We start from the raw sequence: 72,089 nt of genomic DNA, 5'->3' as shown, positions 1-72,089 counted from the left end.
TGACCCCCCTCCCTCAGCCTCATGGGGTCAGATCAAACACTGACACAGAAACCTCCTACTGACCCCCCCCCCTCCCTCAGCCTCACGGTGTCAGATCAAACACTGACACAGAAACCTCCTGCTGACCCCCCTCCCTCAGCCTCACGGTGTCAGATCAAACACTGACACAGAAACCTCCTGCTGACTCCCCCCACCCTCAGCCTCACGGTGTCAGATCAAACACTGACACAGAAACCTCCTGCTGACCCCCCCCTCCCTCAGCCTCACGGTGTCAGATCAAACACTGACACAGAAACCTCCTGCTGACCCCCCTCCCTCAGCCTCACGGGGTCAGATCAAACACTGACACAGAAATCTCCTGCTGACCCCCGTCCCTCAGCCTCACGGTGTCAGATCAAACACTGACACAGAAACGTCCTGCTGACTCCCCTCCCTCAGCCTCACGGTGTCAGATCAAACACTGACACAGAAACCTCCTGCTGACCCCCCCCTCCCTCAGCCTCACGGGGTCAGATCAAACACTGACACAGAAACCTCCTGCTGACCCCCCCCTCCCTCAGCCTCACGGTGTCAGATCAAACACTGACACAGAAACCTCCTGCTGACTCCCCTCCCTCACCTCACGGTGTCAGATCAAACACTGACACAGAAACCTCCTGCTGACCCCCCCCCCTCCCTCAGCCTCACGGTGTCAGATCAAACACTGGCACAGAAACCTCCTGCTGACCCCCCCCCTCTCTCAGCCTCACGGTGTCAGATCAAACACTGACACAGAAACCTCCTGCTGACTCCCCTCCCTCAGCCTCACGGTGTCAGATCAAACACTGACACAGAAACCTCCTACTGACCCCCCCCTCCCTCAGCCTCACGGTGTCAATTCAAACACTGACACAGAAACCTCCTGCTGACTCCCCTCCCTCAGCCTCACGGTGTCAGATCAAACACTGACACAGAAACCTCCTGCTGACCCCCCTCCCTCAGCCTCATGGGGTCAGATCAAACACTGACACAGAAACCTCCTGCTGACCCCCCCCTCCCTCAGCCTCACGGGGTCAGATCAAACACTGACACAGAAACCTCCTGCTGACCCCCCTCCCTCAGCCTCACGGGGTCAATTCAAACACTGACACAGAAACCTCCTGCTGACTCCCCTCCCTCAGCCTCACGGTGTCAGATCAAACACTGACACAGAAACCTCCTACTGACCCCCCCCTCCCTCAGCCTCACGGTGTCAGATCAAACACTGACACAGAAACCTCCTGCTGACCACCCCCTCCCTCAGCCTCACGGGGTCAGATCAAACACTGACACAGAAACCTCCTGCTGACCCCCCTCCCTCAGGCTCACGGGGTCAGATCAAACACTGACACAGAAACCTCCTGCTGACCCCCCTCCCTCAGCCTCATGGGGTCAGATCAAACACTGACACAGAAACCTCCTGCTGACCCCCCCCCCCTCCCTCAGCCTCACGGTGTCAGATCAAACACTGACACAGAAACCTCCTGCTGACCCCCCCCCACCTCCCTCAGCCTCACGGTGTCAGATCAAACACTGACACAGAAACCTCCTGCTGACCCCCCTCCCTCAGCCTCATGGGGTCAGATCAAACACTGACACAGAAACCTCCTGCTGACCCCCCCCCCTCCCTCAGCCTCACGGTGTCAGATCAAACACTGACACAGAAACCTCCTGCTGACCCCCCTCCCTCAGCCTCACGGTGTCAGATCAAACACTGACACAGAAACCTCCTGCTGACCCCCTCTCCCTCAGCCTCACGGTGTCAGATCAAACACTGACACAGAAACCTCCTGCTGACTCCCCCCACCCTCAGCCTCACGGTGTCAGATCAAACACTGACACAGAAACCTCCTGCTGACCCCCCTCCCTCAGCCTCACGGTATCAGATCAAACACTGACACAGAAACCTCCTGCTGACCCCCTCTCTCTCAGCCTCACGGTGTCAGATCAAACACTGACACAGAAACCTCCTGCTGACCCCCCTCCCTCAGCCTCACCGTGTCAGATCAAACACTGACACAGAAACCTCCTGCTGACCCCCCACTCCTCAGCCTCACGGTGTCAGGTCAAACACTGACACAGAAACCTCCTGCTGACCCCCACCCCCTCAGCCTCACGGTGTCAGATCAAACACTGACACAGAAACCTCCTGCTGACCCCCCTCCCTCAGCCTCACGGTGTCAGATCAAACACTGACACAGAAACCTCCTGCTGACACCCCCCTCCCTCAGCCTCACGGTGTCAGATCAAACACTGACACAGAAACCTCCTGCTGACCCCCCTCCCTCAGCCTCACGGTGTCAGATCAAACACTGACACAGAAACCTCCTGCTGATCCCCCTCCCTCAGCCTCACGGGGTCAGATCAAACACTGACACAGAAACCTCCTGCTGACCCCCCCCTCCCTCAGCCTCACGGTGTCAGATCAAACACTGACACAGAAACCTCCTGCTGACCCCCCCTCCCTCAGCCTCACGGTGTCAGATCAAACACTGACACAGAAACCTCCTGCTGACCGCCCTCCCTCAGCCTCACGGTGTCAGATCAAACACTGACACAGAAACCTCCTGCTGACCCCCCTCCCTCAGCCTCACGGTGTCAGATCAAACACTGACACAGAAACCTCCTGCTGACCCCCCTCCCTCAGCCTCACGGGGTCAGATCAAACACTGACACAGAAACCTCCTGCTGACCCCCCCCCCTCCCTCAGCCTCACGGTGTCAGATCAAACACTGACACAGAAACCTCCTGCTGACCCCCCTCCCCTCCCTCAGCCTCACGGGGTCAGATCAAACACTGACACAGAAACCTCCTGCTGACCCCCCCCTTCCCTCAGCCTCACGGTGTCAGATCAAACACTGACACAGAAACCTCCTGCTGACCCCCCCCTCCCTCAGCCTCACGGTGTCAGATCAAAAACTGACACAGAAACCTCCTGCTGACCCCCCTCCCTCAGCCTCACGGTGTCAGATCAAACACTGACACAGAAACCTCCTGCTGACCCCCCCCCCTCCCTCAGCCTCACGGGGTCAGATCAAACACTGACACAGAAACCTCCTGCTGACCCCCCCTCCCTCAGCCTCACGGTGTCAGATCAAACACTGACACAGAAACCTCCTGCTGACCCCCCCCTCCCTCAGCCTCACGGTGTCAGATCAAACACTGACACAGAAACCTCCTGCTGACCCCCCCCTCCCTCAGCCTCACGGGGTCAGATCAAACACTGACACAGAAACCTCCTGCTGACTCCCCTCCCTCAGCCTCACGGTGTCAGATCAAACACTGACACAGAAACCTCCTGCTGACCCCCCTCCCTCAGCCTCACGGGGTCAGATCAAACACTGACACAGAAACCTCCTGCTGACCCCCCCCTCCCTCAGCCTCACGGTGTCAGATCAAACACTGACACAGAAACCTCCTGCTGACCCCCTCCCTCAGCCTCACGGTGTCAGATCAAACACTGACACAGAAACCTCCTGCTGACCCCCCCCTCCCTCAGCCTCACGGGGTCAGATCAAACACTGACACTGAAACCTCCTGCTGACCCCCCCCCCTCCCTCAGCCTCACGGTGTCAGATCAAACACTGACACAGAAACCTCCTGCTGACTCCCCCCTCCCTCAGCCTCACGGTGTCAGATCAAACACTGACACAGAAACCTCCTGCTGACCCCCCCCCCCCCTCAGCCTCACGGTGTCAGATCAAACACTGACACAGAAACCTCCTGCTGACCCCCCTCCCTCAGCCTCACGGTGTCCGATCAAACACTGACACAGAAACCTCCTGCTGACCCCCCTCCCTCAGCCTCACGGTGTCCGATCAAACACTGACACAGAAAACTCCTGCTGACCCCACCCCCTCCCTCAGCCTCACGGTGTCAGATCAAACACTGACACAGAAACCTCCTGCTGACCCCCCTCCCTCAGCCTCACGGTGTCAGATCAAACACTGACACAGAAACCTCCTGCTGACTCCCCCCTCCCTCAGCCTCACGGTGTCAGATCAAACACTGACACAGAAACCTCCTGCTGACCCCCCTCCCTCAGCCTCACGGTGTCTGATCAAACACTGACACAGAAACCTCCTGCTGACCCCCCCCCCCTCCCTCAGCCTCACGGTGTCAGATCAAACACTGACACAGAAACCTCCTGCTGACTCCCCTCCCTCCCTCAGCCTCACGGTGTCAGATCAAACACTGACACAGAAACCTCCTGCTGACTCCCCTCCCTCAGCCTCACGGTGTCGGATCAAACACTGACACAGAAACCTCCTGCTGACCCCCCCCTCCCTCAGCCTCACGGGGTCAGATCAAACACTGACACAGAAACCTCCTGCTGACCCCCCCCCTTCCTCAGCCTCACGGTGTCAGATCAAACACTGACACAGAAACCTCCTGCTGACCCCCCCTCCCTCAGTCTCACGGTGTCAGATCAAACACTGACACAGAAACCTCCTGCTGACCCCCCTCCCTCAGCCTCACGGTGTCAGATCAAACACTGACACAGAAACCTCCTGCTGACTCCCCTCCCTCAGCCTCACGGTGTCTGATCAAACACTGACACAGAAACCTCCTGCTGAACCCCCCCTCCCTCAGCCTCACGGGGTCAGATCAAACACTGACACAGAAACCTCCTGCTGACCCCCCCCTCCCTCAGCCTCACGGTGTCAAATCAAACACTGACACAGAAACCTCCTGCTGAACCCCCTCCCTCAGCCTCACGGTTTCAGATCAAACACTGACACAGAAACCTCCTGCTGACCCCCCCCTCCCTCAGCCTCACGGTGTCAGATCAAACACTGACACAGAAAACTCCTGCTGACCCCCCTCCCTCAGCCTCACGGTGTCAGATCAAACACTGACACAGAAACCTCCTGCTGACCCCCTCCCTCAGCCTCACGGTGTCAGATCAAACACTGACACAGAAACCTCCTGCTGACCCCCCCCTCCCTCAGCCTCACGGTGTCAGATCAAACACTGACACAGAAACCTCCTGCTGACTCCCCCCTCCCTCAGCCTCACGGTGTCAGATCAAACACTGACACAGAAACCTCCTGCTGACTCCCCTCCCTCAGCCTCACGGTGTCAGATCAAACACTGACACAGAAACCTCCTGCTGACCCTCCCCCCCCTCAGCCTCACGGTGTCAGATCAAACACTGACACAGAAACCTCCTGCTGACGCCCCTCCCTCAGCCTCACGGTGTCCGATCAAACACTGACACAGAAAACTCCTGCTGACCCCCCCCACTCCCTCAGCCTCACGGTGTCAGATCAAACACTGACACAGAAACCTCCTGCTGACCCCCCTCCCTCAGCCTCACGGTGTCAGATCAAACACTGACACAGAAACCACCTGCTGACTCCCCCCTCCCTCAGCCTCACGGTGTCAGATCAAACACTGACACAGAAACCTCCTGCTGACCCCCCTCCCTCAGCCTCACGGTGTCTGATCAAACACTGACACAGAAACCTCCTGCTGACCCCCCCCCCCCCTCCCTCAGCCTCACGGTGTCAGATCAAACACTGACACAGAAACCTCCTGCTGACTCCCCTCCCTCCCTCAGCCTCACGGTGTCAGATCAAACACTGACACAGAAACCTCCTGCTGACTCCCCTCCCTCAGCCTCACGGTGTCGGATCAAACACTGACACAGAAACCTCCTGCTGACGCCCCCCTCCCTCAGCCTCACGGGGTCAGATCAAACACTGACACAGAAACCTCCTGCTGACCCCCCCCCTTCCTCAGCCTCACGGTGTCAGATCAAACACTGACACAGAAACCTCCTGCTGACTCCCCTCCCTCAGCCTCACGGTGTTGATCAAACAGACACAGAAACCTCCTGCTGACCCCCCCCTCCCTCAGCCTCACGGGGTCAGATCAAACACTGACACAGAAACCTCCTGCTGACCCCCCCCTCCCTCAGCCTCACGGTGTCAAATCAAACACTGACACAGAAACCTCCTGCTGACTCCCCTCCCTCAGCCTCACGGTTTCAGATCAAACACTGACACAGAAACCTCCTGCTGACCCCCCCCTCCCTCAGCCTCACGGTGTCAGATCAAACACTGACACAGAAAACTCCTGCTGACCCCCCTCCCTCAGCCTCACGGTGTCAGATCAAACACTGACACAGAAACCTCCTGCTGACCCCCTCCCTCAGCCTCACGGTGTCAGATCAAACACTGACACAGAAACCTCCTGCTTACCCCCCCCTCCCTCAGCCTCACGGGGTCAGATCAAACACTGACACTTAAACCTCCTGCTGACCCCCCCCCTCCCTCAGCCTCACGGTGTCAGATCAAACACTGACACAGAAACCTCCTGCTGACTCCCCCCTCCCTCAGCCTCACGGTGTCAGATCAAACACTGACACAGAAACCTCCTGCTGACTCCCCTCCCTCAGCCTCACGGTGTCAGATCAAACACTGACACAGAAACCTCCTGCTGACCCCCCCCCCCCTCAGCCTCACGGTGTCAGATCAAACACTGACACAGAAATCTCCTGCTGACCCCCCTCCCTCAGCCTCACGGTGTCTGATCAAACACTGACACAGAAACCTCCTGCTGACCCCCCCCTCCCTCAGCCTCACGGTGTCAGATCAAACACTGACACAGAAACCTCCTGCTGACCCCCCTCCCTCAGCCTCACGGTGTCAGATCAAACACTGACACAGAAACCTCCTGCTGACTCCCCTCCCTCAGCCTCACGGTGTCAGATCAAACACTGACACAGAAACCTCCTGCTGACCCCCCCCTCCCTCAGCCTCACGGTGTCAGATCAAACACTGACACAGAAACCTCCTGCTGACCCCCCTCCCTCAGCCTCACGGTGTCAGATCAAACACTGACACAGAAACGTCCTGCTGACTCCCCTCCCTCAGCCTCACGGTGTCAGATCAAACACTGACACAGAAACCTCCTGCTGACCCCCCCCCCTCCCTCAGCCTCACGGGGTCAGATCAAACACTGACACAGAAACCTCCTGCTGACCCCCCCCTCCCTCAGCCTCACGGTGTCAGATCAAACACTGACACAGAAACCTCCTGCTGACTCCCCTCCCTCAGCCTCACGGTGTCAGATCAAACACTGACACAGAAACCTCCTGCTGACCCCCCCCCCCTCCCTCAGCCTCACGGTGTCAGATCAAACACTGACACAGAAACCTCCTGCTGACCCCCCCCCCCTCTCAGCCTCACGGGGTCAGATCAAACACTGACACAGAAACCTCCTGCTGACCCGCCCCCTCCCTCAGCCTCACGGTGTCAGATCAAACACTGACACAGAAACCTCCTGCTGACTCCCCTCCCTCAGCCTCACGGTGTCAGATCAAACACTGACACAGAAACCTCCTACTGACCCCCCCCTCCCTCAGCCTCACGGTGTCAATTCAAACACTGACACAGAAACCTCCTGCTGACTCCCCTCCCTCAGCCTCACGGTGTCAGATCAAACACTGACACAGAAACCTCCTGCTGAACCCCCCCTCCCTCAGCCTCACGGGGTCAGATCAAACACTGACACAGAAACCTCCTGCTGACTCCCCTCCCTCAGCCTCACGGTGTCAGATCAAACACTGACACAGAAACCTCCTGCTGACCCCCCCCTCCCTCAGCCTCACGGTGTCAGATCAAACACTGACACAGAAACCTCCTGCTGACCCCCCCCTCTTTCAGCCTCACGGTGTCATATCAAACACTGACACAGAAACCTCCTGCTGACCCCCCCCTCCCTCAGCCTCACGGGGTCAGATCAAACACTGACACAGAAACCTCCTGCTGACCCCCCTCCCTCAGCCTCACGGGGTCAGATCAAACACTGACACAGAAACCTCCTGCTGACCCCCCTCCCTCAGCCTCATGGGGTCAGATCAAACACTGACACAGAAACCTCCTGCTGACCCCCCTCCCTCAGCCTCATGGGGTCAGATCAAACACTGACACAGAAACCTCCTGCTGACCCCCCTCCCTCAGCCTCACGGGGTCAGATCAAACACTGACACAGAAACCTCCTGCTGACCCCCCTCCCTCAGCCGCACGGGGTCAGATCAAACACTGACACAGAAACCTCCTGCTGACCCCCCCCTCCCTCAGCCTCACGGGGTCAGATCAAACACTGACACAGAAACCTCCTGCTGACCCCCCCCCTCCCTCAGCCTCACGGTGTCAGATCAAACACTGACACAGAAACCTCCTGCTGACCCCCCCCTCCCTCAGCCTCACGGTGTCAGATCAAACACTGACACAGAAACCTCCTGCTGACCCCCCTCCCTCAGCCTCACGGTGTCAGATCAAACACTGACACTGAAACCTCCTGCTGACCCCCCCCTCCCTCAGCCTCACGGTGTCAGATCAAACACTGACACAGAAACCTCCTGCTGACCCCCCTCCCTCAGCCTCACGGTGTCAGATCAAACACTGACACAGAAACCTCCTGCTGACCCCCCCTCCCTCAGCCTCACGGTGTCAGATCAAACACTGACACAGAAACCTCCTGCTGACCCCCCTCCCTCAGCCTCACGTTGTCAGATCAAACACTGACACAGAAACCTCCTGCTGACTCCCCTCCCTCAGTGTCACGGTGTCAGATCAAACACTGACACAGAAACCTCCTGCTGACCCCCCTCCCTCAGCCTCACAGTGTCAGATCAAACACTGACACAGAAACCTCCTGCTGACCCCCCTCCCTCAGCCTCACGGGGTCAGACAAACACTGACACGGAAACCTCCTGCTGACCCCCCCCTCCCTCAGCCTCACGGTGTCAGATCAAACACTGACACAGAAACCTCCTGCTGACCCTCCCCCCTCCCTCAGCCTCACGGTGTCAGATCAAACACTGACACAGAAACCTCCTGCTGACCCCCCCCCCTCCCTCAGCCTCACGGTGTCAGATCAAACACTGACACAGAAACCTCCTGCTGACCCGCCCTCCCTCAGCCTCACGGTGTCAGATCAAACACTGACACAGAAACCTCCTGCTGACCCCCCTCCCTCAGCCTCACGGTGTCAGATCAAACACTGACACAGAAACCTCCTGCTGACCCCCCTCCCTCAGCCTCACGGTGTCAGATCAAACACTGACACAGAAACCTCCTGCTGACCCCCCCCCTCAGCCTCACGGTGTCAGATCAAACACTGACACAGAAACCTCCTGCTGACCCCCCTCCCTCAGCCTCACGGTGTCAGATCAAACACTGACACAGAAACCTCCTGCTGACTCCCCCCTCCCTCAGCCTCACGGGGTCAGATCAAACACTGACACAGAAACCTCCTGCTGACCCCCCCCTCCCTCAGCCTCACGGTGTCAGATCAAACACTGACACAGAAACCTCCTGCTGACCCCCCTCCCTCCCTCAGCCTCACGGTGTCAGATCAAACACTGACACAGAAACCTCCTGCTGACCCCCCTCCCTCAGCCTCACGGTGTCAGATCAAACACTGACACAGAAACCTCCTGCTGACCCCCCTCCCTCAGCCTCACGGTGTCAGATCAAACACTGACACAGAAACCTCCTGCTGACCCCCCTCCCTCAGCCTTACGGTGTCAGATCAAACACTGACACGGAAACCTCCTGCTGACTCCCCTCCCTCAGCCTCACGGGGTCAGATCAAACACTGACACAGAAACCTCCTGCTGACCCCCCTCCCTCAGCCTCACGGTGTCAGATCAAACACTGACACAGAAACCTCCTGCTGACCCTCCCCCCTCCCTCAGCCTCACGGTGTCAGATCAAACACTGACACAGAAACCTCCTGCTGACCCCCTCCCTCAGCCTCACGGTGTCAGATCAAACACTGACACAGAAACCTCCTGCTGACTCCCCTCCCTCAGCCTCACGGTGTCAGATCAAACACTGACACAGAAACCTCCTGCTGACCCCCCTCCCTCAGTCTCACGGTGTCAGATCAAACACTGACACAGAAACCTCCTGCTGACCCCCCCCTCCCTCAGCCTCACGGTGTCAGATCAAACACTGACACAGAAACCTCCTGCTGACTCCCCTCCCTCAGCCTCACGGGGTCAGATCAAACACTGACACAGAAACCTCCTGCTGACCCCCCTCCCTCAGCCTCACGGGGTCAGATCAAACACTGACACAGAAACCTCCTGCTGACCCCCCCCCTCCCTCAGCCTCACGGTGTCAGATCAAACACTGACACAGAAACCTCCTGCTGACCCCCCTCCCTCAGCCTCACGGGGTCAGATCAAACACTGACACAGAAACCTCCTGCTGACTCCCCTGCCTGAGCTGGTGGATCAGTGTCCCTCTACATTGAATAACACTTGGAGGAAGCACAGAGACTGACAGAGCTGGCGGATGTATACTGGGTGGGCCATTTCAAAACCAACACCAAGAGGAGCTCAGCAGCAGCGTTGCTGATCGAGGTGGTTGAGTTTAAAAGGACACAACTGCTTCACTGCGTCTGCACCGGGTCGGGGGAACGACTGATAGGGAGAAACATCCTTGACCTCACCATCACCAACCTACCGGCTGCAGACACATTGTTCAATGACCATATTGGGAATGGTGACTACCGCACACAGCATTTATGGAGACATTTTCCACTTTTACATCGTGAAGACCCCTGTGTATATGTGACACCATCACTGTGCTCAACAGGGCAGATTTCCAATAGATTTTGGAATTTTGCACTGGCCTGTGTGAGGTGGTTCGGGTCATTACCAACAGCAGCAGAATTGTACTCCAGTATAATTTTCACTATCATTGCCTGGCATATACTCCACTTTATCCTGGCCATAAAGCCAGGGATACACCCTTGATAAATGGAGAAAACAGGAAGGCCTGCCTATAGTAGCACCAAATACACCTCAGAATGAGATGAAGTTACTAAATTGGACCACTTACTCATCACATGGTATAAATAGCAAATAAGACACAGATGTAACCAGTGAATCAGACCTAATCGCTACAATCCGGGTGAGTGGTGGTGGACAATCACACAACTCACTAGAGGAGAAGAATCCACCAATACCACGTTCCTGAAAGATGGAAGGGCTTAGCACAACAATAGAAATCTAAGGCTGAAACATTCATAGCAATGTTCAGACAGAAATATCGATGGGATGATCTATTTTAGTCTCCTCCAGATGGCAGCCTTCAGCTAATCCGATTCACTTTGTGTGATATTCACAAACAGCTGGAGGGATTGGAGAATGCAATGGCTGTGGGCCATGATAACATTCCATTCAGGCTGTTCCTGCTGGGATACAGCACTGGGATCTACCTGACAATGTGGGAAACTATCCGGGTGTGGTCTGTACACACACAGACAAAACATCGGACAATCAGTGACTACCCCATTGCTCTGATCCCTGTCATTAATAAAGGGATGGCAGATGTCATCTACAGTGGGATCAAGCAGCACTTCCTCAGTACTAACCTGCTCACTAAAGCTCAGTTTGGGCTCACATCCCTTGGGCTCATTGAAGCCTTGGTTTAATGATGTACAACAAGAGAACACACAGCTGAATTCGAGAGGTGAGGTGACAGTTACTGCACTTTTTACATGGTCATAACTGCATTTGGCCAAATGTCGTATCCAGGATTAGCGGCAAACAGGAATCATCTGCACTGGCAGAAGTTACACCTGGTACAAAGGAAGGTAGCTGGGGTTGGTGGAGAGCAGCCATATCAGCTTCGCTGCAGTTCCCCAGGGGTGGGGTTTCTGGGTAAGCCTGTAGATCAGAAATGTAAAGGTAGGACACCATACTACTACAGGATGATAGAGACAACTGGCGGTAGTTTAACTGGACAGTCATCATACTCAAGTAAGCGAGAGATTGAGTAGGACAGTCCTTTAGTCACCCCAGGAATTGAACCCACACTGTTAGCATTAATCTGTATTACAAACCAGCCATCCAACTGATTGAGCTAACCAAATCCTCACGCAGCTTTGTGTGGTAGATATTAAAATATTATTCCATTCAGATATGTTGGTAAACACCTCTGGAGCAGGTGGAACTAGAAGCAAGCTTCCTAGCTCAGAGAGAGGGACAGCATCAGTGAGCTGTAAGAGTGCTCTCTGCCCTAGGCCCTATAATTTTCAGCTGCTTCATAAATGACTGTAATATCACAAGTGGGGATGTTTGCCAATGATTGGACAGTATTCAACACCATTCATGATTTACTCAGATACTGAAGCAGTCCTTGTCCAAATGTAACAGGACCTGGAAACATGCAGGTGTGTGCTTAACAGTGACAATCCCATTTCCATTACACATGTGCCAGACAACGATTACTGATATCAATGGAAAATTGAACCACATCCTCTAAAGTTCAATAACACCACCATAACTGAACACACACCAAGCAATATCGCGAGGATTATCGTTTACCTGAACTGGACTGACCATATGATTTCATTACCTATTCCTGTGAAGGGCTTATGCTAAACCATTGACTTCTTCTGTACCTGTTTTACTGTTCCAGCGCCACATTTTGATGCATATAAATTCATTAGCTACAAGAATATGTCAGGGGCTAGAAATTCTGCAGGAATAACTCACTTCAAAATTTCTGAAAGCCTGTCCCCTATTGCTAAGACACATGTTGAATGTGTGTTTTATTAAATACTTCCATTTGCCTGTGTGAGTGCAGCTTCACCCCTCTTCCACTGACGCTCAGTCGCAGCAATACCTGCCATCTACACTGTGCTCTGCAGAAATTTACCAAGGCTCCTTACAATGGACCTCTGAAACCCCGACCATTGAGAAGGACAAGGGAAGCAGACACATGGGACCCCCACCATGTTCGCGTTCTGTTCCAAGCCACCCACCATCCTGATTGGGAAGTATATTGCCGTTCCTTCAGTGTCACTGTTTCAAGTTCCCTATCTATCAATAAATGCCGTCTAAATCACATTTCATGAATAAATTAACATAAAAATATTGTCTAGACCTGTTCAATGCTGGACACTGTGTTTTGGGTTTTGTGAGCTCAGGCTGCTTGGTCCAGGCAGCACATTGCTTGTTGTGAACAGCTGAAGGGATATGATGTTTGAAATAATCTGTCAGTCTCTCAGAGGCATGGCCTACATACCGAGCATCATAGACACTGGCATTCTCATCCCACATTACTGAGCTCTGAGATAGACAGAAGCAACTGAAAACGTACTCATATCTGACTGGAACATGTTTAAACACACAATGACATTGTTGCCACGAAAATGATTATAATGAACATTAGCAGGGAGAAAGTGAGGAATGCAGATGTTGGAGATCAGAGTCAAAAAGTGTGGTTCTGAAAAAAAAACTGATGTTCAGGCAGTATCTGAGGAGCAGGAGAATCGACTATTAGTTAACAATATTAATACAAGGGAAAGTAATTGTGTATTTTCAAAGTTCTTGTACTTAATAACAATTTGGTCTTGGGTGTGGCAATGAGACTCATCATTTCAATGCTACTTACTGTGAGTTTTCATCATATTGTTATTATAACAGTGTACTGAATAAATGGGTGAATTTTGTGCTTATTGGACAATCTAAAAGTTGGGATTATGAAAGGCTCTCGGACCTTCAGTAAAGATACTTTACTTAATGGCTGTTAATGGTTAGAACAATGCTGCAAACATTTACACAGAGATTTCCATCTCAAGTCACACACAAGGTCGTTGGGCTGAAATCACGCTGGCCATCAATGGAGCTGCACAATTATGTTTGGATACTGACATTGTGGGGCTAACATACACTGGTTATGGTTTATGAGGGATTCAATGTCAGACGCCATGTGCTGCAGGAGTCCATCACCTGTATGACACCTTCATTCAGGATCAGGTCCAAGGTTCAGCATTACAGAGTTTAGGTGGCACACAAGAAGAGATATACTTGGAAGACATGGCTGTTTACAGGTCGTTGTTATAAATATTGAACCGCGTCTGGACCAGCGCCATGTGCTAGTCCATTGACCAGTCTGCCCCACACACATCTCCCTGTTGTTCAGGTATGTCTCTAACCAGTCTATTATGAGGGATTGTGTGAGTAACTGCCCAGCTCCAGTTTGGGAGCTCTCTGGACAGATTTTGGAGATGGCCAGTATTTTGGAGGTCGTGGTGGGGCTCAATAACACTGTGTCTGAATTCAGGCTTTTCGTCAAAGTCATTTTCAACAGCTTTGCTGCCTGCGAGATGGTGTGTTCACTGATCTGAACATGAATCGGCTGTTTACTACAGTCACTGAATTGTGTAATAGTCAAGTGTGCGCTCTGGTATTTCAATTATCGTTCATTTCAATTGTTTTCAACTGAAAAACAATGATCTTTGGTTTATTTTAAAATATGTAAGAATTAAAGTGATGTTAACTCTTCATTACAGAAAATGTGAAGGTGACGTGGTATATATTTCCCATGGACTAATCAAGCAACAGTCAGATATTGTCTGTAAAGCAGGAATCTGTGAACAGGACTATGTCCCAGGCAACATCACCACCCTCTCTGGTAGGTTCTGTCCCACTGACAGGACACAGCCAAGCAGAGGGGGAACAGCTCCTTGTATATAGTTAATGTAGGGTGGCATGGTGGCTCTATGGATAGCACTGCTGCCTTATAGCACCAGGGTCCCAGCCTCGATTCCAGTCGCGGGCAACTGCTGGTTGGAAGTTTGTGCATTCTCCCTGTGCTTGCGTGTGTTCCCTCCCACAGTCCAAAGATGTGCAACTCCGGTGAATTGGCCATGATAAACTGCCCATAGTGTTCAGTGCATTAGTCAGACGAGTGTATGTTGCTCTTCGGAGGGTCAGTGTGGACTGGTTGGGCCGAAGGGCCTGTTCCCAATCTGTAGGGAATCCAGTCTAATGATAGTGCTCAGCATTGATGTTGCATCCTGTGTCTGCTAAACTGCTTTGTGGCAGGTTATGGTGGAATTAATAAAAGCGAAACATATAAATGACCACATCATCACTGATCTGCCTGCTGCAGGTACGCCTCTCCATTTCATATATCAGTAAGAATGGTCACTCCACAATGGGGAGCAAGGGCTACCTTCACGTTTTGCAGACCCTCCTCACTATGATATGTAGCCCCTTGAGTACTGAATGGGTCAGACTTTATACAGATTGAATAACCAATGATGATGCAGCCATGAGGTGCAGAGGGCCATCGGCAGCAGCAGAATCATACTCTGTACAGCTCATGCCATCTGCAACTTCACAGCCAGACATAGCTCCCACTGTACAGTAACCATCACACCCCGACATACCTCCTACTGTACAGTAACCATCGCACCCCGACATACCTCCCACTGTACAGTAACCATCGCACCCCGACATACCTCCCACTGTACAGTAACCATCACGGCCCGACATACCTCCCTCTGGACAGTAACCATCACAACCCAACATACCTTCCATATTGCGAGGGGCATGGTAGCTCAGTTTTAGCACTGCTACCTTATGGTGCCAAGGTCCTGGGTTCGATTCTGGACTTGGGTGACTAATTGTGTGGAGTTTGCACATTCAGCCCGTGTCTGCACGGGTTTCCTCCCGCAGTCCAAAGATGTGCAGGCCAGGGGAATTGACCATACTAAATTTGTTAATCGTTTTAGTCAGAAGGAAATGGGTGTGTGTGGCTTACTCTTCGGAGGGTTGATGTCGACAGGTTGGGCCAAAGGGCCTGTTTCCACACTGTAATGAATCTAATCTACTCTCCAAGGTTCATGTGAGGAATACGACGGAATAATCACTTGTCTGAATGAGTGCAGCTCCAACAGTACTCTAGTCTGGATTTACTAGCAACAGGCAACATAGTTGTGTGGGGAATATCCTGTCTCGCAAACTTGATTGATTATTTTGAGGAAGTGACAAAATTGATTGATGAGGGCATAGGGCTGGATGTTGGCCGTTTGGACCTTAGCAAGGCCTTTGATATGGTTCCATATGGCAGGCTCATACAGAAGGTGAAGTGAAATGGGATCAGCGGTCAGTTAGTAAGATGGATAGAGAACTGCTTGGTCATTGAAAACAGAGTAGTGATGGAACAGCGTTTTTGTGACTGGAGATCTGTAAATAGATTGGCGGAGTTGCAGATTGTGAGGATGATTGCCAGAGAATACAGCAGGATATAGGTCAGCTGCAGACTTGGACAGAGAAAAAACACAGATGTAACTTTATCTGGACAGTTGTGACGTGATGCGTTTTAGACGGTCTAATGCAGCAGAGAAGAATAAAGTGGATGGAAAAACTACTGATTGCATCAACATCCGAAGGGATCTTGGTGTACAGGTGCACAGTTCCCGAAAAGTGGTAACACAGGTGGAGAGGGTGATCAAGAAGACTGACGGCAAACTTGCAGACATGCATCGGAGTATGCAGTATGAAGATTAGCAGGTCATATTGCAACTGTAGAGAAACTTAGTTCGAGGTACATTTATAATATTGGGTACAGTACTGGTAGCCACATGAAGTTGAAGTGTTGGTGAGGGTATTGAAAAGTTTGACCAGGATGGTGTCTGGTTTGAAGGGTATTAGTCAGAAGGAGAAATTGAACACACATGGCTTGTTTCCACCATGACATCATTGGCTATGGGGCTAAGTGATAGATATTTACAAAATTATCAGAGGCATAGATAGAAGGACAGTTAGAGGCTTTTTTCCACCCAGAGTAGAAATATCAATTACTCAGGACCGTAGGTTTTAGGTAAAAGGGAGAAAGTTTTGTAGATATGATAGGTAAGTTTTTTTTTGCTGTTCCAGACAGTGTGAAAGTGCCTGAAATGCACTGATAGAGGGGAAGAAGCCAATATAGCAAGGTTTAAGAGGGATCTTGGCACAAGTATGAGTAAGTAGGGAATAGAATGACATAGAAGGTATTGGAGCAAAAAAGATTGTTTTAACATTGGAAGGGCATCATGTGTCATGCGGGCTTGCTGGGCTGAAGGGCCTGTTCCTGTGCTGGACTGTTCTTTAAGTCAAGATTTGATCACCGGAGAAGCGAGATCCTCACTGAATGATTACTGATGATCAATAGCCACATTATTGTGGATCCCTCCCCCCCCCTCCCCCCCACTCATCAACTTGCAGCTTCATATCCTCCCCCACTGTGGGGAAACTCAATATGAAGAATTTGACATGAATGTCAGAGCTGGTACCTGGTGACTCCATCTCGTGGCTCGCTTCTGCAGACTTCTAGCCTGGACACCAACGTATCGGGGGACGCCGGATGAACAGAAGCTGCATGCACTCCACACCCACCAATGCTGGCATCTGTCACATGCCAGCCTCACCATGCCATCCCAGCACATCTCCGACCCACCAACAATACGCTTCTGTACTTCAATGCTGCAGCTCAGGGTGCACTGACAACTCTCATTGTAATGCTGCTGCAAGGACACTGTGCTCAGGGACACACACCCAGCTCATGGACTGTCCCTCTGGGCTGCTCATTCCGTGTTTGTACACATTCACTTTGAGCTGACTTGAATGCTCACAGAATTATTGCCTTGCCTTACCCTGCCCTCAACAGTGTTTCCCCTCAGCCAAATCTACCATGCTCACCCTCCTACTGTATTGTCTTAGTGTTTAGCGCAGACACAAACTCAGAAAGCTGAATATCATTGTCAACAGTCAGTCACGGTGCCCAGCACAGTGAGTCAGGGGGAGTCTCAGATCCCAGTCCGGGAGTTTGGACACGGTCAGTCAGCCTCTTGTGGTTGTTAGGGTCAGGACCCTTCGCCGGTGAGGGAGTGAGGAGCTGAATATTGGGCTGTCTCATACCTCTCTTGGCTCTTTCTGTCCTATTGTGGGATAGTTCCTTCTGGAATGAGAGAATTATCAAGGGGTATTAGGGAGATGGAAGGGGTTGGTACAGCTGTTAGTGCTGGGACAGCCGAGGGAAAGGTGGGGAGGTGTCCTGACTGAAGGAGTGGGCAGCACAGACACCAGACAGAGCTGGCGAGTGGGACAGAGAAGAGGTCAGATAGAAACAGAGAGAAGGTGCTGCATTCAGTGAGAGTAGGAGAACATAGGTCTTGGTGGGAGGTGGGTGCAGTAACAGAGAGAGAGAGATACACACACACACACACACACACACGGGGGGGGGGGGGGCAAGGTCACAAACTGCAGATAGTGGCACTTACCCTGGTCACTGACGTCCTTCCTACACTGTTGGGCATTCACCCAGAAGGCTGGCACCTCACTGGCCCACGGGTCAATCTCAGACAAGCTAGCAGGTCTGGTGCCATGGCTTCCCCTGCCAGTCATAGAGTCATATAGATGTACAGCATGGAAACAACCCGTCCAAGCCGACCAGATATCCCAACCCAATCCAGTCCCATCTGCCAGCACCTGGCCCATATCCCTCCAAATCCTTCCTATTCATATACCCATCCAAATGCCTCTTAAAAGTTGCAATTGTACCAGCCTCCACCACATCCACTGGCAGCTCATTCCATACACGCACCACCCTCTGCGTGAAAAAGTTGCCCCTTAGGTCTCTTTTATATCTTTCCCCTCTCACCCTAAACCTATGCCCTCCAGTTCTGGACTCCCCGACCCCAGGGAAAATACTTTGTCTATTTATCCTGGAGGAAGATAATGTCCCTGTCCTGCACCATGCCATACACCAGAACCTCAGGGGCTCAGCCACAAAGTGGGGCCCTCAGTTTACTACATTTCCCAATCTACCCCCCTCCCTCCCTCCACAACCCCGCCGTTATATCCAGGGCAGTTTCGGACTGACAATCCAAGATTGTAATTACTTTTTTTAAAAATGGCATCTGTAGCAGGGAATCCAGTGCATTCTGGGACACCTGGGCAGTGGGCAGTTTTTAAACCGATAACAAAGCGGAAAATAATCATTGGGCTCGTATCAGATGAAAGAAGGGACATAGAGGCAGGGAAGGTAGTTAATGAGGCAGATTCGGGATGTTGTTATGATGAGAACATTCACTTAGACTTACATAGAAAATAGAACATAGAACAATACAGCACAGAACAGGCCCTTCGGCCCACGATGTTGTGCCGAACATTTGTCCTAGCTTAAGCACACGTCCATGTACCTATCCAATTGCCGCTTAAAGGTCACCAATGATTCTGACTCTGCCACTCCCACAGGCAGCGCATTCCATGCCCCCACCACTCTCTGGGTAAAGAACCTACTCCTGACATCCCCCCTATACCTTCCACCCTTCACCTTAAATTTATGTCCCCTTGTAACACTCTGTTGTACCTGGGGGAAAAGTCTCTATCTATTCCCCTGATCATCTTACAAACCTCTATCAAGTCATCCCTCATCCTTCACCGTTCCAATGAGAAAAAGGCCTAGCACTCTCAACCTATCCTCGTACGACCTATTCTCCATTCCAGGCAACATCCTGGTAAATCACCTTTGCACCCTCTCCAAAGCTTCCACATCTTTCCTAAACTGAGGCGACCAGAACTGCACACAGTATCCCAAATGTACCCTTACCAAGGTCCTGTACAGTTGCAACATCACCTCATGACTCTTGAATTCAATCCCTCTGCTAATGAACGCTAATACACCATAGACCTTCTTACAAGCTCTATCCACTTGTGGAGACAAACCCTCCATGAAACTGACATAAATGAGATTGGCCAAGTCAAAAGATTCAGGCCCTTGTCTTGTGCAGATTTTGTCGTGCAAACTATTGTAAGTTATATACTTAAAGAGAGGGAGGACCTATACAGGAGATTCACATCCTTAAAAGAAGCTGGGGAGAAAAATCCCCTGCCATGTTTGCTCATTGTCCATCATTTTCGGTTCCTCACTGAGTAGAGGCAAAGTGTCTGAGACCTGCTGATATTGTAGCTTAGTTTAGTATGAAGCAAGGGGCTGACTAAATACGGAATTCTGCGAGTCAGGCAGAATGGTCCCTTAGAAAATGCCAGAGGAATCCAGGACTGTCAGTCTGAATTTCTGCAGGGAAAGCTGTGTGTAATTAATCTGGCTGTTTAGTTTTCATGCAGAGACTTGTACAGTTGACGTGACTTACTCGATTTGATGAGCTAACACATAGCAGATGGAAGCTAGGAGATCTAGTTGAATGTACCAGCAATGTGGAGAAGTGCAAGTCAAGTCATTTAGGGACAGCAATCAAGAGAAAGAATACACAATAAATGAACATACTGTCAGTGTGGACAGATCCTAGTATAAATAACTCCCTATTTCTCACTTTTTTTTGCTTTGACAAAGGGTCAGTTAGACTCAAAATGCCAGCCTTTTCACTCCTTACAGATGCTGCTAGACCTGTCGAGTTTTTCCATCATTTTCTCTTTTGGTTTCAGATTCCAGAATCTGCAGTAATTTGCTTTTACCCTGAAGATAGCTGGGCTCGTCCATAATCTAGATAAGGCAGCAAATAGCAGCATTTCCTCTCTCAGCTCAAGTGCAGAATGTAAGAGCAGGAAACTTATACTAGAACTGTATAAATATTTAGTTCAGTCACAGCCTGTGTGTTGCATGTAGTTCTAGTCACTATATCACATGGAAGGATGGAATTAGAATGGAGAGTGTACAGGAAGAATGTGAGGATTGCAGATGCTGGAAATTAGAGTCAAAGAGTGTGGTGTGGGAAAAGCACAGCAGGTCAGGTAGCAGAGTGCCGGGACAATTGACATTTCGAGCATGTTTCACTCTTTGAAATGGTACTGAAGAGATTTGTTATCCTGGGGAAGTGATAATGCAGTTATGAGTAAAGTTTGAAGTGGAGGATGCTGAGAGGAGATTTGATTAACCTGCACATGTTGTCAAGGGCCTGAATAGAGAGGGAGAGACTGACTTGTTGTTATTGGAGAGCTCAGTTACCAGCAGCAAATATTTAATGTAATTGGTTGAAATATTAGAGAAGTGGTGGGAAAAGTTGTTATTTCACCCAGAGTAAGGAAGGGATCTGGGAGTCATGCATGGATGCGGAGTCGAGGCAGAAACTCTGGAAAATTTTAATTATGTGCCTAGATCTGAACCTGAAGTCATACAGTCTCTGTGGTACCATAAAAATGATTGTTTTTGAAAGGATGATACTGGGTGGTACCTTCTTTTTAGTCAGCACAGACAATTTCGAGAGTAATCTTCTCTGTGCTGTAGAAATTTCTAATATTTAGACAATATCTAGAGAATCAATACAAAGGGAGTGGGGGGAGGACAGAGAGGAGTAGTGTGTAAATTGATTAGCATCACAAAAATACCGAAATACAGCCTTTATATACAACGCTGCTTCACTGTGGTGGCCTTTTTATCCTTCTTGTATAAATGCTGAAAGCCTTTGATTATCCGGTTCTCAGTCTTGGTCACATTGCTGTCATATCTGTCTTGTTTCATTCTATTTGTTCGACTGTTTCATTGGCCTTGTTGAAAAAGCAGAAATGAATTTGGGGATGACAGCAAGTGCCAGAAATCATGATGAATGTAAATTTGGGAAAAGTTTACAGAGAAAGAAAGGTGTGTGAAGACAGTGAGATATTACAGAGATATGGATTGTTCTAGGGGCTGAAGGACAATACAAGGACAAAGATAGTTTTAGGTTTTGGTTGAAGTGAAAAGTGAGCTGGATCAGCCAGATCAATAGTTTGTCTACCGTAAACTTGCAAAGAGAAACTCTCCACAAAACCTGATGAAAATGATTTCCATGTCTGTCTGTGTCAGAAAAAGAATACAATGGATGTGGGAGATGGTGGGAGGGCTGAGTGGTGTTGGGAGAAGTAGTTAAGGCACACAAGGCCTACAGATAGAGCCCACACTGTGACAGGTGAACTGATCTATCCTACCATAGAGATTCGGGTCAATGATGCAGACTGAATTCACACCAGATGAAACAAGATTTGTTCTCATAAAATAATTTTCAATTGTAATATTTCAGGAAGTGAGAATTTAATCTTATCTGAGATTCTGTTGAGTTGACCCTTTTCAAGAATTCCCACCTGGGATTTGCTGTCTTTCAGCAGTCACTTCTGCTGTAACAACGTCAGTTCGGAGTCACATGCAGATATGGATACAGAATAGGTAAGTACATTCAGAACTGAACAAGCCCAGCCCATTAGATATTTATAGATACTCGCATCCATTCTGGAAATGAGTCCCGCAATCAGATCAGGGAAATCCCATGCTTCTTGACTTGCCTGAATATTGTCAGCTGCTCTCACCTATCCTGGAACTGATCTCCCAAATATGATTTGGAAGATTACAGATTCTGCCCAGCCTTTTCGGGGTCAGCTGCTCACACCTATTTCAGTATGGAGTCCCACAGTTAGAACAGGCAGATCCCAAACTCAATAATAGGCCCATACATTTGCAGTTTAATAGCATGTTTTCCTCTTCAAACTATAGCTAAACAGGCAAACCTCAGATTATTTTCTCTGTGCCTACAAATATCAGTCTCTGCAACATCCCTCATGTTCTGTCACCCTCCCCATCTCTGTAAATCCTCTACTTTCTACAAACAGTCATACATTTATGACATCCTCCAAACACAAAAGTACCCCTACTCCCGAAAAGCCATTCCTCCTCCTGGAGAAGGTCACAGACATACAGGCCGATCAAGGTTGTGAATGAGATTAGAGATAATAAGGACGTTATAGGTGAAGGGTTTGAGATAGAGAGCTTGCAGAAGACAAAAGAAAACCTTGTATTGGCACTGCAGGAGATTAATAAGATGAGGTTCTCTGAAAAGAATGTGACTTTTCTTGGAAGATTTCATAGCGAGTATTGCTGTAACGGGAGGAATTTCAGAGACAGTGATATTTGAAGGGGCTTAAGAAGATTCAAGATACATAGAGGGTTATTTTGATCTGGTGGCGATTACAGAAATAAGGAGAGCTGGAGGTGTTTCCACAGATAGGGATGGATTTAGAATGTGGAGGCTGCAGAGATTGGGAGCTGTGCAGGGACAGAAGGTGGTTACAGAATCGGCAGAGCTGTAGGGACACGAGGATTTTACACAGAAGATCACACATTGGTGCACGTTAGACAACAGGGAAAATTGTAGGAACTTGAGGAAGTTTAAGAGATGGGCGGATCTGTGAGGGACGGAGAAAAGTGCACTGAATAATGAACAGTGTAATGGCTGGAGGAGGTTATGGAGATCATGAGATTTGTCAGGGCAGGAGGGAGTTAGTGACAATTGACAGACTGATGATTGCGTGAGCTGGAGGAGATTGTAAAGATTGGGAGCTTTCTATGTATCGGAGTAATTAGAGACAAAGGAGAGCTGTCAGGCCTTGAGAATTATTACAGAGAGAGGGAGTATTTAGAGGAGATTGGAGAGAAAGAAGGTTTATAAAATGGCCAGTATGAGTTACAGAGATAAGGAGAGCTGCTTTGACTGATGGATGTTTCAGAGGTAACAATGAATCGCACTGGATCAATGAGGTTATGGAGACACAGTATTATTAGAGTTGGAGAACTCTTGAGACTGCACCAAACCACACAGAAGTCTTAAGGCACAGAAGAGCGTCATTTGACCCACGATGTTTGCACCAGTTCTTCATCTGAGTTCGTTACAGAGTATTGATCTCCTGCTTTCCCCCATACCGTTACACATTTCTTTTAGTCGCAGTAATCATCCAATCCCTTCTTGAACATGTCCATTGAACATCCATTTACAACACATTCAAGTGTATCCTGACTACTTCAATCAGATTTCTCCTGTTGTACATAACGTGAAATCTGTGCCCGCTCGTTTTTCCCTCCTTTTGTGAATGGGCACAGTTTTATCCAATCTCATCTATTCAGTCTGCCTATGAGTTTGAAAAACTGCATCCGATCTCCTCTTAGCCACCTTCACTTCACTGAGAACAGTTGCAACATTTTCAGTCTGACTTCATAACTGATCTTACTCATTCCCGGAAATACTCTTTTAGATCAGTTCTTCATCCTTTCCAATGTGTTCATATCAGTCCTATCATGTGACACCCAGGAATGTATACGATACTCCAATTGAGGTCGAATGTGTTTGATGCAAATTCAACATCACCTCCTTACTCTTGCACTATCAATATTTATTCAGACAGGTACACTGTATGCTTTGCCTAGGTTTAATGTCCTACAAACTTCATTGATCTTTGCACATCCTCTGCTCCTGCATTCCTGCCTATTTTATATTGTCTTTTAATGTTCTTGTTGGAAATTTGCATTGTCTCATATTTCAATCTGCCAAACTTCATCAATCACCTCTCTACTCTTTCTAAGAAGTTGGCGATGTAAGTTTAGAGCTATATAATGTTTGCCTCACAGTTTACAATTTCTTGAAGTGCTGCGTCAACTGTAAACTTTGAATGGGTCCCTGCACATCAGATGTACATAGTTCATACATATCAAAATGAATGAGGTCTCCAAAACTGAATCCTGCAGAATTTCACTGAAAATCTTTCTCCAGCCTGAATTAAAAATCCAGTGACCATTCCTCTCGATTTCCAACCCATCAGTCAATTTTGTTTCCAAATTGTTACAGTCCCTTTTATTCCATGAATGGATGAATGAATGAATGATTTAATGTCACACATATCGAGGGAAAAAACCGTGAAACACGTTTGTTGCCTGTGCCACAAAGATATTTCTCATCAATTTTGAACCTCTCTAGTGACAGAGTTTCCTCCTCTGTCACCATGGCCTGGGTGGGTTCGGCCACTTTGGTAAAGACAGAGATGACGTATTCCTCTCACACTCAGCCATTCCCCTTCTTCTCAGTAAAAATCCTCTTTCAAGTGTTGAATCAGCCTTACTCCAACTTTTTGCATGCTCCCTTAGAGGTGGGACAACTTTATGTTGGCTCTCCGTTTCCTCATAAATCCCTCCGCTCTACCATCTCTACCCTTAACCTTCAGCATTTCTCCTGGTTCACAATTCTGTTCGCTATCTGACAGCTATTCAATTGCTCTCCTTTATCTTAACCTTTTGCTCCATTGTCATCGAGGGAGCATTGGGTATGTTTATCCTGTCTTTCCAATGTGACGAAATATTCCTCGACTGGTTCCAAACCATTGAATGGAGCCCATTCTTCATTTTTTTCTTTTTCTGACCAACTTGGTGTTCTGGCCATACTTTCCCAGATACATTCTTACCCCAGTGAAGGCAGCTCCCAGTCGATTGATTTTTCTTAAACATAGTCAATGCACAGCATTCTCTCCCATCATCCTGAGCATTACAATAAAATGATCATCGTGCCTGAAAATGATCCCACCTGATACTGGATCCACTTTCCCCACCACTTTTCCAAGGTTCAACAGTACATGGTCCCTTGGGGTTGGTACATAATCCTGCAGTAAGCTCCCCTCCATGCAATCTGTCACTACCCAGACGTGGTCAGTATCCCAGCCTGTGTTTGGATAATGCAAGCTTCTCAACACTATCACGTTGCCATCTCTGTGTCCTTTTCACTAGTTGGCAGCCCACAGACGGTCTCTCACAGCATAACCTGATAGGTTTTTTTTACTAAAGCTCCAGCCAAATTCATTCTGGACTTGATGGCATCAATTTAATCTCAGACTCATTAACTAACACTATCCTGAACCAATACTTCTACACTTCATCCTTTGCTTTCCTGTATATCATTTTTGAATACGTTATACTTTGGGCTCCATACATCAGGAAGGATACATTGGACCTGGGCAGGTCCAGAGGAAATTGACAAGAAAAATCCAAGGAATGAAAGGCTTAACAGATGAGGAATGTTCGAGGACTCTGGGACTATACATGATGGAGTTTAGAAGGACAAGGGGAGATCTGATTGAAACTTACAGAAACTGAGTGGCTTGGACAGAGTGGACGATGGGAAGATGTTTCCATTGACAGGAGAGATGAGTCACCAAGGGCACAGCCTTCGAGTAAAGGGAAAACCTTTTATATCGGAGATAAGGGGAAACTTCTTCAGCCAGAGAGTGGGGAATCTATGGAAGTTATTGTCACAGAAGGCTGTGGATGCAAGGTCATTGTTTTAAATCTACTCAAAGATAGAAATGTTCTTGATTGCCATGAGATCAAAGGGGGAAAGTAGGAAAACGAGCTTAAAAAACTGATCAGTCAAATGTGAATGGTGGAGCAGACTTAATGAACACAGCGACATTCTTGATACCACGATCTTGGAATTACATTGACAGTCACAGAAACACTGATATCTTATTCAATTTCCTGACTGCTCTGTGACTATTGCCCCTCCTTCCTTCTCCCTCCCGTCCTGTACAGTCTGGCTGCTTGAGGTGCCACAGATATGGCTCTGACTGCATTCCTCCAAGAAGCCCGCATCTTCATCAGTTTCCAAACTGGGAAACTGAATGGGGAGGGAGCCTCCTGTATTCCCTTACCGTATCTCTTGACTGATCACCCATTCCCTTCCTTCTTACATGCCGTTATGACACAGTGTAATCCCCTCCCTTTAAGTGTTATCCACGTAACTCTCAGCGTCATAGATGTCTCACAGAATCTCCAGTCATTAACTGAGCTGCAGGACCCAGTGTTCATCTCGAACACCAGCTGGGGCTACGACTTCCCAATGTAACAGAAAACGTTTCCATTTTGACCAACCTGCACTACCACAATATAAGCTGAAACGTGTTTAGTTTTACTCAATGAATTACGTTGGATAAAGTTAACATCAGAGGCATACATTTCACATGCATTCCCTTATCGGTCTGTAGCTGACTGAGGTTATTTATTATACTGATTCAGACTTTCAATTATTACTGATATTTCAGCCTTCAGCCCTAATTCCATGAAAGAAAATGCCATTTTGCAGCAAGTTACAGCAAGTGACGGTTTATTATCAGCAAATGAACTTTCAATTTCTTCTGTGAAGACCTCACAGGGTCACCATCTCTGTGCCTCCCAGGGACATATAATCCACCAGTTCCCACTCCATTCTGCTCCCTCAGAGTGTCACCGTCTCTGTGACTCCCAGTATGACTAGGCCTCGATCCTCAGTGCTGATTTATTTCCTCACACTTTGGTGCCTCTAACTCCCAGGTGTGAGTGAGCCTCAAGCTCCTGCTCAAAATTTCTCCATCACACGGTCACTCCCTCTGTGACTCGGTGCTGATTTTCAGCCTCCTGCTCTGCTGTTTCTCCAACTCCAAGTCCCAGTCGGCCTCAATCCTCACTGATGATTTATATTCTCCCGCTCTGTGCTGCTCGCTCTCAGGTCCTCTCCCTTTGTGACTCCCAGGTAATTGTACTCCTCAAGCCTGAGCTGAGATTTATAATATCCCATTCCGCACTGCTCCCGCACAGGATTGCCGTTGTGCCTGGAAGACAGTGAAAAAGAGGAGGATTAGAAGGGTCAGAGAATGTTACAGTAATTGAGCGAGCTGTAGGGGATGGAACAGGCTATCTGGAGAAGTAGGCAGATGTGCAGTGCCTAAAGCAGGTTACTGGAAGATACAGGGAGATTTGCAGGAACTGAATAAGGCAAAGGAAATAGAGAATTGGTGGTTCGTTTTTGACGGAGCTTTGTCGAGTCTAAAGGGCTTTTTGTGAACTGCTTAGAGAGATAGAAAGACTTCAACGAATGCAAATTGACATCCAGGAAGCATTGTAAGGTACTGGACACTGCTGGATGTTACAGAGTTAGAAGACTTATAATAACTGGGGGGGATATAGATCATTGGAGCATTGGTGGTATTCAAGGACCCTCAGGATATGAGGAGGTGCAGAGAACGGGAGCATTCCGAAATGGTGGGATTGTAGGGGCTGGACGAGGTGAGGTGGATAAGGAGGGTGAGAAGTGTGAATTAAACACATCCAGCCACGGTAATTCATAGAGATTTAAGGAGGCGAACCTGTGTTGTAATTTGTAACAGTGATATAGAGGGATAAAGATACTGAGAATTTACAAATTTAAAAATAAAGAGTTGAATGGTGATCAGAAGTTTAAACAGGAAAAAAAACAATTTTCAAAGATCAACAGCGCAGACGGGAATGGAGGAGGTGAGATATTGTGAGGAACTATAAGAGCTGAACGTAGAGGAGTATGCCACCTATAAAGGGAGAGCTGCATTGTCTGTACACTTTTACAGTGGCACATGTGGGATATGTTACAGACATGAGGAGTGTTGGAGCGCCTGCTGGAGGGTACACAGATAACAACAGTTCCAACGGCTGGAGCAGTCACTCAAGAAGGCAGCTCATCACCACCTTCTCAGGGACAACTCCAAATCAATAAGAAAATGCTGACTCAGCCAACAATGCACATGTCTATGAATGAAGGAAGGAAGGAAGGAATTTGTAGAAAAATCAACAAGCAGCACTGAGGTCACTCAAGAAGGCTCTTTCAGCAGCCCTTCACAAACCCGGAACCACTATTCCCTGGAAGGACAGGAGCTACATGTGCACGGGAACACCGGAATTTCCAAGGTGCCCTCCAAGTCACGTTCCATCCTCCCAGCAATGTGTCTGTCCCTACACCCAAAGGACTGCAATGGGTCAGGAAGACGGTTGACCACCACCTTCTCGAGGGAATTACAGATGGGAAGGTAATGATGGCCGAGCAAGTGATGACCACGGTACATCATTGAATTTTAAAGAAGGGAAACTCACAGACTATTCATGTTCTCTTTGCTTCCTCCATACAACCCACATTCCCAGCTAATTTTGTGTCACCAACAAATGTGGAAAATTAGATTTTGTCCGACCATCAAATATATCAAATCCATTTGAAATTAGTTGTACGTCAAGCAGTAATCCATTTTCTTCCACTTAGTTTTCTGTCTGTTAAAAATTCCCAATCCATGCCAGCACATTCCCTCCAATCCCACATGTGCCAATTTTGCTTATCCACCGCTTCAGTGGGACCTTGTTAAAAGGTTTCTGAAGATCCCAATAAACAATTCCTAGGTTTTATCTACTCTGCTGTCTACAGCCAGACAGGTAAACAAAGCCAGCAGTGTTTATGGAATGACATCTTGCTTTCAGAACAACATGCTGGCACTGTCAGAGGACAAGTGGATTTCCACAGGGGGCAGCGTTGGGACCACACTGAACGTGTTGTACATTAACAGTCTGGAAAAGGATGTGAGGGGGTGCGGGAAACAGATTTCCCAGAAAAATCCCAGGGATGAAATTGTTGTCACATGAGGAGCAGTTGGAGATTCTGCGTCTACATTCGATGAAGTTTAGGCAGCGGTGGCAGAATCTGATTCAAACGTACAGAATACTGAGAGACCTGGATAGTGTGGACGTGGGGAAGATGGTTCCATGATTCGGAGACTCGGGCCCAAAGAGAGAGCTTCAGAGTGAAGGGACGCCCCTTTAGAATGGAGATGTGGAGCAATTTATTCAGCAAGAGGGTGATAATCTGGGGAACTCACTGCCTACGGGGGGCTATGGATCAGAAGGAATTCAGTGTATTAACTCAGAGATAGATAGGTTCTCCTCAGGGGTGTTGTGCTGTAAAAGAACAGCATCGCAGGCAGCATCCGAGGAGCAGGAGAATCGACATTTCTGGCAAATGTCCTTCATCAGGAAAGGACTGATGAAGGGCTTTTGCCCGAAACGTTGATTCTCTTGCTCCTTGGATGCTGCCTAACCTGCTGTCCTTTTCCAGCACCACACTCTGAACTCTAACCTCCAACATCTGCTGCCCTTACTTTCGCTTGATAGATATGTTCTTAATGAGTAAGGGGATGAAGGGTTACAGGGACTAGGTAAGAGAAGCACTTCCACCATCATCGAATAGTGGAATAGACTCGATGGTCCAAGTGGCCTCCTTCTATATCTGATCACAGAAACCCGACAGTGCGGACAATGTTCCATGGCCACCTCTCCTAACCTGCACATCTTTGGACTGTGGGAGGAAACAGGAATACCTGGAGGAAACTCACACAGACACAGGGAGATCTCCATACTGCCAATCGCCTGAGGCTGGAATCGAAGCCTGATTCCTGTTGCTGTGAGGCAGCAGTGCTAACCACTGAGCCACCGCGCTGCCTCCGTCCCATCGGGATGGGCTTAGGGGACGTGCTTATTCATCTGCTTTTGAATTGTGCAGTTATCATTTCTGCCATATCATTTACCATACTTTCCAACACTTTCCTGATTATTACCGTCACCTCTTGGTTTCAGATAGACTACAGAAAGCTACATCACAAAGTAACTTGGAAATTCTTATGTATAAATCTCAGAGCAGTGGTTTACAGGGTCAGCAGGTCATAGAAAGGGCAAATGGAATGTTGGGGTTGACTCCAAAGGGAATGTAGAATAACAATAGGGAAGGCTTGTAATAACTATAGAGGGTTCCAGTCAGCTCATAATGAAAATACAGTGAACAGGTTTGGTTCCCTATCTGGAGGGAAATGTTCTTGCATTGGAGACAGCCCAGAGAAGGTACAACATACTGTCCCTCAAAATGGAAGGATATTGATGAGAAAAGGTGGCGAAGGTTGAATTTGAACTCATGACAATTTAGAAAATTAGGCAAATCTACTGATACATCGAAGATTCTTTGGTCTTCTGACAGGATCTGTACTGAGACATTGCTTCCCTGAGAAAGGATCTGTAACCGGAGATAAAGGCGAATGTCAGCACTTGGGAAGCTTACAGAGAAAAGCAGGGTTGTAGAGACTGGAGGATGTTACAGAGTTGGGATGGTTTGAGGTCACTGTTGGTGGTTAGAGATCAGACAGGTTGTCAGGATGAAAAATGTCACAGAGAGGTAAAGGGCTATCAGTCCTGAAGGAGTTATGGAGGGTGGTATTTGGAGCCGTAGGGAGGGTTGTAGCACCTCGGCAATACACTGATAAGGATGTTCGTTGGCTGTGCAAGCATTTACTGAGTTAGAAAGGTTTGAAGGCATTGGATCAGTTCAGAGCCAGGGAAAATTGTAAGGATTGGAGGAGCCACAGATACTAAGGGTTATAAGGCTGCAGGAGTTCAGAGAGCTAGTGAGGGCTGTGAAAACAGGTTTGCAGCATTCCCATCATTTACACACACATGTGGAATGCTGTTATGGAGGAGGTTACAGAAATCGAGGGGGTTATAGATGTTGGAAGATATTACAAAGACAGTTACAAAGCTGTAGTATTTGAGGAGGTTACAGGGGCAGGATGCATTGAGGGATTGGAAGCGGCTTCAGGTATTAAACATGCTGCAAGGGATCAATAACCTTCCATCGATCAGGGGGATTGGAAGGTCTGGAGAAAAAGAACGAGAATTGCAGGGATTGAAGAATATCACAGAGGTAGGGAGTAACATATGAGCGAGATGAGTTATAACATGAGATGAGCTGTAGGTAATTGAGTCAGGGAAGATACAGGAAGATCTGAAGGGACTATGGGTGATCAAAAGGGCAGTGAGGCTTCTTAGTGTCAGTTTGGGGTAGATTACGCAGGGAGTATTTTATGGAATGGTGCTATTTCCAGAGACCAAGAGATTTGTATAGAATTGAGGCACTAACAGAGGTACGGAAGGCTGCAGTGAATGATATCAGATGCTGAGGTTCTGCAGGTTACATCAGTGGGAAGGCTGGAGAGTGTGGCAGAGCTTACAGACACAGGAACAGCAATAAGGCCTGGAGACACTTACACAGATAGAGAGCATTGCACAAACTGGAGGAGGCTCCTACTGTAGGGAAGATTGTAGGGGAGGGTGATGTTCACACAGACGGGAGAGTAAGAACATGAGAAGGTCATGGAGATGACTGGATGGATGGAGATACTGGAGGAGCGTACATTGACATATATATATCACAAAGAGTTACAGATACAGGGAGATCTTTGGGACAGAAATACGGAACGCAAAGGGAGAGTTGCCAAGTCAGACAAAGAGAGAGTGTTTGAGGTGCTGGAGGAAGAGGAGGAGCAAACAGAGATGTGGATTGTTGCTGTGGCTGAAGAAGTACTCTGAGTACAGAGAGACTTTCAGGGCCTGGAGCAGGTTATTGAGACAATGGTCTCCACAGTCTGTGAAGACTGGAGTAGCCCTGAGAGATGGGGAGTGATATAACTGCTGGAGCAGTTACACACTAGGCCTGACAGATGGGGAGTGATATAGCGGCTGGAACAGGTGACAGATGTAAAGAGGGCTCTGGAGGTTGGTATAGATTGCAGAGACATGGTGGGACTGATGAACGTCAGATGTTCATACCGACAGGGAGGTCTGTAGGTGAATGAGAAGGTAACAGAGACAGTGAAGGTTTCAGTGTTAGAAGTGGATTCAGTATGTGGGATAATGTCACAGAGATAGGCGCCGCCGTAGTGATTGGAGGAATACACAAACGATGGGATGCGATAGGATATGAAGTTACAGAGATCAGGAGCGTTCCAGCGACTAACGGAAGCTACAAAGATAGGTGGGGTTATCGGGCTGCAGGAGGAATCAGACTGGGAGGGGTGGAGAGGCTGGAAGAGGTTGGACAGATAGGGAGTATTCCATGGTCTGAGAAAATTCCCGTGATTGGTGATTGTGTAGTTTACACAGATAGTGGCGATAGTGGGGACTGACAGAGATACAGAGCCAGGGAGTGCTACACAGAAACACAGGAAAGAGGGGCAGTTGTAGGCCATTCTGCCCCACCAGGAGAAAGTGAGCTCTGCAGATGCTGGCAATCAGAATCAAGAGTGTGTTGCTGCCTGACCCACTGTGCTCTTCCAGCAGCCAAAGATCAGAAAGATAGACGTTTTGGGCCAGAGCCCTTCATCAGGAATGAGTAGTAAGGAAAGGATGGTGTACAGAGATAGGGAGGAACTGGAAGAGTTAACTGGACACCAAGATGAAATGTTCCATCAACTACAACCCTCTGTTTTCTTTCAGTAAGCCAATTACTGATCAAAACTGCTATAACTTCCACAATCCCATTCCTCCGCATTTTGTATAATAACCTACTGTGGGGAACCTTATCGAACGCCTTGCAGAAATCCATTCCCACCACCTCAACTGGTTTACTCTCATCTACCTGTTTGGTCACTTTGTCAAAAAAGTCAATAAGATTCGTTAGGTACAACCTGCCCTTCACAAAACCGTGCTGACTGTCCCTGATCAGCTTATTCTTTTCTAGATGGTTACAAATCCTAACTCTTTTAACCTTTTCCAACACTTTACCAACAACTCAACTGAGACTCAATGGTCTGTAATTACCAGGGTTGACTCTACTACCCTTTTTGAACAAGGGGACCACATTTGCTATCCTCCAGTCCTCAGGCACTATTCCTGTAGACAATGACGATTTGAAGATCAGTGCTAAAGCGGGCAATCTCTTCCCTTGCTTCCTAGAGGATCCTAGGATAGATCCCATCGGCCCAGGGGACCTGCCTATTTTCACACTCTGCAGTACTTCTAATACCTCTTCGTTGTGAATCGCAATCTCTTCTGGTCTAGATACAAGTATCTCTGCATCTTCCTCGCCAACATTTTCATTTTCTGCAGTGAACACTGTCGAAAAATATTTATTTAGTGCTTCCCCTATCTCCTCTGACTCCATAAACAACTTCCCACTATTATCCTTGATTGGCTCTAATTTAATTCTCATCATTCTTTTATTCCTGACATATCTATGGAAAGCTGTAGATGTTAACCCTGATCCTATCTGCCAACAACTTCTCATGTCTCCTCCTGGCTCTTCTGAGCTCTCTTTTTAGGTCTTTCCTGACCTCCTTGTAACCCTCAAGTGCCCTAAATGAGTTTTCACATTTTGTCCTAACATAAGCCTTCTTCTTCTTCTTGACCAGGGATTCCACTTCCTTAGTAAACCACAGCTCCCGCACTCTATATCTTCCTCCCTGCCTGACAGGTACATACTTATCTAGGACACACTGGAGCTTTTCCTTGAATAAGATCCACATTTTTAATGTGGCCATCCCCTGCAGTTTCCTTCCCCATTCTACGCTTCCTAAATCTTTCCTAATTGCATCGAAATTTCCCTTCCCCCAGCTGTAACACTTGCTCGGTGGAGAACACCTATCACTTTCCATTACTAATGTAAACCTGTCAGAATTGTGATCGCTATCTCCAAAGTGCTCATTACTTCCAAATCTAACACCTGGCCAGGCTCGTTACCTAAAGTGGCTTGGTCCCTTGTAGGCATGTCTACATACTGTGTCAGGGAGCCCTCCTGCACACACTGGACAAAAACGGACCCATCTATTGTACTCATACTGTAGTGATCCTAGTCAATATTTGGATAGTTGAAGTCCCTCATGACAACTACCCTGCCTCTCTCACTCCTATCAAGAATCATCTTTTCCATCCTACATCTCTAGGACTATTCGGAGGCCTATAGAAAGCTCCCAGCATGATGACATCTCCTTTCCAGTTTCTAACCTCAGCCCATACCACCTCGTTAACGAGTCCCCAAACATCCTTTCTACAACTGTAATATTGTCCCTGATCAACAATGCCACACCTCCCCCTCTTTTACCATCTTCTCTGTTCTTACTGAAACATCTGAATCCCGCAACGTGCAACAGCCATTCCTGTCCCTGTTCTATCCATTTCTCTGTAATGGGCACAGGTACCAACTCACGCTGCCAGTTCACTCGCTTTATTTCAGATGCTCCTCGCGTTGAAGTACACACACTTCAATCCAGGTTCTCGCTTGCGAGTGTCAGATACTTGATTTTGGAACTCCCTATCTCATCCTCTTCTGTACCTGTCCGACAATTTTGGTTCCTATCCCCCTGCTGTATTAGTTTAAAACCACCTGAAAAGCTTTAGCGAATTCCCCACCCAGGATATTGGTACCCCTCTGGTTTAGATGAAGACCATCCTGCTTGTAGAGGTCCCACCTACCCCAGAAAGAGCTCCAATTATCCAAAAACCTGAAACCCTCCCTCCTGCACCATCCCTGTAGCCACATTCTATATCTTTCATGTCCTCCTCACAGTAAACACTGATGTAAAATACTTGTTTAATATCTCCCCCGTCTCCTGCAACTCCACGTGCAGGCTGTCTTGCTGATCTTCAAGGGGCCCTATTCTCTCCCTAGTTACCATTTTGTCCTTTATTTTCTTATAAAAATCCTTTGGATTCTCCTTAACAACATTTGTCCAAGCTATCTCGTGCCCCCTTTTCGCCCTCCTAATTTCCCACTTTAGTACACTCCTATTGCCTTTACACTCTTCTCAGCATTCACACTCTCTCCTGAGATATGGTTTCTGCTTTTTCTTCTCTGAAACCTCAATTTCTCTCCATATCCAGTATTCTGTACACCTATCGGCCTTTCCTTTCACTGTACACCATCTCTGGACTGCCGTTTTCATTTTTAAAGGCTTCCCAATTTCCAGTGATAAAGGTTTCATTCTCTCAAAATGGAAACTCCCCAAGTCCTGCATCATGTGAAACTGCCGCTTGAAAATAATGACAAAATAAAGAACTTTCCAAAGGAAGGCATCGATGAGGTGAGCTCTGCTCCGTAACGTAGATCTGGAGGTTACCACATGCACGGAGAGTGCTTTCTACCTGAACAGCACCAGGTCAATGTCAGGCACACAGACAGAACGGGCAAATAGATTCACATCTGAACTCACATCTCCCAGTCTGGGAACCTGAAGCTGTGCACAGCCATTCTGGAGAGTTGTGCAGATATCAGGAGTATTGCCGTGGCAAATAGAGGTTTCAGTAATTTTGAGGGAACATACTAATAAAGGAGGTTACAGAGGTAAGGAGGATTGTCGGGACTTGAAGAAGTTTCCCAGTTTACGAGTGTTGGAGGGATTGGAACAAGTTACCAAGATAGGGAGTGTTTAAGATTGAAGGATTCCGCAGAAAACCCTTACAGGGAGAAAGGCAAGATTCTTGACAGTTTGGAGGAACAGAAGAATCTTGGGGTCCACGTCCATTGATCCCGCAAAGCTAATACTCAAGTTGTTAGCCTTATTCAGAAGGCGTAAGGTGTTTTGGCTTTCATTAGCAGGGGGATTGACTTTAAAAGCTACGACGTTATGCTGCAGCTTTATCGAGCCCTGGTTAGACAACACTTGGTATATTGTGTTTAATTCTTGTTGCCTCATTATCAGAAAGATGTAGAAGCTTTAGAGAGGGTGCCGAGGAGATTTATCAGGATACTGCCTGGACTGGAGGGGAGATCTTATGAAGAAAGTTTGAGGGAGTTAGGGCTTTTCTCATTGGAATAAAAAAGGATGAGAGGCAAACAAGATGATGAAAGGCTTAGATAGAGAGGATAACCAGATACTTTTCCCATTGCAAAAATGGAAATGACAAGGTGGCATAAATTGAAGTTGATCGGAGGAAAATTTATAGGACATGTCAGAGGTGGGTTCTTTACACGTCGTGTAGCGGGTGCGTGGAATGCACTGCCAACAGTGGTAGCAGAGTCCCATACATTAGGGACATTTAAGCAATTCTTAGACAGGCAAATGGATGATAGTAAAATGTAGGGTCTGTAGGATAAAAGGTCATCACAACATTGAGGCCGAAGGGCCTGGGCTGTGCTGTACTGTACTGTTCTACGTTCTAAATAGGGAGCGTTACAATGGCACAAAGAGGTTTCAGAAAGCTGGAGAGGATGGGATCTGAATGAAGAGACACAAATAGGAAAGGTTGCTAGGATTGTCGAGGGTGACAGCAATGATCTGATCTGGAACAGACGACCCAGACTGGGAGGGGTGTGAGGACGGGAGGTAGTTTCACAGGGAGGGAGGACAATAGAGCCACAGGAGGTTACAGAGCTATAGGACCTGCAGGAATTCATGGAGATGAGGAGGTTGGGAGGAATGAAGCAGTTTACAGGTACAAGGATGTTGGCAGGATGGGATGGTTTACACAAACAGGAGTGTTTTAGGTGAATGGAGCATATTGTGGAAATCAAGACGGTTTTATAGATTAGAAGAGCACGCAGATATATGAAGGGCAGTCGTGACTAAAGGTGTTTATAGTTATAGAAATTCTAAGATTCTGCAGGTTATTTAGATAAAGAGGGTGTGGAGTCGGACATTTTTACCAGGAGATAGGGCAGCCATTTTGGTTGGAGACAGTTTCACAGATAAGGGAGCATTAGTAACCTCCTGCAGTTTAGTCAAAGTGGGAAGATTTGTAGGGGAACGTGGCATTTACATAGTTAAGTGTGTAAGAGCTGGAGAAGGTTATGGAGATGAGTAGATTGATGGAGAGACTGGAGGAGCTTGCATTGACAGGGTGGGAGATAGCCACGGGAGGATGTTACACAGATAGTGAGTCTTTATAGAACTGGATCAGGAGAGTAACAGGCATTGGAGTGAGTTCGACAGATCCTGACTGCAGCAAGGGACCTGAGAGGATTGCAGGGTCTCCACAGATTGATCATGTCTTTTGGACTGGAAAAAGATATGGATCGACTAAACCCAATGTTTGCTGTTTTCTTTTTCCTGAACAGAGCCTCAATAACCCTCAGCAGACAGGGAGCCCTAACCCTGCCAGCTTTTCCCTTCACCCTAACAGGGATATACTGACCCTGGATTCTTGAGATCACACTTTTAAAATCCTCCCGTTTGCCAGTCATTCCTTTTCCTTCAAACAGACTCACCCAATCGATGGTAATTATGATGTGGTGGAGCCGGTGTTGGACTGGGGTGGACAATGTTAAAAATCACACAACACCAGCTGACAGTGCAGCAGGTTTAGTTAGAGACACTAGGTTTCAGAGCACTGCTTCATCAGGTGGTTGTGGAGCACAGTCGTACGGCACAGAATTTATAACGACAGGATAGCAGTGTCATGGAATGTAATATCAAACACATTTAGTTTCTGCCTTTCACCTTTTAGGATGATCACCTGCGCTTCGAAAGCTGGTGCTTTGAAATAAACCTATTGGACTATAACCTGGTGTTCTGTGATTTTTAATTCACCCAATCCTGCCTAATGGCCCCAAACCCGGCTCTGCTCCAGGTTCATCTGTGGACCTGTCTGATCATTTTCCTTAACTATGTTAAAACAAAGACAGTTGTGGTCACTGGACCCAAAGTGCTCTCTGACTGACACTTCAGTCACTTTCCACACCTTGTTTTCCGAAGGGAGGTCCAGTGTTGCACCCGCCTGAGTTGAGTTAGGCCTTCTTCGAGTTACATCTTGGTTTAGGAAAATTTCTTGGACACATTTGACAAATTGCACTCTGTACGGGCCTTTTACTCTGTGGGTGGCCTCGGGGAAGTTAACATCTCCAACTAATACTACATTATTATTTCTCTAGGTACCTGCAATCTCTCTACACATCTGCTCCTCTAGTATCCACTGGCTCTTTGGGAATCTAGAACACTGTCCCAACAGAGTCCATCCCCCTTTTGTTACTAACTTCTAACCATATGACCTCATTTGATGATCCTTTAAGAATATCCCTTCGAAGCACTGTTGTCCTGCCCTCCCTTATCAAAAGTGCAACTCTCCCATCTCACGCACTCTGTCAGACCTGTAACTTCTGTATCCTGGAACACTGAGCAGCCAGTCCTGCCCTTCTCTCAGCCATGTTTCTGTTATGGCTATAATATCCCAGTCCCCAGAGCCAATCCATTCTCTGAGATCGTCTACCTTACCAGTCAGGCCTTGTGTGTTGAAACAAATGCACGTTAAACCAGTAGTAGTCTTTTCCCTCCCTTGACTGTGCCCCAGGATATCCAGAATAGGAAACTTGTTCTCGGTGGCTGACATATTTCTGCCCTGACTGGCCGATGGTTCCTCTCTTACTCAGAGTCCCTGCCAACCTAGTTTAAACCCTCCCCAGGTAACACTAACAAATCTCCCTCGCAGTGATCTTGGTGCCCCTCTGGTTTAAGTCAAACCTGTTCCCCCTTGTACAGGTCACCTCTAACCCATAAGAGATCTCAAAGATCCAAATATTACCCCATCCCCCAGCTCCTCAGCCACACATCTATCTGGCCTATCTTTCTATTTCAATCCTCAACGGGGCAGGTGGCACTGGGAATAATCTGTCGATCACTTCCCTTGATGTCATCCTTTTAAACCTCTTACCTAACTCCTAATGCTTATTTCACAGGACCCCATACCTTTGTCTACCTCTGTCATGTGGAGTGATGTGCACAATGACCAATGGCTACTAACCCTCCCCTTCAGAATGTTCAGTAACGATTCAGAGACATCCTTGACCCTGGTATCCGGGAGGCAGCACACCATCCTGGGGTCTCTTCTGCAGCCACACAGTCTCCTGTCTGTCCCCCTCAGAACTGAGTCTCCTATCAGTATCACTATCAATAGAGAGGATCTGGCAAAACATAGACTGGGAGGACTATCTGCAGTTGGGTCCGTATTAGGGAAGTGGGAGTATGTTAATGTGATACAGAGAAAAATCAGGGCCAGTGTGTTCCTGACAAGGGAGTAGTAAAGGCAAAAAGTCCAGCGAATACTGATAAAGCGATATCACGAGATTGATAAAGAAAATACAGTGTAATAAAACCAGGTGAAGACATCCAAAAGTGTAGGGAGTGCAAGGGGGTCCTTAGAGATGAGGGACAAACAATGGCCATAAATATCCATCAAATACTATTAAGGAAAAGTCATAAGGTGCTTTATCAGTATAGTTAGAATAAGAGGATTACTGAGGAAAGAGCAAGGCCTATGAGAAACCAAATAGAGTATCTGTGCATGGAGCCAGAGGAAGTAGATGAGGTTTTCAATGAATACTTCCCATCTGTATTCACACAGGAGAAATACATCGTATCTGGGGATTTCAGTTGGGATGGTGAGGCTCTAGAACATGCTAAGATCAATAAGGAGGAGGTATTAAATGTTTTCACAGGCATAAAGGTGGGGAAATCCGCAGTACCCAATAAAACATATCCTAGGCTGCTATGGGAGGTAAGGGAGGAGATTTCCGGGGCCCTGGTGCATATATTTAATACTTTGCTGGCCACAGGTGAAGTGCCGAATGACTGGAGGATCGCTAATGTGGTTCCTTTGTTCAAGAAGGGCAGCAGGGATAGGCCAGGTAATTACAGAGCAGATAGTCTGACAGCAATGGGAGGGAAATTATTGGAAACAATTCTGTGGATGAATCAACACTTGCAAAGGTAAGGATCAACTCGGGTAGAGGAAGATACTGTCTGAGAAATTCAGTGGAGGTTTTTGAAATGGTGTCTAAAAATATTGATGAGGGCAGTGAAGATGATTTGGTTTATATGGAGTTGGGTAAGGCCTTTGACAAGGTCCCACATGGAAGGCTGGTCCAGAAGGAAAGAGACCATGGGATCTAAGGCAAGTTGGTAAATTGTATCCACAATTGGCGGATGGATTTGTTCGTGTTTGAAATTCTTTCACCAGCAGGTATACCACAGGGATCGGTGCAGGAGCCATTCCTGGTTATTATGTACATTAACAACTCGGATGCGAAAGCAGAAGAAATCATTAGTAGGTTTTGCAGATGACATGAAAGGAAAGGGTATTGTCCATAGTGAGGGGGATGGTCTCCGTCTACAGTCCGATGTCAATCATATGATAATCTGAGCAGAGTTTAGTAGTGATCGAAGTGAGGTGTGGGAGGAATGATAAGCAAAGGACAGACATAATGAACGGTAGGTCCTTGCTGAGTTCTGAGGAGCACAGCGACCTTGGTGAACCTGTCCATGGATCCCTGGAGGTATCAGCACAGGGAGACAGAGTGGGGAATGGACCTGACCTGGGGGCGAGATGGGGACCAACACCCTGGTGGGGCAAATTGCTGTCGCGGTTTGAGAGGATATAAACTAGTCTAGCAGAGTGTTGGACCTTAAACTGTCAGAAAGTTTGAGTTTGGTACACAAGTTAAAGAGAGCAATTTCAACAGAAAAGGCAGGCAAGAACATATCAGGGAATGGGGGAAAACCTAATGATTAAACTGCATTTATTTCAATGCAAGGGGCCTGACAGCTAAGGAAGATGAACTCAGGGCATGGATGGGAACATGGCACTGGGAGATTATCGTTATTACAGAAACACAGCTGAGGGAGGGGCAGGACGAGCTAATCATCGTTTCAAGGTAGAGAGACCACAGGAAGCATCGAAGGGATCGCGAGAAAGGAAGGACGCGTGGTGGTGGGATTTGATTGCATGAAACATCACAGCAATACTTGGAGAGGAAATTCCTGTGGGATCGCCCACTGTGTTAGTGGAACTGTGAAATAAGAATGGGTCATCACTATGATACGAGTGTACTGACCCTGAATAATCAGTGGCAGACTGAGCAACAAATATGTCGGGAGATCTCACATATCAATCATAATAATGGTACGGGGTTTTTAAACTTTCCAAATCTAGATTGGCATTGCCACGATTCAATGTTAGGAGGGGAGAAATTTGGTAATTGCATTCCAGAAAACTCCCAAACAGTACGTAAGTGGCCCAACTAGAGAAAGGTGCAAAGCCTGACCTCCCTTGGGAAACAAGGTAGGGAAAGGGACTGTGATGTTAGTGGAAAGCATTTTGCCAAAGTGACCACAATTCTATTAGTTTGAAAACAGCGATGGAAAAGGACAGGCCTGGTCTACAAGTTCAAGTTATAAAATGGGGCCAGCCAAATCTTGATCGTATCAGCCAGGAACTTTCAAAAGGTGATTGGGGAGTCTATTTGCAGGGAAAGGGAAATCTGGCAAGTGAGAATATTTTAAAAGGGAGATAAATTGATCGATCAGTGCCCAACATGTTCCTGTATGTGTGCAGGTTAATGCTGACAGCATTCAGAAACACTGGCTGTCTATTGAGGGTCTGGTCAAGGAAAAGGGGGCACATGTCAGGTATAGCCAGCTGGATCAAGGGAATCCCTGAGGAGCAGAGGGGCTGTAGGAATACACTTCAGGTGGAACTCAGGAATGCAGAAAGGAGACAAGAAATAGCTTTGGCAGATAAGGATAAGGAGAATCCAGAAGTAATTGTATAATTACATTAAGAGCAAAAGAGTAACTCTGGACAAAATATGGGCCCTTAAAGATCAATGAAGCTATCGATGTGTGGAACTGCAGGATATTGCTAAGACCCTAAACACATTTTGCACTCCAGAACTTATTGTAAACAAAGACTGGGCAACTCAGGGACCAAGAGTAATATCTCAGCCCACATCTGGAGTACACCGCAATTCCAGTCTCCCTGATCTAGGAAAAATGTTGTGAAACTTGAAAGTGCTCAGAAAAGATTCACAAGCTGTTGCCAGGATTGTTGCTGAATAAGCTGGGGTTATTTTTCTTGGAGCTTCAGAGACTGAGAGGTGACCGTACAGAGGTTTATATAAATGTGAGGTGCGTGGATTGGGTAAACATTCAAGGTCTTTTCCCGGGGGTTTGGGAGTCCAAAACTAAAGGACATAGGTTTAAGGTTAGAGGGGAAAGGTTTAAAAGGGACCAAAGGGACAGCTTTTTCATGCACAAGGTGATGCTGGTATGGAACGAGCTGAGGGAGAAAGTAACAGAGACTGATGCTAATGACAACGTTTGAAAGGTATCTGGATGGGTATATGAATAGTCAGAGTTTAGCGGTATATGGGTCAAATGCTGGTAAATGGGATGAATTTGTTTAGATCTTCTGGTCAGCCTAGACGAGTTGGGGTCTGAAGGGTCTGTTTCCATGCTGTACTTCTCTAGGACTTGAAAAGAGTGCACATTATATAAAAGGTGGTGCTGGAGGTTTAAAACACAAAGATATGGAAGGCCCAAGGACCTGATAAAGTGTACCACATGACATTGTGGGATGCTAGGGAAGAAATTGTGGAGCCCGGAGCAAAGTTACCATTGACAGCCATGTGTGATGGGCTGGAAGGCTGGAGGGTGGAATCGTGGACAGTGAAGGAGGTTTGTTAAGATTACAAAGGGATCTTGATGATATGGGTCAATGGGCTGAAAAACTGTAGATGGAATTTCATCTAAATAAATGCGAGGTAGTCCACTTGGTAAACCATACAAGGGTAGAGCTTTTACAATTAATGTTCGGGCCTCGGTTAGTGTTTTAGAGCAGAGGGATCTCCGGGTTCAGGTACATAATTCTTGAAGTTTGCATCACAGGATGGATAAGACAGGGCTTGGCATGCTTGACTATTGCTCAGTCCATTGAGTGGAGGATTTGGGACGTCATGTTGAGATTGTAAGGACATTGAGATTGTGAGGCCTCTTCTGGCATTACTCGGTCCAGTTCTGGTCGCCGCAGTTATAGGGAGGATATTATTAAGCTGCAGGATGTTCAGAATAGATTTACCAGGATATTGCTGGGTATGGAAGGCTTGAGTTTAGAAAAATGGCTGGACAGGCTGAGTCTTTTTTCACTGTAACCTGGAGAATGAGAGATGAACTTATGGATGTTTATGGAAAAAGATTAGAGATATAAATAGAGTTAATGGCAGTTGCCTTTTCCCCAGGATGGGGGAGTCTCAAGAGGAGGGGACACATTCTTAAGGTTAGAGGAGAGAGATATGTTCAAAACAAAGGGATATAAGTGACGAATTGTTAAACAGAGGGTGGCTCAAGTGTGGAATGAACTTCCTGAGGAAGCGTTGGATGTTGGTACTGTTACAACGTTTAAAAGACATTTGGATAAGTACATGAATAGGAAAGGTTTGGAGGGATATAGGCCAGCAACAGGCAGCTGGGACGAGTTTACTTTGAGATTATGGTTTGTTTCAACTGAAGAGTCAGTTTCCACACTGTACGACTATGAAAGGAATATAGTTTTGTTCCATTATTTAAGAAAGGCTGTGATGGAAAACCATGGAACTAAAGACCAATTAGCCCAATGTCAGTGGTGGGTAAGTTGTGGAAGTGATTCTGCCAGACAGGAGTCACATGCATTTAAAAAGGCAAGGATTTAGGAAAGGTAGTCAAGCACAGCTTTGTGCAGACAAAGGCAGGTCTCACTAACTTGATTGTTTTACTTGAAGTGGTGACCATACATTGCCTATACTTCTGTAAGCAGGGCCTTTTACAGGGTTTAGCATGATATACTGGTTTGTAAGGTTAGATCACGTGACCACAGAGAGCTCACCAACTGGATACAAAGTTGGCTTGACAGTAGGAGACAGAGCGTGGTGGGAGAGGATTGTTGGTCAGACTGGAGGCCTGTGACCAGCAGTGTGGTATAAGGATTGGAGCTCGGTCCACTGATGTGCATCATCCACATAAACGATTTGGTTGAGATATAGGAGTCATTGTTCCTAAGTTTGTAGATGATCAAATTAATTTTATAGAGGGCAGTGAATACGGTTACCAAAGGGGATCTTGACCAACTGGACAAGTAGACCAAGGAATGAAAGATAGAGTTTAAAATCAGGTTTTGGATCTTGTTAAGACAAACCAGGGAGAATGATCACGGTTAATGGTAGAGCCCTGGGCAGTGTTGTCGAACAGAGAGAGTCCAAGGAGTGCAGTTACATTATTCCTTGGAAGTGGTATCACAGGTAGACAGGGTGGGGAATGCGGAATTTGTCACACTTACCTTTATGATCAGAGCATTGAGTACATACGTTGGAGATAAATGTAACATTGTCCTCAATATTTCCCTTGGGCAGAGGAGGCTACGGGTTGATCTTATAAAAGGTTTATGAAACCATGCGCTCCATAAGGAAGGTGAATAGCCAATGGTAGGTGAGTCCAAAACTAGAGGCATAAATGTGAGGTGAGAGAGCAAAGAGGGAGCTGAGGGGCAACATTATCCACAGAGGAAGGTGCATAGATGGAAAGGAATGCCAGGGCCACATGGGAAAAACAAGAACAATTACAACTTGGAAAAGACATTTGGGCAGGAACATGGAGAGGAGAAGGTTTGAAGGGATATGGGCCAGACGCAGGCAAATAAGTCTCTTCAGTTTGGGAAACCTGGTCATCATGGAATAGTCGGACCGATGGTTCTGTTTTCGTGCTGTATGAATCTGTGTCAAGTTACTGGAAGAGGAGACTATCCAGGTAAGGCATGTTGTAGACACTGAAGCAACTTACAGCGATAGGGATGGTAGTCTGGAATGCAGTACATTTCAAATATGGGGAGGGACTATAGGGAAGGGAGGAGGTTACAAGGATAGGAACTAATGTAGGAATTACAAATTATTGAAGAGACTGGTCCATCAGATATGCCATAGATACAGTGTTGGAGAGGGAACACAGAACAGAAAGATCTCAGGTAGCATTCCCACCGTCTTGTGGAAGGCCTGCTTTCCCCTCTGATGTACGGATGCTCACTAAGACAGCACAGGCCTGGATTGATAACTCTGAATTCCCGATGCTGTCTCAGTACAAAGTAAGTTAAAGTAGGGGCGGTGATTGTGCCTGAGATGTGTCTGTACTGTGCTCCCCCTCCAGAACTGTAACTATGTCATGACTTGTTGGCCAATGTTTGGAGCCCTCTCATTGCTCCCTGCTCTGTGCTCTGTGAGTGATCTTACCTCAGTTCAGGATTTATTGAAGGCTCCAGGTCTCCCTACCCTTTGTCACTCTGGCTGACCAACCATCGTCAATGAGACACCCAGCAGCTGGGAACTCTATTGAGTCAGGAACTTCCTGAGTACCTACAGGAGAGAGACAGAATGGAAAATTAGACTGATGCAGTGAGGTTACATATGGAGAATGGCCTTGAGTCACACAGAGATCTAATAATTCTGAAGGCAGAGTGTCTCAGAAACTGACAAAAGAGCGATCAAAATATTGAAGGTGTTAAAGGGAGAGCAAGGGTTCTCCCGCAAGAGGAGTGTTGGAGGAAGCGGAAACATTGTTGGGCTTTCATGAGATGATAAGGGAGAGTTGAACGTACTGGATGTGCTGACAGATACATGAAGTGTGATAAGGGACTCAACGACAATAAAAAGCCGATATGGATTGTTGTGGCAGGAGGAGTTCACAGAGTGAGGGAGGGCAATATGTGCTGGAGTTGGTTCAAGAGATATGTAGGGTTATGGGACAGGGAAAGAATTACAAATACAGAGCAAGTTGTGGGACTCAAACCAGTTTATAGAGATAGAAAGTGTCAATGGGTTTTGACCAGATATTAACAGGGCAGGAGGGGATACAGGAGGTTCGATATTGACAGAAACTGGAGGAACAGGAGGATATTTGGGCCGAAAAGCAGTTACAGACATAAGAAATACTTTAGGGACTGGAGAAAGATACAGTGATAAGCAAGGGTTCTTCTGCTTGAGCACGAGGTGCCAACGCATACACACAGAACTGAACACTCATACCACCACACACACACACAAACATTCACAATCTGCAGGATAACGATCAACTCCACACTGGCGTCACTTGTCATGTAGGGAGGGAAATATGTCCTTTTATTGATGCATGCATGGGATGTGGATGTCACTGGCTGAACCAGCTTTCATTACCCACTGCTAATTGCAAGAGGGCAGCTCAGAGTCAGCCATGTTGCTGTGGGTTTGGAAACACATCTCAGCCAAACTGTGTTAGAATGTCAGATGTCCTTCCCTTCAAGGTATAAGAGGACCAGATGAGATTTTCCTGATGATCAACAATGCTTTTATGGTCATCATTAAATGCTAATAAATTGTCTCACCAATATCCTGTGCAGCCACAATATAGTCTCCCAACTCCTTCTCCTAAGGTCTGACTAATGAAGGTAAATGGAGCCAAATACATTCTTCCCCACCCTGTCTACCTGTGACACCACTTTCAAGCAACTGTGTTCCTGCATTCATCTATCTCTCTTTGAAAATACTACTCAGAGCTGCACCATTAGCTGTTTATGTCCTACTCTTATTCCCCTTTCTAAAATGCAACTCCTCGCATTTAACTAAACTAAACTCCATCTGCTGATCCTCAGCCCACTGACCGATCTGATCAACATCCCAAGGTAATCAGAGACAACCTTCTTCACTGACCACTGTGGCACCAATTTTAGTGTCACCCATAAATTTACTAACTATGCCTCCTATATTCTTCTCAAAATAGTTTGTATGAATGAAGAAAAACAGTCGATCCAGCGCCGATTGTTGCCACGCACTTCTGGTCACAGGCCTCCATTCAGAACATCAAATCCCTACCACCACCCTCTGTCTCCTACCATAAAGCCAATTTTGTATCCATCAGTGCAGCTGTCCTTGGATCCCACCTTACTAACCAGTCGATCATGCAGAATCTTGTCAAAGACGTTGTTATAGACAACATCTACCACTCTTCCTCCTGCCCACTTCCTCAAAAACTCAGTCAGGTTTGTGGGATTTCATTTCTCACACATAAACCCATTCTGACTATCCTTAATCCACCATTGTTTTTCCATATGCATGAAGATCTTTGAATCTATTCCAACAATTTTCACACCACTGATGTCTGTCTCAATGGTCTGTAGTTTTCTGGCGTTTCGTTGGAGCCGTGAACTGATGGAACCTCATTAGCCATTCTCCAGTCTTCCAGCATTTCACCATGGCTGTCGATGATACAAATATCTCTGCAAAGGGCCCTGCAACCTCTTCCCAGCTTCTCACAGAATCCGAAAAGCCACAAGGCATTTTATGACAATAGTCAGATTAAGAGGATCCCCAACTAAGCAGTGGGGCCTGTTAGAAACCAAACGGACAATCTGTGCATGGAGTCAGAGGAAGTAGGTGAGGTCATCAATGAATATTTCCCATCTGTATTCACTCAGGAGAAAGACATTGTAGCCGGGGATTTCAATTGGGATGCTGAGATGTTAGAACATGTTAAGATCAATAAGGAGGAGGTATTAAATGATTTCACAGGCATAAAGGTGGTGAAATCCCCAGTACCCAATGAAATGTATCCCAGGCTACTATGGGAGGTAAGAGAGGAGATTGCTGGATTCCTGGTGGAAGTACTTAATACTGAAAATGTGTTGTTGGAAAAGCGCAGCAGGTCAGGCAGCATCCAAGGAACAGGAGAATCGACGTTTCGGGCATGACCCCTTCTTCAGGAATCCTGAAATTAGGGTGATGGAAACACATGCAGAATGGTAATAATTGCCATACTGACCTGGAAAATCCCAGTCTACATCCCTGGCCTGTGCTGCTGTGTCTCTCTGGAGTGGGGAATTCTGTTACCTCACGATCTGGAGTAAATGCAAGAGAGTGAGAGACACTGACAGAGGCAGCAATTAGACCCTGACAGTGAGGGATACCACATGGAGAGAGACAGTGTGATATCAGCAGAGTGCAGGAAGGTATCAGATCAAACCATTGTCTGGAAAGAAGGGGTTATGATTCATGGTGCTGCTGGTGTCAGTGCTCAGGGATGGGAAACGTGTGAGAAGGCAAAGTGATGGCCTGGTGGTATTATCGCTGTGCTATTTATCCAGAAACTCTGGCAATGTTCAAAACCCACCATTGTAAATAGGTGAATGCATGAGTGCTGTGGGAACTGGAGAAGGTTACAGTGATATCATGTGCTGTTGAGTCTGGAGGGAGGTTCACAGATGGGGAGGTTGGTAAGGACTGATGAATGATAATGACAGGGTGGGCTGTAGGTTCTGGACAAGATGATAGAGATAAGGATTTATGGACTTTTTTGAGCACAGAGATCATAACTGTTAGCTTCAAAGATATTATGGAAAATAGATAAGGATTTTGCAGAAGCTAAGTATCTAAATATGGGGAGGCTATTTATCATTAGATTATCACTATCACTCGACGTTATCATTATCATTAGACTGGTAAGCCTAGACTGCAAGGAACTACACTTGTTGGAGTCTCTATTTGGAACATGGGAGATATAGAATGTGATGCATTGAGAATTCAGAGCCAATGTGTTTTGCGAGGAGTGAACATCTAAGGCAGGACATCTAGCAAATTCGGATCAAGCGATATTGTGAGTTTGATAAAGAAAATACAGTGAAATAAAAAGAGACAAAGAGCTTCAAAAGTATACAGCGTGCAGGAGGGGTGGGCGTGGGGGTGCTTAAAAATGAACAGCCAAACAATGGTCACAAAATATCCTTAGTAGGTAATGCTAAGGAAAACCACAAGATAGTTATTAAGTACAGTTAGAGTAAGAGGATTCCCAACTAAGCAGTGGAGCCAGTTAGAAACCAAAGGGATGATCAGTGCATGGAGCCAGAGGAAGAAGGTGAGATCTCCAATGAATACTTCCCATCTGTATTCACACAGGAGAAAGGCATTGTACCCGGGGATGGTGAGGTTCAGGAACATATTAAGGTCAATAAGGAGGAGGCGTTAAGTGTTTTCACTGGCAAAAAGGTGGAGAAGTTCCCAGTAACAATAAAATATATCCCAGACTGCTATGGGAGGTAAGGGAGGAGATTGCTAGGGCCCTGCTGGATACATTTAATGACCCCACCCCCCATCACCAAACCATCATCTCCCAGACCATACAGAACCTCATCACTTCAGGAGATCTCCCACCCACAGCTTCCAACCTCAGTCCGGGAACCCCGCACTGCCCGGTTCTACCTCCTTCCTAAGATCCACAAGCCTGACCACCCTGGACGACCCATTGTCTCAGCATGCTCCTGCCCCACTGAACTCATCTCTACATACCTCGACACTTTCCTATCCCCTCTCGTCCAGGATCTCGCCACATACATTCGAGACACCACTCACGCTCTCCATCTACTCCAAGACTTCCTTTTCCCCGGTCCCCAACGCCTCATCTTCACCATGGATATCCAATCCCTCTACACCTCCATCTGCCATCACCAGGGCCTCAAAGCCCTCTGTTTCTTCCTCTCCCGACGTCCCCAACAGTACCCTTCCACCGACACTCTCATTCGTTTGGCCGAACTGGTCCTCAACCTTAACAATTTCTCCTTTGAATCCTCCCACTTCCTCCAGACCAAAGGGGTAGCCATGGGCACACGTATGGGCCCCAGCTATGCCTGTCTCATTGTTGGCTATGTAGAACAGTTGATCTTCCGTAATTACACCGGCACCACTCCCCACCTCTTCCTCCGCTACGTTGATGACTGCATTGGCGCCACCTCGTGCTCCCGCGAGGAGGTTGAGCAATTCATCAACTTCACCAACACAACCCTAACCTTAAATTTACCTGGACCATCTCTGATATCTCCCTCCCCTTCCTGGACCTCTCCATCTCCATTAATGACGACCGACTTGCCACCGATATTTTTTTACAAACCTACCGACTCCCACAGCTACCTGGATTACACCTCTTCCCATCCTACCTCCTGCAAAAATGCCATCCCGTATTCCCAATTCCTCCGCCTCCGCCGTTACTGCTCCCAGGAGGACCAGTTCCACCACAGAACACACCAGATGGCCTCCTTCTTTACAGAGAGATCAGAAATTCCCTTCCCACGTGGTTAAAGATGCCCTCCAATGCATCTCGTCCACATCCCCCACCTCCACCCTCAGACCCCACCCCTCCAACCATAACAAGGACAGAACGCCCCTAGTACTCACCTTCCACCCTACCAACCTTCACATAAACCAAATCATCCGCCGACATTTCCGCCACCTCCAAAAAGACCCCACCACCCGGGATATATTTCCCTCCCCACTCTTTTCCGCCTTCCGCAAAGACCGTTCCCTCCTTGACTACCTGGTCAGGTCCACACCCCCCTACGACCCACCCTCCCATCCTGGCACTTTCCCCTGCCACTGCAGGAACTGTAAAACCTGCACCCACACCTCCTCCCTCACCTCTATCCAAGGCCCTAAAGGAGCCTTCCACATCCAAAGTTTTAGCTGCACATCCACCAATATCATTTATTGTATCCGTTGCTCCCAATGCAGTCTCCTCTACATTGGGGAGACTGGAAGCCACCTGGCAGAGCGTTTTAGGGAACATCTCCGGGACACCCGCACCAATCAACCCGACCGCCCCGTGGCCCAACATTTCAACTCTCCCTCCCACTCTGCCGAGGACATGGAGATCCTGGGCCTCCTTCACCGCCGCTCCCTCACCATCAGTTGCCTGGAGGAAGAACGCCTCATCTTCCACCTCGGAACACTTCAACCTCAGGGCATCAATGTGCACTTCAACAGTTTCCTCATTTCCCCTTCCCCCACCTCATCCCAATTCCAAACTTCCAGCTCAGCACTGACTCCATGACTTGTCCAACCTGCCTATCTTCTTTTCCACCTATCCACTCCACCCATCCCTCCGACCTATCACCTTCATCCCCTCCCCCACTCACCTGTTGTACTCTATGCTACTTTCTCCCCACCCCCACCCACCTCTCACTTATCTCCCTACCATTCAGGCTCTCTGCATGTATTCCGGATGAAGGGCTTTTGCCCGAAGTGTCAATTTTCGTACTCCTCGGATTCTACCTGAACTGCTGTGCTTTTCCAGCACTACTCTCGTCTAGAATCTGGTTTCCAGCATCTGCAGTCATTGTTCTTATCTGGATATATTTAATGCTTTGCTGGCCACAGGTGAAGTACTGAATGACTGGAGGACAGGTAATGTGGTTCCTTTGCTCAACAGCAGCAGGAATAGGCCAGGTAATTACAGAGCATATAGTCTGACAGCAGGGGGAGGGAAATTATTGGAAACAATTCTGAGGGACACGATGAATCAACATTCGAAAGGCCAGGAAAACATTAGGGATTGTCTGTATGTAAGTAATCCAATCTTAATTCAAAGTGGAAACAGGCCCTTCGGCCCAACAAGTCTACACCAACCCGCCAAAGCATAACCCACCCAGGCCCATTCCCCTACAGTTACCCCTTCACCTAACACTACGGGCAATTTAGCACAGCCAATTCACCTAACCTGCACATTTTCGGATTGTGGGAGGAAACCGGAGCACCCGGAGAAAACCCACGCAGACATGGGCAGAATGTGCAAACTCCACACAGAGAGTCGCCTGAAGACTGGTAGAAGGCTGTCCTCTGGTATTGATGAGGGCAGTGCAGATTATGTGGTTTACATGGAGTTCGTTAAGGTCTTTTACAAGATCCCACATGGAAGGCAGGTCCAAAAGGAAAGAGAACATGAGATCCAAGGCAAGTTGGTAAATTGGATCCACAATTGGTGGAGGGTTGTTTTTGTGATTGGAAGCCTTTGCCCAGCGGATGTACCACAGGGATCTGTGCAGGAATCATTGCTGGTTATTATGTACATTAATATCTCTGATGTGAAAGCAGAAGGAATCATTAGTAGGTTTGCAGATGACATGAAAGGTGAGGGTGTTGTTCACAGTGAAGGGGATGTTCTCAGGCTACAGTCTGATATCGATCAGATGATAATCTGAGCAGAGTAATGGCAGATGGAATTTACTTCTGATCACTGTGAGGTAATGCACTGTGTGAAGTCTAATAAGCGAACGATATACATCATGAATGATAGGTCCCCCTGGAGTACTGTGGAACCTTGGTGGACAAGTCCCTGGATGTCTGAAGGTTTCAGCACAGGTAGACAGGGTGGGGAAGGCACCTGAACTGGGAGTGGAAGGGGGACCCACATCCTGGTGGGGAGAGTTGCTGGAGTTGCTCAAGAGGATTAAAACTCGTCTGGCAGGGGTGTGGGACATCAAACAGTCATAAGGCCAGAACGAAATTTGAGGCTGGTGCAGATGTTAAAGAGAGAAATATAAATAGACAAAGCAAGCAAGAATACAGCAGACAATGAGGGAAAATTGATTAATTAAACTGCAGTTATTTCAATGCAATGGGCAGGACAGATAAGGCAGATGAACCCAGAGCATGGATGGGAACATGGGACTGGGATACCATAGATATTACAGAAACACAGCTGATGGAGGGCCAGGACTGGCAGCTCAATGTTCAAGGGGACAGAAGCGACAGAAGGGATAGAACAGGAGGCAAAACAGGAGGAGAGCTGGTGGGTTTGATTGGGGGGAAACATCCCAGCAGTACCTAGAGAGAGGATTCATGTAGGATTGCCCAGTTAAACGATATTAGTGGTACTGAGAAATAAAAATTGGTCATCAGTTTTCTACGATGGTACTACAGCAATAGGCAATGGGAGATGAAGGAGCAAATATGTCAGGAGATCTCAGCTATCTGTTAGATTAATAAGGTTGTAACAGTAGGGGATTTTAACCTTTCCTAACCTGGACTGGGATTGCGACTGTGTTAAGCATTTGGATGGAAGGAATTTGTTAAGTGTGTTCCTGAAACTCCCAGTCATTATGTAAATGGCCCAACTGGAGAATGGGGCTAAACCCGACCTCCCCTTGGGAAACAAGGTCGGGAACGGGACTGGGGTGTTAGTGGGGGAGCACTTTGGAAAGTTACCACAATTGTATTAGTTTGAAAATAGCGATGGAAAAGGACAGGCCTGGTCCACAAGTTAAAGTCATTCAATGGAGCAAGATAGTATTAGACAGGAATTTTTAAAGTAGATCTGGGGAGGCTATTTGCAGATAAAGGGAAGTCTGGCAAGTAGGAATATTTTAAAACCGAGATAAAAGGAGCGTTCAGCGCCAGTGTGTTCCTGTTAGTGTGCAGCTCAATGCTGACTGAATTAGGAAACACTGGCTGAGTTTCGAGGCTCTGGTCAAGAAAAAATGGGGCACATAACTGGCTGACTCAAGTGAATCCCTTCGGGAGCATCGGGGCTGTAGAAGTACACTTAGGATGGAAATAGGGAATGTAAAAAGGGGACATGAGATAGCTTTGGCAGAGAAAGTCAAGGAGAATCCAAAGAGACTCTACAAGTGTATTAAGAGCAAAAGAAGAGCTCGGGACAAACCCGGTCTCCTTAATGATCAATGAAGGCAACGATGTGTGAAACTACAAGATTCGAAACAAATATTTCACTTTGGAGCTTACTCTTGATAAAGACTGGGATGCTAAACAGTGTTTGGCCTGACCACTATTGGAATACTGTGTGCAATTCTGGTCTCAATGCAACAGGAAGGCTGTTGTGGAACATGAAAGGGTTCAGAAAAAAATGAACAAGGATGTTGCCAGGGTTGGAAGATTTGTGCTGCAGGGAAATGCTGAATAGGCTGGAGCTGTTTTCACTTGAACATGGGAGACTGAGGAGTTACCTGATAAAAGGTGTTTAAAATCATGATGGTCATCGATAGAGTAAATAGACAAGGTCTTTTCCCCAGGCTGGGGGATTCCCAAATGACAGGGCATAGCTTTATAGTGCGAGGGAAACGTTTTAAAGGGACCTAAAAGACAACTGGTTCCTGCAGAGTGTATGGAATAAGCTGCCAGAGGAAATAGTGGAGGGTGATAGAAATACATTTAGAAGGCATGTGGATGGGTGTATGAATAGCAAAGATTTAGAGGGATATTGGCAAAATTGTGGCAAATGTGACTAGATACGTCATGCAGGAGTTGGTCTGAAGGACCTGTTTCTGTGCTGTACATCTCTATGACTCAATGTCTTGAAATGAGTCCACATTATAGAAAAGGAGGTGCTGGAGGTTTTAAAACACAAAGGTAGATAAATCCTCAGGACCTGATCAAATGGATCTCAGGACACCGTGGGAAGCTGGTGAGGAAATTGTAGGGCCCCTAGCAGAGATATTTGTACCATAGAGAGCTGCATGTGATAGGCTGTTAGACTGGAGGGTGGCATTGTGGACAGTGAAGAAGATTTTCTGAGATTACAAAGGGATCCTGATGAAATGTGTGAATGGCTGAAAAACTGTAGATGGAGTTCAACCTGAATAAATGTGAGGTAATGCATTTGGTACAACAAACACGGGCAGGGCTTATACAATTAACGTTATAGGACAGAGGGACCTCAGATTCCAGGTACATAATTCTTTGAACTGTGCAACTTGAAGAGACAGGATGGTTAAAAAAAAAAATGCTTGCCACATTTGCTTTCATTGCTCAGTCCTTTGAATATAGGAGTGGGGAAGTCACATTGAGATTATACAGGCCATTGGTGAGTCCTCTTCTGGAATACGGTGTCCAGTTCTGGTCGCCCAGTTATAGGAAGGATATTATTGAGCTAGAGATGGCTCAGAGGAGATTGACTGGTATGTGGCTGGCTATGGAAGGTTTCAGTTATAAAGATAGGCTGGATAGGTTGGTATGTTTTTATTGAAACTTGAATGTTGACAGGTGACCTTATAGAAGTTTATAAAATAATGAGGGAGATAAATAGAGTTAATGGGAGTTGTCTTTTCCCATGGACAGGGGAGTTTCAAGAAAAGGCGCTACATTTTTAAATTAAGAGGAGAGACATTTAAAAAAAAAAGAGACATGAGGGGCACATTGTCACACAGAAGGTGGTTGTGTGTCGAATAAACATCCCAAGGAAGGGGTGAATATGGGGACAATTACAATGTTTAAAAGACATTCGGATTAGTACAGGAATAGGAAAGGTTTGAAGGGACATGATCCAGGAACACGCAGGTGGGATGAGATCCGTTTTAAAGTATGGTTAGCGTTAACCGAACAGTGCGGTATGACTCTGACTATGATTATAATGTTGTGTCATTAATTAAGAAAGGCTGCAAAAGAAATCCAGGATACTACAGACTGATGAGCCAGACATCAGGGTGGGTCAGTTGTTGAAGGTCATTCTGAGAGGTAGGACTTACATGCATTTGGAAAAATAAGGCCTGATTACGGACAGTCAGCATGGCTTTGTGCGTGGGAAAACATGTCCCACAAACTTGACTGGAGTTTGTTCAAGATGTGACCAAAAAGATAGATGAAGGCAGAGCAACAGACATTGTTTCTGGCTTCTGCAAACCCTTGTTCAGGGTGTACCATGATCCATTGGTTAGTAAGGGTAGATCGCAAGGGATCAGGGGGAGCTCACCAACTGGATACACAATGGGATGGCAGGGGGAGACAGAGGGTGGGGGGAGAGGGTTGTGCTGTAAGGATTGGTGCTGGGACCATTGTTGTGCACCACTTACATAAACAATCTGAGTTAAAATATAGGAGTCCCTGTTAGTATGTTTATGGATACCAAGATTAGTGGAAGAGTGGGCAGGGAATATAGTTATCGAAGGGGATGGTAATCAACTGGGCCAGTGGGCCAAGGAATGAAAGATGGAGTTTAATTCAGGTGTTGGATTTAGTTCAGACAAACCAGGGAGGACGAATACAGTTAATGGTCGGGCCCTGGGCAGCATTGTTGAACAGAGAGAGACCAAGGGGTGCAGTTACATTGTTCCTTGGAATGGCATCACAGGGGGACAGGGTGGGGAAAGCAGCATTTGGCACACTTGTCTTCATTGGTCAGAGCACTGAGTACATGAGTTGGAGATATTTGTAACGTTGTCCTCAATATTTCTCCTGGGCAGCGGAGGCCATGGAGTGACCTTATAAAGGTTTATGAAACCATGTAGGGTCTAAGTAAGGTGAATAGCCAAGGGTAGGTGAGTCTAAACCTAGAGGCATAAACGTGAGGTGAGAGAGCAAGGATTTAAAGAGGGAGCTAAGGGGCAACATTATCCACAGAGGATGGTGCATAGACAGAATGGACTGCCAGAGGAAATGGTGAAAACAAGTACAATTACAACATGGAAAAGACACTCGGGCAGGTACATGGAGAGGAGAAGGTTTGAAGGGATATGGGCCAAACACGACTCATTCCATTTAGGAAACCTCAGCCGAACAGTCGTGCCACACAGAAACAGACCCTATGTCTCCAGGTATTGGAGGAGGAGACTATCGAGACAAGGCATGTTGGAGAGACTGAAGCAAGTTACAGCGATACGGATGGTCATCTGGACTGGAGGTTTCAAATATGTGAAATAATTGGTGAGAGGGGAGGAGATGACAGAGATAGGAACTGTTATAGGAGTTAGAATGATTGAAGACACTGGTCCTCAATACAAGCCATTGATACAGTGTTGGAGAGGGAATAGGGAACAGAAAGATCCCAGGCAGCATTACCACTCTCTCGTGGGAGGCCTGCTTTCCCCTCAGTTGTTCTGATGCTCCCTAAGAAAGCACAGGCCTGGACTGATAACTGGGAACTCCCGATGCTGTCTCATTACAACAAAATGTGCAGCAAGCGTGGTGATTGAGCCTGGGGTGTGTCTGTACTGTGCTCCCCCTCCAGCACTTTCTCTATGTCATGTCTTGTTAGCTGATGTTTGGATCCCCCTTATTACTTTCTGCTCGGTGCACTGGAATGATCTTACCTGGCAGCAGGATTTATTGAAGACTCCCGACCTCCCTGACTTTGTCTTTCTGGCTGACCAACCATTGTCCCAACCAGCAGTTGGCAAGTCTATTGAGTCAGGAACTCCATGAGTACCTGTAGAAGACACAGAAATAGGCAGAATGGGAAATTAGACTAATGCTTTGAGGGTTACACATATAGAATGGCACTGAGCCCACAGAGATCTGGAAAATCCCAGTCTCCATTCCTGACCTGTGCTCCCTCATCTCTCTGGAGTGGAGAATTCTGTTGGCTCATGATCTGGAGTAGCTTCAAGAGTGAGAGACGCTGACAGAGGCAGCAATTAGACCCACACAGTGAGGGATACCACATGGAGAGGTACTGAGTCACATCACCAGAATGCCGGGTCAAACAATTGTGCAGGAAGAAAGGGTTTTGATTCATGTTGCACTGGGATATACAAGCTGTAAGCAGGTCAAGTGATGGCCTAGAGGCATTATTGTGTGACAATTTATCCAGAAACTCAGCAAGTGTTCTCTGGACATAGGTTCAAATCCCACCATTGCAAATGATTGAATGTGAAGGAAATGCTTCAAAAACAATGTAATTAAAAACCTGTAAGTGAGTATTAAACAATTGCTGATGTTAAGTAAAATCCATCGGGTGCATTTCTGTCTTTAGTGAAGTAATCTAAGGTGGGACTGGGATATCACAGGTATTACAGAAACAACAGCTGAGGGAGGGACAGGACAGGCAGCTCAATGTTCCAGGGGACAGATGCTGCAGGAAGGACAGAAGGGGAGCTGAGAGAGGAGGAGAGCTGCTGGTTCTGGTTGGGTGAAACATCCCAGCAGGACTGAGAGAGGATATTCCTGCAGGACCGCCCAGTGAAGCTGTGTTCATGGAATTAATCAATAACAATGGAGCTTCCCTTTCCTCTGATTGTTCTACAGACCCCCAGAGCCCCGCCCTCCTGCACCTTGACCTTCTCAAGATGGCGGCGCGGAGCACCGCGCTCCCTCTTCCCTCAAACAAATGGCGGCCGTGACTCTGGGCCCCTTCCCTGATCAGAGACCGCCACCTCCTTACCCGGGCCTGGAGGGTCTTTTTCGAGTTATTTTTAACCTGTATCCGGGACTTGTGAATTCTCTCCGCTCCGTTCTCCCTCACACCGGCTCTAGGCGCCGCTCTCTGAATCCGATCGCAGCCGCTGCCGGAGAAAGCAGCTCCATGTCTCTCTCTCTGTGACCTGATCAATGTGACACTGCGCATGCTCCACATAGAAACCAAACTGCGCGTGCATCTGAGATTATCGGTGATTATAGAGAATATTCATAACTACATAGGATCATGGGTAAAATATGAGTCATTAACAATTGCTCTGTGGAGTTACAGTCATTGAGCTCATTAGTATGCAAATAGATTGTTTGGTCCAACTTAACCATACTGGCCAGGTATGTAAATTACCAATCGTTCTGGGAGTTTGAAAATAAGTTTCTTACTCGAGTTGTGTAAACCGACCTGTGAATTATTCACGCCGACCTATGAATTATTCTCAGCTCGTCCCCCTACACTAGTGCAAAATCACCCATGTTTATCTAAGGATTGTTTAAATCTCCCTAATGTACGTTATCAGATTTACATCTCAACTATTTCTTAAAAATCTCACATTGATTCATGGGAGAGGCTTAATGCTCAGTGAGAATGATCAATCCTGAAGCGTTCACTCTCCGAGAATGCTTTGGCCCCGCTCCTCACTCTGGTTAGACGACCGGCCGCTACTCGGTCCTCCTGTTCCGCCCCTTCCTCCCAATTGCGGAGTTGATTCAGGCGCGACTCAGCAGGCGAAGAGGGACAAGGGAAGTTAGAGTCGATGCCTTGTGATGTGGTGAAAATATCCCGAATCTTGGATCGAGAGACCTGAGTTCATTTCACAGCTTGTGCAGGTGTGTGTAATAACGACTTTATTAAGAAAAAACAAGGGAAGGCAGGAACAGTGTAAAAACAATAGAACATGCAAACAACGTGGTGGGGCTCTTAATGCTCTGGTGATTATAGCCTTTACCATGTGTTTCAGGGCCCCAGTGCATCCCAGTACAGACTGTGCCACTCCTCTTTGTGCACAGTCAGATACCAAAGTGATGTGGTGGGGTACAGATTCTGGATTAGTGGTGCTCGAAGAGCACAGCAGTTCAGGCACCATCCGAGGAGCAGTAAAATCGACGTTTCAGGCACAAGCCCTTCATCAGGAATAAAGGCAGAGAGTCTGAAGTGTGGAGAGATAAGCTAGAGGATGGTGGGGTTCGGGAGAACGTAGCATAGAGTACAATAGGTGAGTGGAGGAGGGGATGAAGGTGATAGGTCGGGAGCAGTCGGAGGATGGAGCGGATAGGTGGAAAAAAAGATAGGCAGGTAGGACAAGTCAGAACAAGTCACTGGGACAGTGCTGAGCTGGAAGTTTGAAACTGGGATGAGGTGGGGGAAGGGGAAATGAGGAAGCTGTTGAAAGTTGCCCTCGGGTTGAAGTGTTGCGAGGCGGAAGATGAGGCGTTCTTCCTCCAGGCATCTGGTGGTGAGGGAGCAGCAGTGAAGGAGGCCAGGACCTCCATGTCCTCGGCAGAGTGGGAGGGAGAGTTGAAATGTTGGGCCACAGGGCAGTGGGGTTGATTGGTGTAGGTGTCCCGGAGATGTTCCCTAAAGCGCTCTGCTCGGAGATGTCCAGTCTCCTCAATGTAGAGGAGACCGCATTGGGAGCAACGGATACAATAAATGATATTACTGGATGTGCAGGTAAAACTTTGATGGAATTGGAAGGCTCCTTTAGGGCCTTGTATAGAGGTGAGGGAAGTGGTGTGGTCGCAGGTTTTACAATTCCTGTGGTGGCAGGGGAAGGTGCCAGAATGGGAGGGTGGGTTGTGGGGGGCGTGGACCTGACCAGGTAGTCATGGAGGGAACGGTCTTTGTGGAAGTCAGAAATGGGTGGGGAGGGAAGTATATCCCTGGTGGTGGAGTCTGTTTGGAGGTGGCAGAAATGTCGGCGGATGATTTGGTTTATGCGAAGGTTAGTGGGGTGGAAGGTGAGCACCAGGGGCGTTCTGTCCTTGTTACATTTGGAGGGGTGGGGTCTGAGTGCGGAGGTGCGGGTTGTGGACGAGATGCATTGGAGGGCATCTTTAATCACGTGGGAAAGGAAATTGTGGTGTCTAAAGAAGGAGGCCACCTGGTGTGTTCTGTGGTGGAACTGTTCCTCCTGGGAGCAGATATGGCAGAGGCGGAGGAATTGGGAATACGGGATGGCATTTTTGCAAGAGGTAGGGTGGGAAGAGGTGTAATCCAGGGAGCTGTGGGAGTCGGTGGGTTTGTAAAAAATATCAGTGTCAAGTCGATTATCACTAATGGAGATGGAGAGGTCTAGGAAGGGGAGGGTGGTGTCAGAGATGGTCCAGGTAAATTTAAGGTCAAGGTGGAACGTGTTGGTGAAGTTGATGAATTGCTCAACCTCCTCGTGGGAGCATGAGGTGGCACCAATGCGGTCATCAATGTAGTGGAGGAAGAGGTGGGGAGTGGTGCTGGTGTAATTTACAGAAGAACAACTGTTCTACGTAGCCAACAAAGAGACAGGCATAGCTGGGGACAATACGTGTTCCCATGGCTACCCCTTTGGTCTGGAAGAAGTGGGAGGATTCAAAGGAGAAATTGTTAAGGGTGAGGACCAGTTCGGCCAAAGGAATGAGAGTGTCGGTGGGGACGTCGGGAGAGGAAAAAACAGAGGGCTTGGAGGCCCTGGTCATGGCGGATGGAGGTGTAGAGGGATTGAATATCCATGGTGAAGATGAGGCGTTAGGGGCCGGGAAACTGAAGTCTTGGAGGAGATGGAGGGCGTTGGTGGTGTCTCTAACGTATGTGGGGAGTTCCTGGACTGGGGGGATAGGACAGTGTTGATGTAGGTAGAGATGAGTTCAGTGGGGCAGGAGCATGTTGACACAATGGGTCGGCCAGGGTGGTCAGGCTTGTGGAACTTGGGAAGGAGGTGGAACCCGGCAGTGCAGGGTTCCCGGACTATGAGGTTGGAAGCTGTGGGTGGGAGATCTCCTGAGGTGATAAGGTTCTGTATGGTCTGGGAGATTATGGTTTGGTGATGGGGGGTGGGGTCATGGTCGAGGGGGCAGGAGGAAGAGGTGTCCTCGAGTTGACGTTTGGCTTCAGCGGTGTAGAGGTCAGTGCGCCAGACTACCACTGCGCCCCCTTTATCTGCTGGCGAAATGGTGAGGTTGGGATTGGAGCAGAAGGATTGGAGGGCTGCATGTTGTGAGGGTGAGAGGTTGGAGTGGAGGAGGGAGGTAGACAGGTTGAGGCGGTTAATGTCCCGGCGGCGGTTGGAAATGAAGAGGTCGAGGGCAGGTAATAGGCCAGCACGGGGTGTCCAGGTGGATGCAGTGTGTTGGACGTGGGTGAAGGGGTCCTCGGAAGGTGGGCAAGAGTCCTGATTGTAAAAGTAAGCTCGGAGGCGGAGGCGACGGAAGAATTGTTCGATGTCACGTCGTGTATTAAATGTATTGATGCGTGGATGGACGGGGATGAAGGTGAGGCCTTTGCTGAGGACTGATCATTCGTCCTCAGTGAGTGGGAGGTCTGGAGGGATGGTGAAAACTCAGCAGGGCTGGGAGCTGGGATCTGGTGTGGGGGTGGAGCTGGGAGTGGGGGCGGAGCCTGTAACTGGAGTGGGAGGAATGGAGTCATGAGCAGGGTTCCACCCCCATTCCCCCCACGCTGACGTCATCACCCTAGGAAAAAGACTTCCATTGTCTACCTTTCTAATCCTCTGATCATCTTGTATGTCTCTATCAAATCCCCTCTCACCTTATTCTTGCCAATGAGAAGAGTTTCAAGTCTCTCAGCCTTTCCTCACAAGACCTTCTCTGCAGACCAGGCAATGTTCTGGTAAATCTCCTCTGCACCTTTTCCAATGTTCCCAGATCTTTCCGGAAATATGGGCACCAGGACTGAACACAATATTCCAAGTGTGGCTGCACCAGCGTTTTGTATAGTTGCAGTATGGTATTTCAACTTCGGAACTCAATCCCTCCATGAATGAAACCTAACACACCGTTTGCCTTCTTAACAGCACTATCAACCTGGGTGGCAACTTTCAGGGATTTATGTACATGGACTCAAAGATCCCTCTGCACACCACACTACCAAGAATTTTTCCATTGACCCAGTATTCAGCCTTCCTGTTATTCTTCTCAAAGTGCATCACCTCACATTTAGTTGCATTGAACTCTATTTGCCACCTCTCAGCCCAATTCTGCAGTTTATCCAAGTCCCTTTGCAAGCTGTAACCTTCTTCCACACTGTCCACTACGACACTGACTTTAGTATCGTCTGCAAATTTCCTAATCCATTCACCTATACCTGCAGTGGTCCCAAAACAGATCCTGGTGGCACATGACTGGTAACTGGACTCATCACGTTCGCCTCATACACGAAAGGTCCCCAGTTTGAAACTGGGGAGAAACTGCTTTGCTCTTCAACTGCAGCCTTTTACATGGACAAGAATGGAGCTTTCTTGCTTGCTTTCCCATCTGCAAATCTGCCTTAGAATTTGCTTGAACAAATCTGCTCTCATTGTGAGACTTGTTTCTATGCCTCTGCATTTTCTCCAACAGCCTACCATGTGGAACCTTATCAAAGGCTTTACTTTTGTCCATGTGTACCACATCAAATGTCCTACCCTCATCTACAAGCTTGGTGACCTTCTCAAAAAACTCAATGAGGTTTGTGAGACATGACCTGTCCTTGACAAAACCAAGTTGACTATCTGAAATCAAATTGATGTTTGCCAGATGACTTTAAATCTTATCTCTTATAATCCTTTCCTAAACCTTTCCTACAACAGAAGTAAGGCTCACTGGTCTATAATTACCTGGATCATCTCTACCGCCCTTCTTCAACAAGGACACAACATTTGCAATCTTCCAGTGCTCTGGTACCAAATCTGCAGACAATGATAACTCAAATATCCAAGCCAAAGGCTATGCTACCTTCTCCCTAGCTTCCCAGAGAATCCTCTGATAAATCCCATCCAGCCCAGTGGACTTGTCTATTTTCACTCCTTCCAGCATTGATAATACCTGTTCATAACTAACCTTGATAATTTCTAGTCTAATATCTCATACTTCATTCTCCTCCTCCACAATATTCTCCTTTTCCTGAGTGAAAACCGATGAGAAATATTCATTTAGCATCTCTCCGATCTCCACAGGGTCAACACTCATCTTCCCATTCTGTCTGTGATTGGCCCTATTCCTACCCTAATTATCTTTTTATTCCTCACATACCTATAGAAAGCTTTAGGGTTCTCCTTTATTCTATGTGTTAAAGACTGGTCATGTCCTCTCTTTACTCTTTTTAACTCTCTCTTTAAATCCTTCTTAGCTGATCTGTAATTCTCCATCGCCTCATCTGAACCATCTTGCCTCATCAACACCTTAGCCTCCTTCTTCTTCGTAACAAGAGATGCAGTTTTGGCAGTAAACCAAGGTTCCTTTACCTTATCACTTCCTCCTGCCTGACAGGGACATACCTATCAAGGACACGCAATATCTGTTCCTTAAACCAGCTCCACGTTTCCATTGTCTGAATCCCCTGCATTTTGCTACCCCATTCTGCGCATCTAATTCTTGCCTAATAGCATTATAATTGCCCTTGCCCCATCAATAACTCTTGAACTGTGGCATGTACTTATTCCTTTCCCTTGCTAATCTAAACTTAACTGAATTATGGTCACATTCCAAAGTGCTCACCTACGACTCAATCAAACACCTAGACTGGTTCATTACCAAGGACCAGATCCAATGTGGCCTCCCCTCTTGTCGGCCCTTCAACATACTGTGTCAGGAAACCCTCCTATACACATTGGATAAAAACCGATTCATCCAACGTATTAGAGTTATAGCATTTCCAGTCAATTTTGGGGAAGTTAAAGTCCCCCATAATGACCACCCTGTTACTTTCACTCCTATCCAGAATAATTTTGCTAATCCTCTCTTCCACCTCCCTGGAACTCTGCAGAGGCCTATTTAAAAAAAAAACTCCAAGCAGTGTGACCTCTCCTCTTCTGTTTCTAACCTCAGCCCACACTACCTCAGGAGACTAGCCCTCATCAAAAGTTCTCTCAGCCACCGTTATACTCTTCTTGACTAACATGACATGCATGGGCCCATTGCAGTGCTTCAAACTCCATGAGGCAGCCATACTCTCTGACAGACAGACTCAGTCTGGAACCTCCTCTATCCTTAAGACCTTATGCACTGCCTGTGCCCCTCCATTTCCCCTTTGCACGTTCCCTTTCCAACCCATCCCACCTGCATCACTCCACGAATGGTGCTGTCAAGGGCAGAAGTCTGTGGAATACCCTCCCTAACCTTCTCTATTCTCCTTTAAGATGTATTTTAAAATCATTCTCTTTAATCAATGTTTTGATCATCCATGAAGCACCTTAGGAGATTTGCCATTGTAAAAGATTCCATGCAATACAAGTAGTTGTTGTTATTGCTGTACATTAGGAGAAACAGGAATGATGCATTCAAAATTCTAACAAGAAAGTCACTGACAGGTGTAGTGTGCAGGCCACCAAATAATAACATTACATTGGGATGGGCAATAAACAAAGAAATAACTATTGCCTGTAAAAATGGTAGAGCTATTATCATAGGTGATTTTAATCTACATGTAGATTGATCGAACCAGCTCAGTCAGCGTAGCCTTGCGTTTATTAAGTGTATCCATGATAGTTTTCTTGAACAGTATGAAATGGAACTGACAAGGGAGCAATCTATCCAGCATCTGGCCCTGTGCAATGAGACAGGAATAATTAATGACCTCAGAGTTAGGGATCCTCTTGAAAGAAGTGATCACTGTATGGTTGAATTTAGAATACATGTGGAGAGTGTGAAGATGAAATCTAATACCTGGGTCCTGTGCTTCAACACAGGGAACTACAATAGAATAAGGGAGAACCTGAATAAAGTAGACTGGAAACAAAGATTTTATGGTGGGACAGTTGATGAGCAGTGGAAGATTTTCAAAGGCACTTTACGAACAGTATTTACGAACGCAAGGGACCGTATTGTTGAAGAGGAGAGTGTGAAATGGACTGGTAAGCTAGAAGAGATACTTGTTAGGAAGGAAGATATGTTGGACATTTTGAACAACTTGAGGATAGACAAGTCCCCCTGGCCTGACGGGATATATCCTAGGATTATGTGGGAAGCAAGAGAGGAAATTGCAGTACCGTTGGCAATGATCTCGTCTTCACTGTCAACGGGGATGGTACCAGGGGACTGGAGAGTAGCAAATGTTGTGCCCCTGTTCAAAAAAAGGGAATAGGGATAACCCCGGGAATTACAGGCTAGTTAGTCTTACTTCTGTGGTAGGCAAAGTCATGGAAAGGGTACTGAGGGATAGGATTTATGAGGATCTGGAAAAACACTGCTTGATTAGGGACAGCCAGCACAGATTTGTGAAGAGTAGGTCTTGCCTTACAAGTCTTATTGAATTCTTCGAGGAGGTAACCAAGCATGTGGATGAGGGTAGAGCAGTGGGTGTAGTGTACATGGATTTTAGTAAGGCATTTGATAAGGTTCCCCATGGTAGGCTTATGCGGAAAGTCAGGAGGCATGGGATAGAGGGAAATTTGGCCAATTGGATAGAAAACTGGCTAACCGGTCGAAGTCAGAGAGTGGTGGTAGATGGTAAATATTCAGCCTGGAGCCCAGTTACAAGTGGAGTTCTGCAGGGATCAGTTCTGGGTCCTCTGATGTTTGTAATTTTTATTAATGACTTGGATGAGGGAGTCGAAGGGTGGGTCAGTAAATTTGCAGATGATACGAAGATACGTGGAGTTGTGGACAGTGAGGAGGGAATTTGTCATTTGCAAAGGGACTTAGATATGATGCAGAGCTGGGCTGTGGAGTGGCAGATGGAGTTCAACCCTGCCAAGTGTGAAGTTGTCCATTTTGGAAGAACAAATAAGAATGCGGAATACAGAGTTAATGGTAGGGTTCTTAGTCAGGTGGAGGAACAGAGGGACCTTGGGGTCTATGTACATAGATCTTTGAAGGTTGCCACTCAGGTGGATAGAGTTTGTAAGAAGGCCTATGGAGTATTATCGTTCATTAGCAGAGGGATTGAATTCAAGAGTCGTGAAGTGATGTTGCAGCTGTACAGGACTTTGTTTAGGCCACATTTGGAGTACTGTCTGCAGTTCTGGTCGCCTCACTTTAGGAAAGATGTGGAAGCTTTGGAGAGGGTGCAGAGAAGATTTACCAGGATGTTGCCTGGAATGGAGAGTAGGTCGTACGAGGATAGGTTGAGAGTTCTCGGCCTTTTCTCGTTGGAACGGCGAAGGATGAGGGGTGACTTGATAGAGGTTTATAAGATGATCAGAGGAATAGATAGAGTAGACAGTCAGAAACTCTTTCCCTGGGTACAACAGAGTGTTACAAGGGGACATAAATTTAAGGTGAAGGGTGGAAGGTATAGGGGAGATGTCAGGGGTGGGTTCTTTACCCAGAGAGTGGTGGGGGCATGGAATGCGCTGCCCGTGGGAGTGGTAGAGTCAGATTCATTGGCTACCTTTAAGCGGCATTTGGATAGGTACATGGATGGGTGCTTAATCTAGGATAGAAGTTCGGCACAACATCGTGGGCCGAAAGGCCTGTTCTGTGCTGTATTATTCTATTGTTCTATTGTTCTATCTATTGTAAGTGCTCAGCAATGGTACATTCCAGTGAAAAGGAAGGACTGTAAGAAAAGGCATACTCTGCGATAGGTATCTAAGGAAAGCGATCAAATTGAAAGAGAAGGCATGCAAAATGGCCAAAAACAGCCTGAAACTAGAACTGGGAAAAATTTAAATATCAACAGAAAGCCACAGAAGAGCTATAAAGAAACGTAAGTTAGAACATGAGAAAAATAAACTAGCACAGACTATAAAGACAGATAGCAAAATTTTATATTGAATGAGAAAAGAGTGGCTAAAGTAAATGTTGGTCCTTTGGAAAATGAGAAGTAACATTTCATTATGGGATATCACAGTGGAGGAAACCAATATCTTGCCAATGATTAGCAAAGAGACAAAGATAGGTGAGGATTTGGAAACCATCATTATTACGGAACAGCTAGTGTTGGAGTTAATTGAGCTAATGATAGAAAAGTCTTCTGACCCTGATGGAATGCATCCCAGGGAACTAAAGGAGATGCCAGGAGAAATAGCAAATACACTGGCAGTAATTTTCCAAAATTGACTGGACTCTGTGGCAGTCCCAGCAGATTGGAAAGCAGCAAAAGTGATGCCGCGTTTTTAAAAAGGAGGTGGGCAAAAGGTGGAGAATTATACACAAGTTAGCTTATTCTCTGTAGTGGGAAAGATGCTTGGGTCTATTATCAAGGAAGAAATAGCAAGGAATCTCAATTGAAATTGTCCCATTGGACAGACAGAGCATGGGTTCATGTAGGGCAGGTCTTGCTTCACAAATCTTTTGGAATTCTATGAAGACATTTCGAGCAAGGTGGACAACGGGGACCCAGTGGATGCGGTGGACAATGGGGACCCAGTGGATGCGGTGTTCCCGGAATTCCAAAAGGCCTTCAACAAAGTGCTGTGCAAGAGGCTGTTGCATAATATAAAGGTGCATGGCGTTAGGAGGAGAGTATTAGCATGGATAGAAGATTGGTTGACGAACAGGAACCAAAGTGTGGGGATAAATGAGTACTCTTCTGGCTGGCAATCAGTGACTCATAGTGTGCCTCAGGGATCAGTGTTGGGTCTGCGATTATTTAGAATTGATACCGATGATTTGGAGTTGGCGACCACATGTAGGGTGTCAAATTTGCATATGACACTAAGATGAGTCACAGAACAAAGTGTGTGGAGGACTGTGAAACTTTGCAGAGGAACAGAGACACATTGAGTGAGTGGGCAATGGTCTGGCATTTGGAATAGAATGTTCATAAATGTAAAGTCCTACTGTTTGGATGGAGTAACATTAAAAAAGAGATTATTACTTGAGTTTTAAAAGGTTGCATCATTTGCTATGTAGGGGCACCTGAGTATCCTTGTGCATGAAGGTTGGTCACCAGGTACAACAAACAATTCAGAAAGCAAATGGAATTTTGGCCTTCATTGCTGAAGGGATTGTGTTTAAAAGCAGAGGTTATGTTCCAGCTGTATAGGGTGCTGGTGAGGCCACACCTGGAGTACTGCATGCAGTTTCTGTCTCCTTACTTGCTCAAGGATTTACCGGCACGAGAGGAGGTTAACTAGGTTGATTCCAGAGTTGAGAGGGTTGGCTTAACAGAGACTGAGTAGATTGGGATTATATTCATTGGAAATCAGAAGAATGGGAAACATATAAAATAATGAATGGAATGGATAGTACAGAAGTAGAGAGAATGATTCCACTGGCAGATGAAGCCAGGACAAGAGAGCATCACTGCAAGATTAGAGGCAGCAAATTTAGGACTGAATTGAGAAGGAACTTCTTGACCTCGATGGAATTCATTGCCCAGGGAAGTAGTTGATGCTAGTTCAGTAAACGCTTTTAAAGCTAAGGTAACTTTTTTAAAAGAAATAACTAATTAATGAAGGAATATGGTGAGAATGTTGGTAAATAGTTCTGCGTCCACGAAATGATCAGCCATGATCTTAATGAATGGCAGAGCAAGCTCAAAGGGCAGGACGGTCTTCTCCTGTTCCTAGTTCTTTTGTTGTTATATTTTGCATTCCTCCCGCACTCTTGACTTTTAGGTGCTGGTGTTTGATTAGGATGGACAAAATTAAAATTCACAGAACACCAGGTTATAGTCCAACAGGTTTATTTGGAAGCACTCGCTTTGCAGCTTCTTCATCAGGTGGTTGTGTGATTTTTAACTTTGTGTCTCACTCTTGTAACTGATAAACAGCAACAAAAGCCATGAAGCAGTGCGCATGCTCCAGGCAACAATGGGGCCCCTGGTAGTTGATGTCAGTGGAAGACCAATGGAAAGACAGGGGCACAGCTGGAGGACCTGGCGGGGCATTTGGTCCTCCGACCAATCAGAGTAAATGAGGGACGGGACTAGACTATACCACGTGATCATCCTCACAGTGGGCGTGGATGTGTGGGACGTGTGGATGGAGAGCTGTTGGTAAGGAAAGAAATAAACAGCAGGAAGTGGGAGGGAAATGGTGTTGGTATGGGCTGAGAGGTTTTACAAACATTTGGTGCACATCGGAAAATACAAATTTGAAACTTACAGTCCTGTTTTTGCAGTAAACTGGAAAATAACCTCATCGTGTGATCGCTGCCATCTTTATTCGGGGCAAAGATTCACTGGACATGTGCGCGGCCGCCAGCTTTGTCAAGGGCAAAGTTCAGAGGTGTGTATGTGCAGCCCTCCCTGGTAGAGAGTCATAGGGCAGGATTTACACAGTCCACATTCAAACCCAGAGAAATGGATGTTTTTTTTCAGGATTTGTTTCTTCATCCATTTAACTGATTTGGATGTGAATAGAGCCGGTACGGTTTGTAAGTTTGCAGATGACACCAAAATTGGAGGGATTGTGGACAGTGATAAAGGTTGTCTCAGAATACAATGGGATATTGATCAGATGGGCCAATGGGCTGCGGAGTGGCAGAGAGGGTTTAATTTAGATAAATGTGAGGTGCTGCACTTTAGAAAAGCAAATCAGAGCAGGACTCACACTGAATTGTAAGGTCTTGGAGAGTCTTGCTGAACAAAGAGACCTTGGAGTGCATGTTCATAGTTCCTTGAAAGTAGAGTCACAGGTAGATAGGATAGTGAAGAAATTGTTTGGGATTCTTCCCTTCGTTGGTCAGAGCATTGAGTAAAGGAGCTGTACAGGACATTGGTTCGGCCACTTTGGGATATTGTGTGCAATTCTGGTTTCCATCTTATCAGAAAGAGGCACTGAAACATGGAAGGTTTGAGAATTAATTTTTAAGGATGTTGCCAGGGTTGGAGGCTTTGAGTTGCAGGGAGAGGCCTGGGGCCATTTTCCCTGGAGTGTCATAGGCTGAGGTGTGATGTTCAAGAGGTTTATAAAATCGTGAGGGGCATGGATAGCATAAATAGACAAGGGTTGGTGAAGCCCAGAACTAGAGGATTTAGGTTTAGGGTGAGAGGGGAAAATTCAAAAGGAGTAAAGGGCAACCAAAATTGTAACATTTAAAAGGCATTTGAATAGGAAGGGTTCAGAGGGATGCTGGCAAATGGGAATAGTTTAGGTTAGAATATGTGGTTTGCATAGATGTGTTGGACCGAAGTCTGTTTTTGTGCTAGACATCTCTGACTGTGGGATCATAAAAGTGAACACTGCTCTGATTCATCTCTGGGCTCCTTGATGTCCACTTGTTCATTATCCAGCTTCCTCAGTCTCACATGAGTGTATTTTTGCCATGTTTAGTATTTTACTACTACGTTCACAGACCTTTTTGTAAATGGATTATCCACTGCTGCCCAACTCCTGACCGGATGCTGTTCTATTATCAAATCCTTATTTTTTCCACAATATCTTTGACAGTCAAGAATTCTTTTTTCCAATAAGTGAGTGGATTTTCCTTCCATTTCTGCCAGTCACATTCTGCACCATTTTCATTCCCTATAATTCAAATTGCACTCCCTGAAACATCATGTGTATTTCTCCTTCCACAGATACCAGTGATCATTGGCAAAGCCCTGTTGCTTGTGGAGAGGGTGATGTTTGACTTCCTTGTACAGCTGCAGTTTGAATGGTGAAGATGCTCCCACAACGTGGTTGGGTAAGAGACATTACAGAATATTCACTCAGCGATAGTGAAAAGTAGAAGATATCTGTACAAATCAACATGTTTTAATTTCACAAAAATATTGAGAACTTTTGACATAAGGCCACAGCTGGAGAGTATTATGTCCAGTGACCAAAACCATTGCCAAATAAGCAATTTTTCAGGAATGCCTGAAAGGAAGAAAGCAGATCTTAGAGGGTGGGAATTCCAGACCATGTTACCTTGGAATCTATAGAAACAGTCACACAGCTGAACTCAAAAATAAACACATCATTGGGAGTCTAAACTAAAATGAGTTATTGAGATATGAAAGGGTGTCTGGTGCAGGGAGATAGGAATGATTATAACCAGGAATTAAATCAAGGGTGTGAAAGTAAATTGTTGTCGCTTATAAATGGGAGCCTTTTGATGGATCAGCAAGTTCTGGTACAAGTGAGCACTTGGGCGGTAAAGTTTTCAATATTCTGGAGATTATAGGGAGGGAGATTGTGGGATCCTGGCCAGGAGTGAGAATGAAATCTAGAGTTAACAAAATGAATGAATGAGAGTTTCAGGAAATGAGCTGAGACTGTGGTGAGGTCAGGTGATATCACTGAAGTCAAAATAGTGGTCTTGGAGTGGGACTGGGCTGTCACCCTCACCTCACCTCTGGAATTCAGCTGTTTGTCAGTTTGTGAATCAAGTCTGTAACAAGATCAGGAACTGAGTGGCCCTGGCAGAACCCAAACTGGGTGTCACAGAAGGTTATTGCTGAGCAGCTGTGTGACAGCACTGTTGATGACACCTTCCATCACTTCACTGCTGAGCGAGTGTCGACTGATGGAGGGAAATTGGCTGGGTTGGCTCTGTCCTGCGTTTTTGTGTTGAACATCCCTGGGAAATGTTCCACAATGTCAGTAGGTGCCAGTGCTGGACTTGTCTTGGTGGGCAGCAATCTCTGGAGCACAACCATCAGTATTATTGCCACAATGCTGGCAGGGCCGACAGCCTTTACACTACTTCTCCATTTCTTGATCTGATTTGAAATTAGTTTTCAACCAAGTTGATTCACGTCTGTGATGTCAGGGACCAATGTAGAAGGCTCATCCACTTGGCATTGCTGGCTGAAGATTGCTGCAAATGCTGTTGTCTTGTCTGTTGCATGGATGTGTGAGACTCCTCCATCAGTAAGAGTGGGGATATCTGTGATGCTTCCTGCAGTGAGTTGTTTAATTGTCCATCACCATTCCTGACTAGGTGTGGCAGAACTGCAGAGCTCCGATCTGATCCATTGGTTGTTGGATCACATAGTTCTATTTGGTGTTGCTTGCACTGTTTGGCATGCAGGTTGGGTAGCTTCACCAGGTTGGCACCACATGTTTAGGTATGCCTGGTATTGCTCCTGGCATGCCCTGTGGAACTCTCCATTGAACTAGGGTTGATTTCCCTGGCTTGATGTT

The 72,089-nt window shown here is 47.0% G+C and overlaps 1 long non-coding RNA gene across 1 annotated transcript; it reads right to left on the bottom strand.

The window, feature by feature from the left end:
• Positions 1–26,713: 26,713 nt before the first annotated feature.
• On the bottom strand, positions 26,714–58,543 carry LOC140472555 (uncharacterized). The gene is made up of 5 exons (XR_011957721.1): positions 58,488–58,543; positions 56,838–56,953; positions 47,795–47,870; positions 45,235–45,357; positions 26,714–27,214 (listed from the first exon to the last, which is right to left on the bottom strand). It is a non-coding gene; the product is annotated as an uncharacterized lncRNA (long non-coding RNA).
• Positions 58,544–72,089: the final 13,546 nt, after the last annotated feature.

Source organism: Chiloscyllium punctatum, unplaced genomic scaffold (assembly GCF_047496795.1).
Source record: "Chiloscyllium punctatum isolate Juve2018m unplaced genomic scaffold, sChiPun1.3 scaffold_364, whole genome shotgun sequence".
Lineage (NCBI taxonomy): Eukaryota > Metazoa > Chordata > Chondrichthyes > Orectolobiformes > Hemiscylliidae > Chiloscyllium > Chiloscyllium punctatum.
The sequence above is the reverse complement of the archived record's forward strand: the minus strand, read 5'-3'. Positions and strand labels throughout refer to the sequence as shown.